Genomic DNA, 72089 nt, shown 5'->3' on the forward strand with positions numbered 1-72089 from the left:
AAAGTGGAAATGATTGAAAGTTTAGTGGCACTGTAATACAATCTGTATAGTGGAATATTAACATCATTTCAATTTCTAATTTTGGAAACTGGCAGTTCACCGATAGAAGCTTATTAATTTTGCTGTGTCATAAAAGAAATCCAAAACCATTTTTTAAACTATTTTGTTTTTATTGTAAAGCTACACTAAGGTAAATGTTGGTTATTTTTTTTCCTGATGAGTTTTAGGGAACTACACAAGAACCAGACAGGCAACATTTAACATTTTGTTACTACCTGCAGCATCTGGGGTACTATTCTCCAGAGATAAGATTCTCTAGCCTCAGCTTATATGTGAGTGAGGGTAAAAAGGTAGAAAGATAATTTCAAATAGAAGTGTGTGTGTGTGTGCGTGTGCGTGTGTGTGTGTGTGTATGAAATATGATAGTAATTTATTGATGAAGTTGTATGAATTAAAGGGGGGATGACAATAGTTTAATCTTTTTCCTTAATAGGACAAAATGTTTGAGTCAGGCTAATGATGAAGAAAAGATTTATTTATCTCACAGTTTGGGAGGCTGAAAATCAAACAGCATGGTGCAGGCTCTGGCAGGCCCTACCTTGGCTGTATCACCTCATGGCAGATAGCAATGGTGGGATCATACATGAGAGGAAGAGGTCATGTTGCCAAATAAGAGGTCAGAGAGAGACTAGGTTCCCACATGCCTTTTAGAAGCACACCTCCAACTGACCTAAGAACCTTCCACTAAGCCCCACCTCTTACAGGTTCCACATCCCAACATTGCCACATTAAGGCCAAGCTTCCAATGTGTGAACCTTGGAGAACGTAGTTAAATCGTATCCAAACCATAGCAACGACCTTTGAACTGAGACCTGAATGATAAGAATTATCTCAGAATATTATGGAGAAGATTATTTGGGGCAGAGCTAAGAGCAAGTGCTAAACCTTAAGACAGGATCAAGGTAGGCAGATTCAGCAGAGAGTGGGAGGTAAGTGGTAGCCTGGCAGGAGATGAGGTTGGAGAGGTAGGCAGAGACCACGGGAAAGGCAGGATTCTACAGGTCATAGTAAGTAGTCTGATGAATTCTAAGTGAAATGAGAGGAACCAGTGGACAGTTATTTAGATATGAGAATGGCAATTTCACTTTTTAGCAGCTTTATTGAAAGAGAATTTACATGCCATAAATTCACCCATCACTGAGTATGCTACTCTGAATTTTTAGTATATTGTGCAACCATTACCATGATCAAATTTTAGAACCTGATTTTTTTTTTTTTAAATCATTCTGGCTCTTGGGTGGAGAATATACTGAAGAAGGCAAAAGTAGAAAGGATAAAACCAATAGGAGGTGATTGATACCACCCAGATGAAAGGTTTTTTACTGACCACATGTGCATTCCTTCACCCCATTATTGCATCATTTCCCAACCTGTAGAGCCCCCCAGCATGATGTCCTTGGCCATGTCCCAGGCTGTCTTCAGTATCCCATGGGTGCATGCAGCTATGAAACTGGGTGACAAATGTAGCCCTCCCAGCTTCTCTATGCAGTGAAAGACTGACTTTGAAGAAAAGAAAACTCAGCATATCAAAGTCAACATAAAAACTGCCATTCTCATCCACCTATGCCTGCAATGAAGAAGGCTTAGCCAGCCTTTCTGCCCAGATGGTCTGGGATGGAGCATTCGTGCATAGGCTGTGACAGTGTGGGGCAGAGTGGAGTCCTGTACACTCAGGAAGATAGGTCAAAGGCCCCTTCCATTTCTCTCCTTGAGGTACCCCAGACATGGGCAGCTGAGAAAGAAGCAGGCTTTCACAGTGCAAAACTTTTACATTTGTGCTTTTTCACTCATTATATTACAACTTTTTCTCAGTACCTAATGGGGGTACAGTGTGTTCCCTAAGTCTGTGGCTGAGCAGTTGTATACTGCCAGACGTTTCCCACAACTCCCAATCCCCTGTACTACTCCCTTCAGCATCCCTGGGGCTTATCTCATGCAAACCCATTCAGAGGTGCTCCGTTACAACCAGATTTTTCAGGACATGCACTGCTATAAAATTTAAAAGTTTTAGTCAAAGCAAAACCAAAATAAGCCTAAATGTCCACTAAAGGGAAAATAACCAAGGAGTGCTATTGCAGATATTGCTCAAGCTTAAGATCATCTATCTCTATCTATCTAGCTAGCTATATAGAAGGTGGACTATAAATATTCTGCTTGACCTAATGGTTTAGGAGCTCTTGAAGGGGCCAAGGCCCAGAGCCAACATTTCTGTAACAAAAGACAAGTTAGCAAGGAAAAAAAAATAACATTTATTTTTACCAAGTTTTATGTGACATAGGAAGCTTTCAGAAATAAAGACCCAAAGACTCAAGGAAAACTGTATTTTTATGTTCACATTTGATGAAGAGTAGACAGCTGTGTAGACAAGTGATCAGACAAGAGTCCCATCTAATGACAACACGCTGGGTGACTCAGAAAGGCTAGTTTGTTTAGATTCATCTTGTCCTCTCCAGGTATCATCCTTTCTCAATGGGGCATGGGACAGCACCTTTCTATAGAATGAGGGTCTTGTGGCAGGCTTTCAGGGAAGGTAGTGCCTCTTTAGGCTTCATAGCTTGTTTGGGGAAGCAGAGTTCTAGTTTCCATGACACCCCCTTGGGGAAAAGGGATTCTCTTGCTATGACCTGCTTTGGGGGAGAAATGAGGGATGTTGTGAGAAAGGAGGGCAGGGGAAGGTTGGTGAGAACTTAATTTCTGCGGCCTTTTCAGCCTCCTTCAACAAAGTTCCCATTAGGACAAAGCACCATACTTGGGGTATCATCTGAGTCCCCCAATTTTTTTTTTAAAGAGAGAGGAGAGGGGGAGGGAGGGAGAGAGAGAGAGAGAGAGAGAGAGAGAGAGAGAGAGAGAGAGAGAGAGAGAGAATTTATTTATTTATTTATTTATTTAAGTTATTGGCAGACACTACATCTTTGTCTGTATGTGGTGCTGAGGATCGAACCCGGGCCGGACGCATGCCAGGCGAGCACGCTACCGCTTGAGCCACATCCCCAGCCCCCCCAAATCTTAATACTAGTTCATGATTATTTTTATTTGGAGACCATTTAAATATAAGAAATACAAATAATTTTTTGAATTACACATAATCTTACACCCAGAAGTAACCACATGATTACACTGTAATTATGGCTCACATTGTGATGTCCACCCTCCCATGGTGTTTTTCTATGCACGTATGTACTGATAAAACATATGTGTAGTGTGGATAGTTGTTTCACTGGCTCTCTGGATTTGAATTAGCCCCAAGAGATCAGAGGCCATATCTCTATTTCTTTCTTTCTTTTTTTCGCCAGGTGCAGGGGAAGGGATGGTACAGAGTATTGAACTCAGGGGCACTCAACCACTGAGCCACATTCCAGCTCTATTTTGTATTTTATTTAGAGACAGGGTCTCACTGAGCTGCTTAGCACCTTGCTTTTGCTGAGGCTGGCTTTGAATTGAGATCCTCCTGCCTCAGCCTCCTGAGCTGCTGAGATAACAGATGTGTGCCACCAAGCCCAGCCTCTCTATTTCTTTTATATTCCTCCCAAGTTCATAGTAAGCTTCTAAACTTGGTAGATATATAAAATATGGGAGTGGAATTAACCAGTGAATATGTAAACAAGCCATAAAATAGGTGCTTGTTTAATATCATTATTTTTAACATTTGCTTCCTTAACTGCTTTGAACTGTGATGAGAGTTGATAAAATATAGCATATATGTTTATTTTCCTTTTCTTTTTGCATTCCTACTTACTGATTTTTCAGTCTACCTTTATAGGAGAATATATTGAAATAAAAATATTTTCATGACTACTTATTGCAAAAGAAGAGGTTTTAAGATTCTGGTTATCCAATGTTCTGTTGGGTGGGTGAGCTTTACTACAGTTTTACATCTCTGTGATATAGCAGAGAGCTTTTCATCCATCTCTTAGCTACATTCTACCTTTAGTGTTATAAGTTGATCCGTGTCATTTACAAGTGCCTTCGCAAGAGAACAATAGAAGTGCATAGCACCATATCTAAATCCCATAAATTATTTCTCTTAAATTGATATTCTCAACAGTTCTAGGAGCTCCAGACCAGATGATTGTCCATTCTGATTAAAGGGATAATGGGAGAACAGGGCCTAAGAAGAATCCACATTTTCATTGCCCATCAGGCTGCTTAGAATACATGAAAAACTATGTGATCTGCTTGGTGACCGAGGTCAGGGAAGATCCTTTGGGAGGAATGGTTTGGGGAAACTCAGCTGTAGGCTGGGACCTTAAGCAATCCCTTAAAAGTCCCATCTGGGAGCAGGAGGGCAGGTCATGGCCTTGATGAACATGGGCTTTGTGGTTAAGAGACTTGGGCTGGATATCCAGTTCCACAAATTCTGTGGGATCTTGGGTTAGATACTTAATATCCTTGCATTTTTTTCCATTGCTGCATAGCAAATTAGCACAAACTTAGTGGCTTAACCATGCATGTTGGTTATCTCACAATTTACATGGTCACGAGTCCAAGCCTGGTTTAATTGGATCCTCTGTTCAGGGTCCCAGAAGGCTGCAATCAAGGTTTTGGACAAGGCTGTTTTTCATCTGAAAGCATTACTGGGGAAGAGACTAATTCTAAATGCCTTGGGATTGTTGGTAGATTTCATGTGCTTGAGACCCTGTGACCCAATACGTGTCTGAAGTCCCCCCAACTTTTTGTTGATTGTTGGCTGCCTCAGAATGGTGCCTTCCCATGGTTCCTTGCTACCTGGAGCTTTTGCAAAATGACTGCTTACCTCAGCAGCCCTTCCAGGAGAGTTTCTGGCTCTAGTCTGCTGAAATGCACGCATCTTATGTTAGGAGAAGTAGTCACGGGGGTGACATCCCACTTCCATATTCCATTAGAGGCAGCTGACAAATCCCATTTGAGCTTAGGGGAAAGGATTACACAAAGGTGTGAATGCTGGAAGATAGAATCATTCAAGGTTATCTTAGGGTCTATCTCCCACACTCCCTGAACTGATGCCATAAAGTTGGTATAAAAATACCTACTTCTCAGGTGTTGACACAGATTCAAAATGAGATAACATATCAAGTGTTTGCATGATAATAGGTGCATGGCTGATAATAAGCATTGGATAAATGTCAGAATGATGATGGTCATCATTGTTGGTAACCTGTGGATAGATAACCTGATGAATGCCTACAGGCTTCCTAAATCATGGGTACCCTTGTGAGAACTCATTGGAGTATTGAGAACTTAAGACTTGGAACTTGAGTCTCTCAAAAGATAGTGGTCAACTCAGTTATGTATGTGATACAGAGAGAGAGAGTAAAGAAATAAAGATAATTCAGGAAAATATCTAACTGGACTCTGCAGGATTTTTTTTTTCTTTGTCCATTTGATTTGCTTAAGCATACTGTTCCATACTACAGCGGTCCTCTGTTTTATTTAACTCTTTCCCCAGTGATGGACTTTAGTTTGAATATAGTTTTTACTCTTGCCAACAATGCTTCAATGGACATCCTTCTACATGTATTCTTTTTCTTTTCTTTTTTTTTTTTTTATTAATTCTCTTTAGCTATCCATAACATTACAATTCATTTTGACATAATTACAAAAGCATGGAATATAATTTTCTTTAATTCAGTCGCCAGTACTTGCCCTTTTCCTGTCCTCCTCCCTTCCCCCTTCCCTTCCCTCTACTCCACTGATCTTTCTGCTTTTTACTTTTAGTTTTCTTTGTATTTCAATTAGTGCCTTGTGGATGAATATGCTAGTGAGATTTGCTGTGGTGTATTCATATATGCACATAGGAAGGTGATGAACAGATTCATTCCACTGTTCTTATCATGTCCCTCCTCCCTCCCCTTTCCTCTGTTCCACTGATCTTTCTCCTATTTTAATGGAATCCCACCACCGCTTCTTTTCTTTTTTCTTTCCCCTTATTTTTGACTAGCTTCCACATCAGAGAAAACCCTTAGGTACACAAATATTCATAATAACATTATGTGGGCCTTATAATAAACCCAAAGTAGAAACAAATGTCCACCAACTGATACATGGATAAATAAAACGTGTCCTATCAATGTAATTGAATGCTCTTCCGCAATAAAAGGAAGTAATGACACATGTTGCAACAGGTATGAACCTTGACATTATGTTGCATGAAAGAAAGCACAAAGAACCACATGCTGTATAATTCCATTTATGTGAAATGTCTGGAATAGATGAGCCCACAGAGGAAGTAGCTTAGTAGTTGCCTAGGGCTTAGAGGGGAGGAGGGATGCTGCGATTGGAGTTGAGGGCCAAGGGGTTCTGGGTTTTTGTTTTAGTTTTTGGTTTTTTTTTTTTTGAGAGTATTAAAAGTATTCTTAAGTTGATTATGGGGATGGATGCACAGTTCTGTGAACTTTAAAAGGATCAATTGGGTAGTGTGTGAATTACCCTTCATTATAGCAGTTTAAAAAATTAAAGTTTGGTGTTCAGATTGTAGTAGATAACAGTGGCTTCAATTTGTAGAGTTAGAAGAGTGAAGTCAAGTATGAGAGGTTTTTTTTTTGTTGTTGTTGTTTTGTTTTTGTGTCAGGGACTGAAACCTGGGGCGCTTACCCACTGAACCACATCCCCAGTCCTTTTTAAAATATTTTATTTAGATACAGGGTCTTGTTGAGTTACTTAGGGCCTCACTAACTGCTGAAGCTGGCATATGAATTCACAATCCTCCTGCTTCAGTCTCCTGAGCCACTGGGATTATAGGTGTGCACCACTGTGTCTGGTAAATATGAGGGTTTGTTTGTATGTTTTAAGTAACTTTTTCATTTCTTAGAAGTGAAAGTTTTCCCTTTTTTGTAGATCTTGAGCAAAATGCAAATTCACTGATTTACTAATTTGTACACACTTGCTTTCTGAGGGTTAATAGTATTTTTCTTACCTGGTAAAGTTTCAAAATTTACAGAATTGGAGTTACTCCAATTTATATGTCAAAACATTGTGTAAAGAAAAGAAATCACTAAAATCCTTGAAAAAGTGAATTTTTCTGAAAAGTGATAAGACCTCTGCATTATTTATATGATGATCCCATTCAATTCATTTGATCATTTCCTCCCGCTCTGTCCATTCTCTGGTAGGAGCTGAATGCATAAATATAAGAGGAGGTTGTTTTCTGCCCATCAGAGTCAGTGGTAATAATATGCAGTTGCTGAATCAGCCAAGCACGTTCTGCATTCTGACCTCTTCAATACAGTAACATTTTTGCCTGATTAAGTCTGTACAATTTGTTCCAAAACATTACTCTACAAAGCAGGCTGATCTGTGCCTGCGCAGCCATCTTGAGCTTGGTCCTCCCAGCTTGTGGACTAGGATCTGGAACACTGAGGGCTTGAATAGAGAAGATCATGGATTGGGTCAAACACAAATGAGCACCCCAGAGATGCACTCAGGAAAGTGAGAGTCAGCCACACCTTGGCTTTCATGTGACAGCAGCACATCTATTCTATGGAGCCAGAGCTTGTGGACCAGGTCACATCAATGCATTTACAAACTCCAGAATCACCGTTAGAGCCATTTCCTCCAAAGCCTGTAGAGAGCCTGCTTTTCCTGAACCTCTCTTGGTGAAACTAATGAGCCTGAGTAGACATAAAGGAATAAAGAAGATTTATCACCCACAGGAGCACTGGAGTTACTGACAAAGCAACGCTCTCGCCAAACAAAGAAAAAATGGGGATTTTATTCTGGGAACCTGTACATATTCGTATAGGAGAGCACATGTAGGGGCAGGCCCATTTCAGAGCATGCTCACTTTAAGATCATAGTTCAAAAGGAAAGATGCTTGCCTGCGGGATGCACTTCTGTTGCATGCTCAGCTCAAGGTCATGGAGCACACGTTCCAAAAGGGAAGATGGTGGACACAAACGCTTCTGAGCATGCTCAGTTCAATATTACAGTGATCCAGGTTTACTTGAGGTTGACTAAAGGAATGAGTCAGAGTGACCTTGCTGGTTTCTCCTGAGTGTCTCCATATTTAGGAACAAAATAAAAACATAACTTTGAAAATGTATTAATATAGGAGTTTGCCTTTAAAGGTGCCTGCCTTGCTTAGTGGCTAAACCCAGTGCATTCAGACTTGAGAGAAATCAAATTTAACGGAGGTGAATTGAGCAAAGAACAGTTTGCCAGTCAGCCCTCTGAACCAGCAGAGTTTCAGAGAACTCAGTCTTCAACTTGGGCAGAAAGCACTTATGGACAGAAAATAGACATGAGGTATAGGAAGAGCTTGATTGGTTACAGCTTATGTTTGCCTGATTTAGATGTGATCTGATCAGCTGTAGCCTGTGATATTAACTGAAGCTTGAGTGCTGCGATTGGCTGAGACTCAGCTATTTATTACAAAAGTGTATTCTGCCCAGTGAGTTGGCACAGGACTGTAATCCCAGATACTTGGAAGGCTAAATAGGAGGATCTCAAGTTCCAGGCCAGCCTGCACAACTTAAGGAGACTCTGAATCAAAATAAAAAGGGGTTGTGGTGTGGTTCATTTGTAGAATGCTTGCCTAGCTTGTGCAAGGCCCTAAGTTTGCTCCCTGAGACTGGAAAGAAAAAACCTACTAAGTTAAGTTGTAGTTTGTTCAGTAGTGATTCAAGGTACATTGGCAGGGTCAGGTCAAATTTAGTTTAAGCAACTTGTAGGAGGCAGAAGTCAGTTTTAGATTTATGGCTGATTGGAAAATATTTTCATTTTCTGGGTTTTTTGAGGGGGTAACCTAGACTCCTCTCTGTGCCCCCAAATGGCCCCCTGATTTCTAATGACAACAATTCCAAGAGGGTCTATAAGCTAGAAAATAATACAGAAGTCAAAAGAATTTTTAAAAAAAATTTCGTACTGGGGATTGAACTTAATAGAAATAGAAGATGAATGAAAAATATGAGCCATATAAGTAAAATTAAAAAAAAAATTTTTTTCGTACTGGGGATTGAACCCAGAGATACTTTACCATGGAGCCACATCCCCAGCTTTATTTTTATTTTTTATTTTGAGACAGGCTCTTGCTAAGTTGCATAGGGCCTCATGAAGTTGCCAGGCTGGCCTTGAACTTGTGATCCTCCCGTCTCAGCCTCTTGAACTTCTGAGATTACAGGAGTGTGTTATGGCATCTGGCAAAATATTTACCCACATTAAGAAGTGTTAAAAATAGGTGAAATAAATTTTAATAATACTTTATATGAAACATAATTCTGACATACAACCAATTCAAAAATGATGAATGGGGTATTTTGTATTCTTTCATACTATCTTCAAAGCACTGAGTTCACATGCACCGTGCATCTCACTGCATTTCAAGTGCTCAGTAGCCTCCTGCCGGCAATGGAGCAGCGCAGGTGGGCGTGTGTGGCAGACTTCTGCCTGCAGTTTGGTTTGATGTTACATGAACGGAAGGAAGTTTCTCAGAAGCTCTTCCAGATCTGGGTGTGGAGCAGCAGAGTGGGAGGGTGGTAAAGCTGTTAGCAAACATCAAAAAGAAAACAACCAGAGGCAGACTTTTTATGTGTATAATAAAAAAGAATATTTCTATAACATAAATATATTGTATTTACGATATACACTTTTACAGATATTATATACTGGTGCAACCAACCACTATGAAAAGCAGTATGGAGATTCCTTAGGAAACTTGGAATGGAACCACTGTTTGAACCAGTTATCCCACTCCTCAATTTATACCCAAAGGGCTAAAAATGAGCATATTATAGTGATGAAGGCACGTCAATGTTTATAGCAGCTCAATTCACAATCACAAGCTATGGAACCAACCTAGGTGCCCTTCACCAGATGAATGGATAAGTGTTTTATACATGCACAAGGAAATATTACTCAATTTTAAAGAAGAAGGAAATTATTTCATTTGCCGGTAAATGTATAGAATATTAAAAATACACTCTACTGTCATGTATACCTAAAAAGAACAACAAAAACCATAAATAATATATATTTGTTATATAAATATGTAATATTTTGATATATATATGTATACACACACACACACACACACGCAAAGTCTGACTTTGTCCACCTTTCTCTAGCTATTTAAAATGTGTATAGTACCCTTCCAAATGAGGAAATACATTTAAAACTGTTAAAAACTCAAATACATTGTAATTATCATATCTATATTTATAAACAAATAATATGGTTTTTGTGTTCAATACAGTGATCTATTTAAACTTGTCAAATATATTGTTTGTCATATCTATGATTTATACACAAATAATATATATTGATTATATAAATGTGGAATATTTTACTATGGATAGGTATATATGGTCTGATTTTCTCCACTTTTCTTTAACTATATAAAATATTTACAGTACTCTCCAAATGAGGAAATATATTCAAAACTGTTAAAAAATTAAGTGGAGGAGAAGAGGTAGATTGGAAGACACTAAAAATTTAAGACTTAGCAAAGAAGGATATGTGTATACAGGATAAGCCGAGCCGGGAGGGGACAGACGGACAGTTCTTTCTCTAGCACAGGCAGCCCACTCCTTGACCTGACCCAACCTTGAGCTACGGCCCCTTTTCCTGCAATGTACCCCCCTCCCGAGGTCACAGAGCTTCCCTTTCTTCCTTTCAGTTCCCTGTTCAAACCTCACCTCTTCTTCCCCATTGGAAGGGTTCTCCTGGTTCATGCTATCTCCACGAGAGTCCTGCCCACCCTGTGACTCTCTCTGCCTCTCCCCTGCAGAGCAGCTACCCCTGCTGGAGTTCTTCCTGTGGTAGGGTCTGCCAGTTCTGGTGAAGCAGGAAGCTCAAGAGCTCAGGAGTTTGTGTCTGTTGTTTTCTGCTTTGGCCCCCAGCTTTTAGAGAAGAGTCTGGCACACAGTAGGTTCTCAACAAATGGTTGCTGAAGAATGATTAGAAAAAAAACAAATGAGGAGGTTAGCTGAACACAGGGAGCAAAAGCGCCTATCACGAATGCAAATATGTATTTAAAAACAAAACCCAAGTCAAGTTTTCCTTTATTAAGAAAAGCAGTTTTGCTTTCAAGGGCCTAGAATAACATTAGACTAACAGTGGCGGATTTCTGAATGCTTTGGGGTTTCTTTTAATGAATAGATAGAAATTGTATCTAATTAGCATTAACTTTGTGTGTGTAAACGGGTTTATCCAAATTGTATAAAAGCAGTTCTCCTGAATAATTTAAACATCCTCTCCACCCTGCAATGCATTTGGCACACTTGTCTTTCCAATATTTCATTAATGGGAACTAAAGTCATGAAGTCATGAGGTTTAAATGAAAAAAAAAAAAAAGCTCTTTCCTTATGCAGGCATATAGAAAATACAATACTTCAGAAATGGGTAGGCCTGAGAATCTGAAATGGACAGGGAGCCAACACTATGGTCTCTAACAACATCAAAAATTAGGGAGGATTTGCTGGATGCAGAGATGCACACCTGTCATCCCAGTGACTTGGGAGGCTAAGGCAGGAGGATCGCAAGCTCAAAGTCAGCCTCAGCAATTTAGAGAAGCCCTAAGAAACTCAGGGAGACCCTATCTCTCTATAAAATATCAAAAGGTCTGGGGATATGGCTCAGTGGTTAAGTTCCCCTGGGTTCAATCCCTGGTACCAAAATAAATAAATAAGAATAAATATTTCTTCTTATATTGAATCAATAGAATTCAAATTAATAGATGTAGAAAAAATGATGGAAATAGAAAACCACCATTAGGCAAAATGAGTGTCGTGAATAGGATCATCTATACGTGCTGAAGTAAGTTGGTGGAAGTATGAGGAAGAGGATATTGACATCGTCTCAGGGCACCTCTCCACAGGTGTATTCATTCCACAGGGAGAAGCAGCAGCTTCATGGTGGAGAACCCTGGAAGACCACATGAAGCATGCATGCCATCAAGGTCAACATCACCAGAACCCCTGGCGCCGAGACTCGGTGCCCCTCCTGATGTGATTGGCGGAGAAAGGCACGGGATTGGTGGTGGGATTCTTCACAAGAAAGCAGAAGAGAACTTAATCATGGGGAAACATCAGATGAACCCCCAATGAGGGAGAGTTTCCACAGTAATGGGTCACTGCTCTTCAAAAACGACAAGGCAATGTGTGATTAAGGAAAACCCAGGAACTGACCTGGATTGGAGGTGATGAGAGGGACAGAAAACTAGACATGATGTGGGATCCTGGGTTAGATCCCAGACCACAAAAAGGACATGGGTGGGACAACTGGAAGAATTTGAAGGTCTGTGAATTAGGTGAGAGGATTGTGTAAATGTTAGTTTAAATAATGACACTATGATCATGCTGACATTAGGGAAGGTGAGGGATGGTCATCTGGGACTGTAAAGTACTATTTTTTGCAAATTTTTCTAAGTTGGAAATGAATTCAAAGTGGAAGATTGAAAAGATATGCAGATCTACTTGGGTAATCTGATGTGAGCATGATAATAATGTTAATGGGATTTGCCTTCAAATATGGGTTAGAGCATGTCCCCCTGAATTTCATATGTTGGAGGTTATAACACCTGGTCCATTTTTTGGGAAGGGAACCAGGAATTGAACCCAGGGGCATTTAACGACTGAGCCACATCCTCAGTCCTTTATATGTTTTATTTTGAGACAGGGTCTCTCTAAATTGCTGAGGCTGGCTTTGAACTCACGATCCTCCTGCCTCAGCCTCCCAAATCACTGGGATTCCAGGCATGTGCCACCAGGCCCAGCACACCTGGTACTTTTAAATGTGCTGGAAATAGGGCTGTCGCAGATGTGATTAGTTAAGATGAGGTTGTAGTGGGGTAGGGTGGGTCACTAATCCAAAGTCACGGGTGTCCTCATTAGAAGGGGAAATTGAGATACAGATGGGGACATGGGAAGAACACCACGTGAAGATGGAGACAGAGCACAGTGATGTGTCAGGAGCTGAGGGATATCAAGATGCCAGCAAATCCTCAGAGGCTGAAGGGAGAGTCCTGGGGCAGATTCTCGCTCACAGCCTGTGGAAGAAACCAGCCCTGCTGACACCTTGAGCTCAGATTCCCATTCCCAGAACTGAGAGATGAGCCATTTCTACTGTTTAAACTACCCTACTTGTGGCTCTTTATTACAGGAGCCCCAGGAATGAATGCACTAGTTAACTTTTACTGAGAACTATATTCAAGGCTCTATATTGAGTTTCCCAAATCTGTTATCTCACTTCATTTTCACCACCCCAGCCCTTTGCAATTGGTGCTATTATTGCTTTCAATTTGCACTTTAAAATTGATGCATTGAATGGGTAAGTAACTTGCCCCAGGTCACACAGCAAATAAACAGCAGAGCAGTTCTGACATCAGTGCATTGCACAAACGGCTTATCTTTCCTGGCTTCCATTCCCATGTGATTTGAAATGATTTCCTATGATCATTTTCTCTCTACACCTCAAGTGTAAATTCCAGAGATGGAACATAATCAAGTGAATGCCGTATCCCCAGTGACCACCTGCAGCCTCATTGAATCCAGCATCTACTTATTTGGGAACTCTGAACTTCCGACTTGTGAGTCCCCCCAGGAAGGGGCATGAGTCATCCAGGAAGAGGATCCACTTCTAAAGTGAGCAACTAATTTAAGTGAAAATTAGGGCTCAAACTCAGGCATCGAACTCATTGGGGACTGTATTTCCGGTGAGCACAACTCCAAGGGACAAGCAGAGAGAAAACTTTTTTCTTTGATGATGAAGAGTCAGAATTGTCCACTGGGCTTTCCTGAGTCACTCCACTCGTGAGTAATGCCTTTAGTGAGCATTCCTGGAACCCTTGGAATCAGACCCAGCCACTTGATGAGAAGATGACAGTCCCAATTTTTGGCAAGTCTCTCATCCTGAGGCAAAAATGTGGAAGTGACAGCTTTTGAAGGCAAATCCCATGGACCAGTTCTCTTTCTTCCTTTTTATTTCCTCCCTCCTCCCTCCCTTTCTCTCTCTCTCTCTCTCTCTCTCTCTCTCTCTCTCTCTCTCTCTCTTTGGTGCTGAGGATGGAACCCAAGGCCTGCATGCTAAGCATGTGTGTGTCACTCAGCTACATCCCAGCCCCCATATCCCAAGTCCCCTCTCCCCATAGGCAATATCTTCTGGGTGATTCATGCCATTTTTCTTGTTCATGCTAGTGCTTCCCTGTCCTTGTCTTCAAATCTCATTCATGGGCTCTGGACCCATATGTGAAGCCTTAGTGGATATCATTTGTTATGGTTTAGATTTGTGGTATCTCCCCAAAAGCTCATGTATGAGACGATGCAAGAAAGTTTAGAGATGAAATGATTCTGTTATGAGAGGTTAAACCTAACCTGAGCATTAATCCTCTGATTGGGGTTAATTTGGTGGTAATTGCAGGCAGATAGGGTGTGGCTGGAGGAGGTGGGTCCCTGGGCACATGCGATTGGGGTTATATTTTGTCCATGAGGGGGGTGCTCGCTCTCTCTCTCTCTCTCTCTCTCTCTCTTTCTCTCTCTCTCTCTGTCTCTGCTTCCTGGTGCCATTTTCCTAGATGCTTTCCTCTGTCACATACTTCCACCAAGATGTTCTGCCTCACCTTGGGCCCAAGGAATGGAATAGGCCATCTATGGACTAACCTCTGAAACTGTGAGCCCCCTGCCCCAGCTTTTCCTCTCTAGTTGTTCTTGTCAGGTCTTGGGCCACAGCAGTGAAAAAGCTGACAATTATTTGTCCCATAAATATGTCCTCAGATATAAAGTGGACCTCATTGTCTTTGTCCCTTCCCCAATAAGCCTGCTCCTCCTCTCTCAGTGAATGGTTCCACCAGTGACCAAGCTGACAAAGTCAGAAGTCTCTAAGTTCTTTGTCAGTTGGGTCTGGGTCTGGATTTTTGCTGAGGCAATGTCTGTGTCTAGCTTGGTCCTTGGAACATGAGCTATGTTGGCAGGTGGTAATGACCAACGGTTGACCGGGCTTCCTTCTTTTCCTTCACTAACATGTCCAATAATCCCTGTCAATTCTCTGCTCTATTTTATTCAAAGTGGCTCACTTGTTTCTAGCCCCACCAGCATTTCCCCTGTCCAGATGGTCATCATCTGTCTCCTGGACCTCCATTGTGTCCTTTACCTGGTCATCTTGCCTTCTCTCTTACCACCTTCCAGTCAATTCTTTGGGTAGCAACTAGCATTATCTGGTAAACACAGATTCCAGATCCCGTGACTTCCCTGCTTAAAACCCTTCCATGACTGCTTGTTGCAATCCCGATGAAGCCTAGCCTTGACACTTGAGGGCCCACCTGATTAATTCCTACTTATCTCCCTGTCCTTATTTTTCAACTTTCTCTTTTTTCATTGCTTCTCCCTCACAGAAGGAACTTCCTCCTGGTCTCCAAATATTACATCTCTCTCTCTCTCTCTCTCTCTCTTCTAAACTTGTGCTCATGATGTTCTCTGTACCTGGAAATTTCTCTTAATTCTTCAAGGTGCAGCGTGAGTAAGTTCTCATTTGGAGTCCTGTTTGAATTCCTATTGCTGCTGCAACAAATCACCACAGATTTAGTTGCTTACAACAATGCCTATGCGTGACAGTTCTCACATTTCTGATAGACATCCAGGTAGGCTTGCCTGGATTCTCTGTTTAGGGTCTCATAAGGCAGGGATATATTTCTCTCTAGAGGTTCTGGGGAAGAATCTAAATTCAAACTCATTCAGGTTGTTGGAAGAATTCAGTTCCTTGGGGTTGTAGGACTGAGGTTCCCATTTCCATGACACCAAATAACCAGCTCCGTATTCAAACCATCAACAGCATGCCAAATGCTCCTCAAACTTCAAATGTTTCTGTTACCTGCCTCCTGCATCTCTCTGACTTTTGAGAGATCATGTGATTATAGTGGTTCCACCTTAATAATCTGGGCCTTTACATGCTCTGGAGAACAGGGCATGGACTTCATAATGGGCCATTATTTCACCATCACTGATGTCCACCTGCACATCTGGGTTTCATGTCCCTCCTTTGTACACCAGTGACAGTGGGTACTATTTGTTGTCTAACCAATAGCCATTTTCTACTCTCAGCATCTTTTCTGTTTCCCACTGTGGTGAGTGAAAACCCGAGATTCTCACTTTCCAAGCTTCCCTTGTAGTTAGGACCTAGGCATGTCTACCAGGGGACACTGGGGAAAATGGTTATCCCTGATTAACAAATAATTTAGGAGAGAACTGCTTTTCCAAATTTTTTGCATGATGATATGAGGACCTCATGTTTGGAGGTACAGTAGTTATCCTGTGGGGCATATATAAGAATAAAAGCAAACACATGGAGGTGGGTGGAGGATGAAGTTGAAAAGAATCTAGGTTATGGATGACATCATGAATTGCTCTATTTTGCCACAACTTTCTGCCAGACTTCTTATGTTATCCAGAATGTTCCTTACTACTGAAGCCAATTTTAGTATTCTTTTACTTGCAGCCCAAAGTATTCCAAATGATAACTCCATAGACTGCTCTTCTCCACCCATATAAAAATTTAACCACACTGCATTTTTTTTGTCTCTGACTTTATTTTCTGCCCTCTCTAGGCTGCAAAATCTTGCATTCTCTTTCATACCTATCACAGGTACAGTAAACACTAGTAGTTTTTTGCTAAATAAATGAATGAATAAACAGACAATTGAAATGCCCATTTCTGCTTCCAAGCACTTATTCCTATCTTTTCCAAACATCTATCCTTTCCTCTTACCCAAGCATCTGTTTTTTTCTTACCATGAGTAGGGCTGCCACTACTGGGTAGACTGGTTCCTGCAAAAGGCTCCTGATTGAAGGAGTAAATGGAGACTGAAATCTAGACTGCCCTCCACTCACCAAGCCCTGCATCCTGGCATGGGGCTGTGTCTGCCTTTTGCTTTAATTAGCACAAAGTTGCTGTAGGACTTGTAGCACCACAGTGACAGCCACATCCCAACTTTCCTAGGTGGATAAGGGTCACTGCTTGCTTGTACTTTTCTACCCTCCCATGGAGGAGAGAATGCCTTTTGGTTCCAAACACCATGTTCCAAGGAGATGGGCAACTATTTTGAGAAACTAATTAGTACTAAAGTGCTTGTGGGAGATATTAAGTTTTAATGTGCTGTCCCATTCTAGTGATAGACTGGTCATTTAAATGCCAATTTTCTGAGAATTTTGACTTAATATAACAGGAGTGACCCAAATGAGAGTCAGGAGGCTCAGTTCAAGTTTGAGTCATGACATTGATCTGGCTTTGAGTGTTAGGGCAAGGTACCAAACTCTGCCTTCAGTTTCCTCATCCATAAAACTAGAGGTTCACCCATTGTGTTCTGCAGAGCTTAAGGGTGTTGAGAGGCCTGGGGATTCTCAGAGGTGAATCGAGAGGGTACTCAGTGGATAGGAGGCTGCAGCCAGAGCAGATTTGCTTTTGTCTTCTTTTCATAGGGGACTCGAGAAAAATTAACTTTTAATTATGCAAAAAATGTATTTACATATTCTGCTTATAAGGAATTAGAACATTACAGGTACAACAGAAACCCTTCTGAACACCATCCTCAAAATCTCTGTGTATGTTGGGATTTCGTTTAGGATTTCCATTTGAACAAAGGGACCCTGGTGAAATTCGTTGGGGGACCATTATCTATTTAGCCTCAAAGGTTGCCAAACATACAAAAAAGAGGTATTTCAGAGAAAGGCACAAGCTGCGAATCAGATGAACTAGGGTGTTGCCCTGGATGCTGGGACTTGGGAGTGCTGTCACTGCTGTGAGCTTGCACTGCACCCAGGAGAGGTCTTATGAGTGGGAGGATGTGGCTTTCTGACTTAGGACTGGAAGGCTTATGTGCCTTTCCAAACCAGCTCATCCCCATGGGGAGAGAAGAGGCAGAATTTAGGATCACTTTTTTTGTTTGGTCTGACTTTTACTGTGTTTTTGCTGGGTGCTGTGAGCCTTGTCTTATTTAACTCTCATAACAGCCTGGGGATGGTGGTGCTAATAGCATTCTTACCTAAATAAAAAATAAGGAAATTGAGACACAAAGAGATTAAGGAATTACTTTAGGGCCCAAGGTAGTAAGTGGGGAGCAGGGATTTGAAGACAGATCTTCTTGCTTCAAAACAAGGCACCCACCCTTGAGCTCTGGGCCCCTCCCAGGCAGTACTTGGCTGTTATTTCAGCATGGTTAGGTACTTTCCTTCTCTTCCAAACTCCAGGACCACTGGCAGAATAAGCACTACCCATGTTCCAATTAGGTCCGTTTGTATGCAATCAGGGGAAGGCGCCAGGTGGTCTCAAGCAAAAGGGTGGAGAGGTGTTTTGTGTGTCTTATGAAGACCAGAGAGCTTAGCAGGCAGCTGCAGAGCCCTGTGGCCTCTCCCACACTGCCATCCACTGGATGGAGAGGCCGCATGCTGCAGCAGGCAGGTGGCCAGATTACCCTGCGCTGACTGGTACCCGGGCTTGCGTGAAGGTAAATGCAGATTGGCGCCTCCCAGTGCGCCACTGCAGAGGGAGGTTTTATTAGTATGCACGCCTGGTCTCCTCAGCCTTCAGCTCGAATGCTGATTTTATTTTTGCATTTTATGAGCCTGAGAGAGGGAATTCATTTCCTTGGCATAATGTGACCCTCTGGAGAAAGTCTTGTCCAAATACATTTTGCTCACAAACCCTGTCCTGGAAGAAAGGCTGTATTGAAATGAAAGAGATGATTAAAGTCTGATTTATAGATAAGGTGAATCGGTTAATTCATGCCAAATTATTATATCAGGGAAGGTGACAGAAAACGAAGGGGCTCCTCCCAGGAGCTGGAAACCTTTGTAAAAAGAAATATTAATGGTGCACATACATTCATTCCAGCCAGGAGAATTTTTAATATATTTACCATGTTTTAAATATATTCATCTTGTTTCTTTCTCTCACCAGATGTGCAATCCCTGAAGGCAGGGGTTGGTTCCTGCACCTTGATATCCCCCACAAAGGCGTGTTTTTGCGATTTTATTTATAAAATCTCAATCAACTAAGCCATATTTCTTCCCCATTGGCTAATCAGTGATCCCTCTATCCCAGCTCAGTTCTCGGAGACACCCAGGACTCATAACAACTACTCTTCCTCCCCCAGCCCCTGAAAAAAACACAGGTTCCAGCATTGAACTTTTTTCTTTTTCGAGCTGTAAGTAGTGTAAGTCTACTAATAAGTTTTATTGAGTACTTACTATGGAGCAAGTACTTTGCTAAGCACCCTTGGGGCTCAGAAAATGATATTGCCAAACATGGCACTGCACTTTGGCCTACTGAGCACTTCGAGCTAAAGGACACTGGAAGGGCTTCGGGAGCAAAGTCTTCCTCTGACCTTCCCCTGACATCCTGTCTCCTGTTCCTCTTTACCCCAATGTGAGTCACTGTGACCAGAATTCCTCTTCCCCTGGGCAGTGTACAGGAGCGAGAACCCTTCTCCCCACAAGAAAGCCATAAAACCTTGACAGGTCACTCTCAATCTCTTCTTTTGAATACTATCATTCCAGAGGAGTCCTGCCCCATGCCTTGGAGGAAGGAATACTCTTCACAGAGAGACCAAAAGGAATCCATCAGACAGGTCTTGCTGGGTCCCCTTCAATGACCATTAGATCACACCCTTTGGTTCACATCACACCTACAGAGCTGTCCGTTCTTCACTGAACTTATGCATAAAACAGATGGTCTTCTCTGGGTCTTGACAGCTGAAGGCTTTCCTGCCTTCCCATAACTTTAATTCAACAGACTTGCCACGCTTCTCTGCCACTCACCTGTCTTTGTTGGAGGAGAGTCGGCCACTGTTGAGAGCCACAGCTGAAAGGGCCCCAGCAAACTTCCAGCTGATTGGCTCACCCTGGCCCCAGCAAACTTCCAGCTGCCAGCTGATTGGCTCCTCTTCGGTGATGCTCATTGGGCTGTTTCCCCACCCTTTCAGACCATGGAGCTGCTCATTGGGGGACTCTTTTGGCTCCGCCCATGTCGCCCAGCCAATCGGCCTCAAGAGCAGGAGGAGTGGGGGGTTGAGAAGCTTGTGGGAAGCTGGTGGTGGCAGTTGGGCTCTGAGGGAATTCCTGAAGAACTCCTATGGTGGGGCATGTGTTCTAAAAATAAAGTTTGTTTCTGCTTGATAAGTGGCTCATGAATTGTGCCCAGCCAGACTGCAGCAGGCCACAGCCGGCAGACCTCTCCACAGGCCACGCTGTCCATGACGGCGGAGGAGTGGTGTCCCCTCTTTCTGCTCCTACAGTGCTCACTGAGCATCATTTCATTTCACACTCACAACCACCCTGTGCCTATTCTCTTTGAAGGATGAGAAAACTGAGCCTTGACGACAGTAGGTAACTTATTCAAGGTCAAAGAGCTAGTCAGTGGAAACAGCTACTATTTACAGGGTGCCAGTCCCATTAAGTTGATCTTACTTCACAGTGCACTTAACAGGAAGTGGCCTCCAGGACTTAGAGCCTCAAGCATTTAGTCCTCTGCAAACTAGAAACCACATGAGGGCAGAGCTTTTTCATCTCTGTATCTAGGAGGTTGAGGATGGTGCCAGGGACAGAGCAGCCATCCTAGGCATGTGAAGTGAAGGAACAGCAGAGCTGCCTTTGCCAGAAGATCCTCCATCTCCACCTCTTTGCTGGGACTCAGGCTGCCTTTGGAAGAAGGACCCTGGCCATGGCATCCCCATCTGTATTACTAGAGATTCCCCCTTTCCAGGGCGGTTAGGGGCCTCGAGAGATGTTCCAGTGTCAGCATTGGGCCCCGACCTTCTGCACCATCTTATTGAGGGTGGGAGGTGAGGCACAGACCCTTTATGGTTGGACTCTTACAGACCTCAGAAGGGATCCGTTTGTGATGTTCTTTCTTGTTCCTGCACAGCACAGAGTCAAGGAAGCAGGACATGGAGGACCCCACCCAGCATCACCAGAGATGGAGGAAGAGATCCTCCATTGGGTTTGTGCCAGCTGTGAGGTGCAGAACCAGGTTTTCTGCACCAAACCCTAGGCTCCTTCCTGAGCTGCTCGTGAAGTCCTTTTCCTGACTTGGACAGCAGCCTTTCGTACATAGGGGTCATAGATGTTTATAAGGATGTCTTTATTTAATTTTACTTTATTCATTTTTCTATTTTGAAAACCAATATGGAGGAGTTATTGCTTAATGGATAGAGTTTCCCTTTAGGATGATGAAATATTTTGTGGGGATAGACATCGGTGATGGTGGCACCACAATGTGAATGTATGAATGGCATCAAACTGTACACTTAAAGAGGTGAAATGGTGAATTTTATGTCTTGTATTTCAGCACCAAAGAAACCAGCATGGCTGTCTTCTCACTTGCAGTGCTTTGAATATGTCCCTCAGTGTGTTGAAAAGTTAATCCCCAGATTGTTCTGTTAAGGGTACTTGGAGGTGGGACCCCTCACCTCAGAGAGATAATGAGGATTAGAGCTTCCTTGAAGGCTTTGTAAGAAGAAGAAGAAGGACTTGCACTGGCTGCGTGCTCATCTCACCCAGTCGGGCCTTCCACCATGTTGAGACGCAGCAGAAAGCCCACCAGTTGGGGGCACTATGTTCTTGGACTTCCCAGCTTCCAGAGCCATGAGCTAAAGCATTCCCTGTTCTTTGTAAATTATCTGATCTGTGGTGTTTTGTGGCCACAACAGAAAACATAGCAGGACATCTGGGGCAGGCCATGATAGGGCTTCTCTATGATGCCACTAGTCCAGAATCCTTCTCTCTATTCAGTTTTTGCATGTTGACTTTCATCCTGGGTACAAGGCATTTTCTGAAGCTTCCCAAATTTTACCTGCTCAAGAGATGGAGAAGGAGGGAAACAATGCTAGTTGTGACTCTGACATTTATCAGGAAAACCAAAGACTGCTCAGCAAGTTGGGTGGAATTTTCCTACACCTCGTTGGCCAGAACTGGATCTCCTGGCTTTGCTGATCAGCAAGGGTGGCTGCAAAAGTGTTTGCTTAGCTCCAGTCTTTGTAGCTAAAGAGTACGAGGAGAGAAGAAAGCTGAGTATTGACTGGACAAGCAGCCAGTTGTGTTCAGTGCCCTGCTCAAGGTCACAGGGTCACACAACAGATCTGGCCAGGCTCAGAACCAGCTTGTCTGATTCCCAGTCCTGAGATCTCTTGCTTGGATGTTTGAAGTCTTTTGTAGTGGCTCGATTTTCAACAAAAAGGAATGTTCTGAAGAACGTTTTTAAAAAGATAAAGATTTTCCATTGTATGCTCTGAAATTCTAAGAGGTCAGTTCAGAAGAGTACTGGGCATGGTGGGAGCTCTGCCCTTGAACTATTGGAAGTTTTGGGAACTGTCCCCAAGTCTCTATGTTTATAAAGTGTGATTTTTTTTTTTTGGTCCTGCTTAGCATTGTTCATTAAATGTCTAATAAGTGCTTTGATACCTCTAGATGAAAGACCCTGTAGGAGGAAATAGTTGTTATCAACTGTTGCACGTGCGGTCAAGTGTGGCTGATGACACAGATTGATAGGTTCCTAAGGTTGGAGTAGGACAGAAACTTCCCACTGTTTCTCTAGGCTGGAGCAGGGTAGAATAAGAGCTGCAGGGAATACTTACCATTAGAAATGTAAACAAGCAATTCTATTCCAATTACCCAGCTGATGCAAGGAGACCCAGATGGGATTTCCAGGATAGCAGCGAATTGATCTCCATCCTCTTTGATTCGACCACTTGCTCTTTCACAGGAGTCACCAAAGGGAAATTGACAGGTCTTTTCCATTCTTTGAGACCAAAGCTGGCATCTCCCTTGTCTCTAGTTTTTCAGGATGACTGCAGGTTACATGGGTCCTTCTCTTTCATTCTTGCCCTGAACATTTCAGCATTTAATGGTATTGAAGTTGACCTTTCAGACTTGGCTTAGAAGGAGTGGCAGGAATGGGCATTGTTTGGGGGAGGTAACACATAGCTCGTTGAAATCCCCTGATTCCCAGGAGTTGGCACATGTCCAGATGCATGGCAGAGACTCAATAAATACTAGAGGTAAAGCTTTGAGAATTTTTTTTTTTTAAATTTGGGGATTGAACTCAGGGATGTTCTACCATTGAGCTGTATTCCCACCTATTTATTTATTTATTGTGGCAGGTACCAGGGATTGAACTCGGGGACACTTGAACACTGAGCCACATCCCCAGCCCTATTTTTTATTTTATTTAGAGGCAGGGTCTCACTGGGTTGCTTAGCTCCTCGCTTTTGCTGAGGCTGGCTTTGAACTCAAGATCTTCTTACCTTAGCTTCCCTGAGCTGCTGGGATTACAGGTATGCGCCATCATGCTTGGCCCGTTTGTTTTTGAGTCAAGAGTCTCACAAAGTTGCCCATGCTGGCCTCAAATTTACTGTCCCCCTGAGTCACTGGGATTACAGGTGCATGCCCACTGTGCTTGACTGCAGATGGGCCCTCTGAGATAGAATACCCATGTTCTACCAAGTTAAGAGCTTTAATTCACAGTATTAGGACGACCATAGGAGTTGGTTCTGGATTAGAAGGTGGAAGAAGCCCGAGCATTCAACCCCTAACCAGTGCACAATGCAATTCAGTGCCCTTGCAAAGAGTCCCCACTGGTCAGCCTGCAGGGACATTCCCTGAGCTCAGCAAGACACTGACTTTGGAAATACTATAAAGGGAAAGAGCAGTTCTGCAAAATTGGAAATGAAATCACTGCAAGGAGGGACAATTTTTAAATGATAGGAGAGGGGGGAAAAAAACAATACCCAACAACAACAACACATCACAGTAGACCTGGAAATAGAATCCCCGAGTCAGCTGAGAAAGTCCAAATGTGATTGCAAAAAAGAGCTTTTATTAGTTTGGCCTCAGAATGCAAAAATAAATAAATAAATAAACAAACAGAAAACCAACCTAAACGCTTTACAGAATGCACGTCCATTATTTAAAAGCTACACTTCCACGGAGTGATACTGTCTGGTCCTATCTGGGTGTCAGGTTCCCTAGTGTAGATGGGGAAGTGATTCTAGATGGTTTTTCTCTGCATCTGCCTGCTTTTGTGTGTGGCTGTAAAGCTGCCATCTGCAGTTCTGACAATTTAATGTCCTTATCCATGACTATAATTGTCCACCCTCTTGATTTCTAAGAGCTTTTTATCTTCAGGACACCTATGATGTCCCTGTACCACCCTTCTGTGTCTTAGAGAGAACCACCAGGGAGGCTGAAATTCAATTTTAATGTTTTGTTTGTTTGTTTTTAGCTCTTTTTAAATTCAGGCATCTAAAGGCTAAATCTGCTTGAAGTACAGATGTCTCTGAATTGCTTATCAATGCCACTGCTAGCACGTCTCCAGTGTATCTAGCATCAACTCCTTAGGGATCTCTTCCACAGCTTCATGTCTTCATATCTCCATTTAAACATCTGTGTTCCCATCCAGCCCGAATATATGATAGTGCCCATGTCACAGCATTGTGCCACTACTTGTTGTCATAAAACTAGTGCACCTGCAGCCTCACTTGGAAAGAAGTCAGTATAAAGAACACTGGAAATTCACATTTTGCATAATAGGGCTTGACTTCTATGGATCAGGTCGTGAGAGTCTGAACCATTCAATACATCCTGGCACATAAGTCTTAAATAACAGTAATAAATTAATAAATACATAAATTACTTAAATATTTAAATAGCAATAAGGTCAGTGGCAACTAGAGTGCTGAAAACATCTATAAATAAATTAGCTCATTGTGTCAGTGAGCACATAGCTTCTACATGTAAAAACATAGCAAAGGTACCATTATGGTCCTAAAAAAATTAAAAAACAAATTGAGTAGAAAATATCATTTGGGGTTTCTTCCAATATGTCATGAACAAATTTTGTATAATATCTTCCATTTTTTCCTCTAAAGTTTCATCCTGGGATTGGAACCTGGAAAAGAATGTGGAAAGCCTGTGTGGATGAGAAATGTGGTGGTGAGGCCCTCTGATTTCTCCACACACATGATCCCAGGCAGTTGGGTTTGGGGGCTTCCATGTTAGAAGGCTCAACCTTTCTATATGTGGCCTAGAATTTGGCAGATACCATGTTCCATGTTTCCCAAAGATTGGTTTGTTCATTCTTATTTTGTTAGTAGGGATCTAACCCAGGAGTGCCTAACCACTGAGTCACATCCTTAGCCCTTTTATTTTTTTCATTTTGAGACAGGGTCTCACTAAATTGCTGAGGGTCTTGCTAAGTTGCTGAGGCTCGCTTTGAACTCGAGATCCTCCTGTCTCAGCCTACTGAGTCACTGTGATTACAGGCGGGTGCCACCATGCCCACCTCCCCAGAGGTTCTCTTGAGGATGTTTCTTTAAAAAAAATATGTGATTGGGTTGTTTCCTCATTTAGAACACTCAGTGGATCCCCTGGACCTCAGAATGAGGTTCTAACTCCCAGAAGCTCCACGCCCTTCTTGCTCTGACTCCTGGCTTCCTCTCTCTCTTTTGTGCCTTCTCTTTGAAGACAGGACCCATGCCTGTTTCTGTACTGCAATATCCCTTGGCCCAGCACAAATCAGTATCTGTTACTGGATAAATGCTTTGAGCTCTGGTGTCATCAAATCAGTATCTGTTACTGGATAAATGCTTTGAGCTCTGGTGTCCCTATGCTGGGCATCCCACTCCCCCTTTCCTTTCCTGGGCAGCCCCCCCATCATTGTTCTCTACCTGGGGACAGGTCTGGGCTGGGCTTCGTAGTTCTGCTCACCTAAGGGCAGGACATAGTTGCCCATTCACTCCACGATGAGTTGTAGTATCGGTCCCGGGCTTGCACGCTGACCTTGGCACCCTTCTGGCAGGTCACTGTGACTGAGGTCTTATCCACGTGGAGAGTATTGCTCTGAAAAGGAGTGGAAACCGTAAGGTCCACTGACATTGCAGTCACTTGGTAGGCCACACCTGTTTCTGCAGGGCACCATCTCTTCAAACCAACCAACCAGATCTGGGGACCCTGGCAGCTTCTGGCACTGAGCAGAATTGCACCACCTACTGGGCACTTAGTGGAATTGCAGCACTTACTGGGCACTTAGTGGAATTGCAGCACTTACTGGCAGAATCTCCGAACACACATGTGGCTTTTCTATCTTGTAAGCCCTGAAGGGAACCAGTTTGGTCCAACTCTCATCTTTCTACACAGTGGCCTTGCTCCAAAGCTCTGTGGACAGTCAGTCCAGTTTTCAGCTGCTGATGGGACTCACACAGCTTTTCTCTAGCTGTCTCTTGCATATTCAGAATCCATACCCCAATCCTCAAAGCCCTCAGACTTGCCTTCAGAGCTTTAGCAGTGCTACTTAATAGCTCTGGAACTTCAGGGAAATGTCTTAGGCTGCATTTATCCTCATATATGAGCAGGGACAACAATAAGCCTGTCTCATAGAACTGCAAAAGTTAAAGTTGATCATGTAAAAGCTCTTTGTAAGTCATCAGTATGTAGAGAGCCCTAAGTACCACCTAATAGTGACATGTATCTTAAATAGGGGAAGATATTTGCCAAGATTTTAGGTGACAACTAGGTAAAATCTATTCCAGAATAGCCTCACCTCCCACCTTCCCCTTTTCCAGGGAGTGATTGAATTGTTTTTTCTACCACCTGCTAAACGCTATGCTGAATAAGACCTTTGTTCAGTGATTTTTTACAAGTGGTGTATAAGAGGGCAGTACTTTGTAAAAGTGTCTCTAAAACCTTGTATGAGCCAAAAGGGTTCGGAGGCTAAAGCCAAAGGTTGGAAAGCCAGCATTTTGGCCTTGTAAGCATAGCCATCCTGTTTGGTGACATGATTTTACCATGTTTGGAACAGTCAGGAGCTACCCATACTGGGTGAGACAGTGTGAATGCTTATCGTTCATTATATTCCCTCCATGGAAACAGTCATTTGGGGATCCTGGAGTCCAGGACCGGTTTTTGTGCAAGGATGAATGGTCAGCCATACTGGAGGCCATGGGGTGGCTCACTGAGTCTGGGTCCTGGTTCTACCACTTTCTAGCTAGTGATCTTGGGCAAGTCACAGCCTCTCGGAGCTTCGTCGTCTTCACTTGTGAAGTGGTGAAAGTAATACTGGCTGCCTTCACAGGGTTAATTGTATGCATCAAGTGACATGCCCTTGACACAGGCCCATGGAAAGGACTAAGTCAAATTAGCAGTGATTACAGTGAATCCCACCATCATGTATAATTATAATGCATCAATTACAATATAGAAAATCAGTTGTTATCAGCATGCATCTCCCTGGTGTGTGTCCACGTAACTTCCCACAGAATCTGCTGTACCTAGATGGCCTCTTACCCTTTTCTTCTTCTTGCCCTGGACCTGCACAGAGAATGTCAGGGAGAAGTAGGAGTGCGGGGTGCTCCAGCTGTCCGGGTACTCCCAGGTGACCTCCACCTGCTGAGGAATCTTGGATGGCTTCATCTTTAGGTTCTTGGGTGGGTCAGGTTTGACTGTGGAAAAGGACAAACACCTTCATTTTCCTAATGGAGCTTTGGAGTTAGGGTTTGGGTTTCTGGATCCCGCTTGCCTTTGAGCAGCCATGAGTGACAGGGCATTTCTTAACTTCTCTGAGCAGCTGACTGCACTGGGAAGCCTCTCTGCCTGTAGGTGCACCCCCTGGCGCCTCGGGCAGGGAGTCATCATCGGTGGCCACAGCTTTCACTTTTCCAAGAGAATCTTGGACTCCTCATCACTGCACGATCCCATGAGCCTCGGTGGTGGGACCACCCCTGCTTAGTGCTCAGAGGTGAGTTCTTAGTTATGAGCTCACTCTGAAAGCTGGGCTCTGCAGTGAGGGGCCACCCTCTCTGTGCTGAATCCCTCACTTGGCACTAAATGAAGAGCTGAGCTGAGCTGCCCATGGAGGTGTGATGAGAGACTTCCCACTCACTGCTGCACTTCCTTTTGTGTTTTCATGGCTTTTGGCACTGATGGGTTGGACAAGTTAGCACTGATTGTCTCTGTGCTTGTTCATTTTTTTTTCTATAAATAATGACTGGGCACCTATCCCACACCACCACTGTACTGCATCTGGAGGACAGTGAGCATCTCAAAGTCTCTGTTCCTCAAGTAGGTAGGTGCCTTCTCTACACGAGGGGAGAGCACTCCTTCTGCAGGATGTGCACAGGCCCTGGGGACCCAGCACAGTTCCACACAGAGACCATGGCTCCTAGGACATGCTTTGGAAATACTCTTCCCTCTGCTCTTAATACAACTGGTATCTTTCCTGGAGGTCTCAGCTGAATGTCAGCTTCTTGAAGAGGGCTTCCTTGGCCATCCTCTGGGGACTAGACCCCCTGTCCCCACCCCCACCCCCCAGATACAAATTTCACAAATTCTACAGCAAGTTCTATGAGCCTGTTATAGTTTATCATGATAACTGTTCAATGAACAAATGGTAATGGAAATAATCAACAGTGACATCTCTACCTGCCACTTAAAAAAAAAAAACAGATGTACCTTTTGGAGAAACTTATATAAATCTGTGTGTGTGTGTGTGTGTGTGTGTGTGTGTGTGTGTGTCTGTATGTGTATGCAAGAGGAAGACTGGTTGGGAATAATTTTGGTTTGGAAAAATTGTAATTAGTAGGGAAGCTCTGGTTCTGAATATAAATATTATAATTGAGGGGCCCTTGGATCCATGATGGCGTCCACCTGGGTAGCAGAGCTGAAGCGTAGCAAGAGCCCGCTTTCTCCAGTGGGGCAGATCTGGGCCTGAATTGCCAGCTATGAGATCTGAGAGTTGGGGCAAGCTGCTTAATCTTTCTAAGATGTAATTTCCCCTTCTTATAATGCAGACAATAGGAAGTAGCTACATCACCTTTGGGGTGTTGCAGAATAAAGAGCATGCATGTAAACCCCTGACCCCAGTGTCCCGCTCATGGTGAACATGTGACAAATGGCATCTTTCCTTATGAAGCACAGAAAACCATGCAAACTCACTGATGTCTCTGATGAAGAAGCTGCTGGCGTAGTTTTCATACTTGAGCTTGTGCACTGCGTCCACCACCACCGTGATGGGCAGGGTCTCCTCAGCGGTGGGGCAGGCACTGTCCTCCTGGCACTGCACCGAGTACTTCTTGTATTCCCTCTGCTCTATTTTGACCCTCTCTGCAGAGAGAGTTGCTTCTCCACACGTCACCCCTTGAGGGTCAGAGGAGCTGAGGTCAAAGACAGAAATCATCCTGTGTTACAATTTGGTGAGTGAGTTCCCAGTGATGGCAGTCACTGAGGTCAGTAGGCCTTGAGAGTCTGTGTGGGACAAGATTTGTCCAGCTGGATTGATTCCCTGCAGTGGGTAAGAAACAGCCCTTTCCAGAAGAACAGGCTTCGCTGCAAGAGATTGGAAGCTACAGGGGTATAGATACCCCTGGCCTCAATGAACCTGGAAATTTGTCAGATCCAGAATCCCTTCTTAAATCCCCTTATTAAAAATTTAAATAAATTTTCCAATTTTTAATCACAAAATTAATACATACCAATTATAAAAATTCAAAATGATAAAGATGTGTACTAATAGTGAGGTGCAGTGGCAGAGGCCTGTAATCCCAGAGGTTTTGGAGGCTGAGGCAGGAGGATCACGAGTTCAAAGACAGTCTCAGCAATTTAGTGAGGCCCTAAGTAACTTAGTGAGACCCTGTCTCTAAATTAAAAAAAAAAAAAAAAAAAAAGGAAAAGATATTTTTAAAACATGGCTGGGTCTGGGGATGTGGCTTGGTGGTTAAGCACCCCTGGGTTCAATTCTCAGTACACACACAAAAAAATGTGTATGAAGGAAGTACATATCTTCCCTATGCCTGTTCCCCACATATAAATACTTGTTGTAGCCTGTTGAATATTCAATATAATCATATAAGCCACACATATATATGTTTATGTATTTTATCTATATAGATATCAATTTATTAAAATAAAATAGAATCAAATTATATGCCTATAATCTTGTTACCATCTTGTCCCTGACAAAAGAGTTAGATTGGGTTATTGATGCTAATGCATGCACACTAAGCCAGGGTATATTGTTCTAGGCTTTATTTAACCATTCTTTGCTGATGATCAAAAATGTCGCAGTGTCACCTAAGACATGCATGGGTGTCTTTGGACACTGGGGTAAGTGTTTCTCCAGCAAGCATTTTCATTTTAAAGATGGAAAGGGAGACCTCCCAACACTTAATTGACCCATTTAAATGGCGGCAAAGCCAGGGTGCTCACTAGGGTTTGCTCTCAGCTGTTCTAGATTGCTTAAAACTTGATTCAAGTTGGACAAACAGTGAACCTCAGATTAGCAGCATCAGCAAAGGAAACAAGAGTTGAAGTGGCCGTGGGAAATTTTCAGGAAGCATCACAGAGTTCTGGAATCTGCTTTAGGGCCTCCGAAGTCTATGCCCCTGGGCACTTGTTTCTATTTTTGAGTCAAGGTACAATTTTGGCAAGTCATCTGTAGCTTCGATTTCTCCTTTTTTATTTCTCCCTGTGGTGCCATGAGCCTTAATGAACCATTGCCAGGAAATTTGGCTGAGTGGGTTCAAACACAGCAGAGACTGTTGTCAGGCCTTGACCATATCCTGCCCTCACACGCATTTGTTCAGAGGATTGGCTTCCCACTCCATGTTTTCCTTGCCTTAAGCAAGAGAGGGGAGTTGAAAAAACATGGGATTGATTTTTTTTAAATTCTTATCACTAATTGATGAGTCACTGATAGTTTCCCCTTATATTCTTAATGAAATGGTGGCATCAAAATGCTGAGAAACTAACTCGGTTTCACTTACCCTCTGTGGCTCTTGACACTGAATTTCACATCAGTACTGATTGCCGTCAGCCACCAGCAGGTAAAACGTCCAGAGTAATTCTTTGCCTCGCATGTTACAAAGTTCTTATTTTCAGGTTCTGGGTTTGAAAAGAATAAAAATCCAATATTTAGGGGTTGTCTCCCAGGAAGATTTTGATTTTTGTGGTTAGTCACAGGCCAACAAACAGTACAAGGATGACATCCTTCCATTCATTTCCTTTGAAAATCCTGCTACTGCTCGGGCAGGTTGTTCTGCAAAGATTGGGAACGACCCAATAGGAGGCTGATTCTGCCGAGTGTGCCACTATACACACTGAACACTTTGGACAAAAGTATTAATTTTTTTTTTTTTGGCGTTCATCCAGATTGGTTATCTTCCATTCGCCATCCAATAATGTTTGCTATTTAAAGACAACCTCAGCACAGCATTCAAGGTGACAATGAAACTCTATCTCAATATGAAATTTCAATGATTGATCAAATCCCCAAATTCCAGAAAGCAAAGGAAAATGGAGGTTTTGGGTGGTTTTTTATACAGACTTGCTGTTCTTTCATTAACTCTACTAATTATGTCTTGCCTTTTCAATTTTTAAAACATTTCTGCACCTTTTATTGAGGGGAAGAGAAATGATACTCCCCCAGGGAATGCAATTACCTTTTTTCTTCAGAATATCAGTGGACCAAATCCCATCTTCATTTTTGTGAAGCAGCAGGAGCATCTGGCTCAGAACTTCACCTCCTCTGTGGCAGGTGTAGTGGCCAGCATCTTCAAACTCTTTGACTAGAATGGTCAGGGTTTTGCCAGAGCCTAAGACCTCACTGCTCTGACCTGAGGTCCAGGTGATGCCGTCTTCTTCAGGAGTGTCACAGGTGAGGACCACCGTTTCTCCAGGTGTGTCAGGGTGCCAATCCAACTCCACCACGTAGACTGGAGAGCACCAGAAGTAAAGAACCATGAACTTCAGGGCTATTTTATTAACCATCTTGGCATCTCCACCGCCTAAGCACTACCTTGCTCATAAGTGTTTGGCAAATGCTTCCTGAGATGATCTTATACTATTGGGCTCTGCTTGGGCTCAAGGTCATGGAGCAGAGAAACAAAGGGTTTTAGGACTGCCGGGGACTCATAAGCTGGCAGAATGCCTTTAATGATCAACCTCTGATTAGTGGGCACATGGAAAAAGACTTTGACCCACAAAAAAAAAAAAAAAAAAAAAAAAAACAGAGAGCACAAGATTCTTTGTCAAAGGTCTAGTGGAGGTAAACACCCAGCACAATTTCAGTTTCATAGGGCATAATGCAGGGTACAGTATGTAACAGAGTAACAACAGTAAAAGACCTAGGGTTTCCTGGTCAGTCTCCATAACTGGTTAGGGGATCTAGAGAAATGCACCTAACCTCTAGGAACCTCACTCTCCTCATCTGCCAACTGGGAACATGGACAGTATCTATGTTGTAGGTTTGGCTGTGAGGACTAAATGAAGGAAGTACCTAAATCCAAGGCACTTAGCACGTGGCAAACTGTGTTTGTTATTATTGTTAGTCACAGCCCAAAGTGTCAGCCAACTGCACCGAAAACTCTCTTAAAATTTTTCACAGGGATTTAGTGGTTTAGTTCCTTCTGCACGGAACTCAACAATGGAGATTTTCATGATCTCTGTTTTCTAAGCTGTTTTCTACTCTTAGAAAGCAACCCAGTGGATTGCAGTCTTTTCATTTTGTAAGGGAGGGCTCTGAGGCTAAGGGGCTAAGCAAGGTCATGTCCAGCAGGAAGCTGAACAGCAAAACCTTGGACCTTTGTCTCTTTAGGTTTGGATCTCTAAAGCCAGTATCTAAACTGAGGATGAGGAATGGCTCAGGGGAGCATCCAAAATGGCAGATCAGGTCAAAGCTTTGTTCATTTGTTTATCCATGCATCAATTATTAATGAATGGCACCGAATAGTTTAACACAGTGGTTCTCAGAGCCTTATAATCCAACTGCCACCAACCAGCAGCAGCTAGGGAGCCTGTTAGAAATGTGAATTTTCAGTTGCTAAATCAGAAATGCACATAACCACTAGGAACCTCACTCTCCTCATCTGCCAACTGGGAACATGAACATCATTGGGTCTGAGTCCAATGATGCTTTTTTTTTTTTTTTTTTGAGCCCTCTAGATGATTTTAATGCCTGTTCAAATTTGACAGCCACAGGGTGAAGAGCCTGGATTTTGGAGTGACATGGGTCTGGATTAGAATCAGCTCTAGGCCTTACACTAGCTTGGGGCCTTTGACAGTGGTGGGGGAGGGGCACTCAACTACTTTAAACTTGGATGTCACCATCTTTCAAAGGAGAAAAATATTAGTAGTTGCTTAATGTCGCCGAGGTGTGGGATTATATAAGCTAATTCATATGAGAGCTTAACACGGCGCCCTTAAATGCCCGGCAAATGGAGACACGTGATCGGCATTCAAGGGTAAGCACTGTGGAATATAAAGTGCTCCCTTTACATCTATGGGATTTGTAAGTACTTGAATGGGTAACAAAGATAAGAGGTAAAAAGAGCTTGGGGTCCGACACTTTGGAAATGATTAGCTCTGCTGACATAAAACCACTGGGAACCTGAGGCTGTCTCTAGTTTTTCTTTGTCCCTGCTTGCAAAGGAACAGCATGGTTATTTTCCTGTCACAACCAAGACTCGGAAGCCCTAGAAGACCTTGGCCCAAGGGTAGGGAAAACAAATGCAAGAAGAAAAGGAGGCTTGACTTCATTAAGAGGCCTCCCAAGGCCTCTCAGTATTTCTCACACTGACATTCTGGAATTTCTGTGGTTTACCAGATCAGAACGAAGGGGTTACCTAGGCAAAGGCCAGAGTTCCTAAGCACACAAGAACTCCTAGCTTTGGCCTGTACTTAAGGGCGGATTTAACACTCTCTGACCTTCAGGGGGTCAGGGAGGAGTGGCAGCACTGTCCTCTTCCTGAAATTTTTTAGAATGAAGGAATGTTCCTAAAATTCTTTCTGTCACCCATTTCAGGGTTGTACTCACTTGGCGATTAAAACATTATTTCTGATCATCGGCGGAAATCTTCATCCTCAATTCATGGCTACTTGCTTTGACTCAGCTCTCCAAGGACCCAGGAAACAATTATTTGATGTCCTTGTGACATTTTCAAATAACTTAAGTGCATATGCTTTGGAGTGAGACAGAAGTGGGACCAAGTCCACCCTGTTCTACCCTTTTTAGGTATGTGGTATTGGGTGAGTGACTTCATCTCTTGAGCCTCAGTTTTCAATATCTGTAAAATGGGATGCAGATAATCCCTATCTTGCATGGTTGTTGGGAAGTAAAGTGAGATCTTATGTTAATGCATAGTAACAATCTTTATCATTATGTAAAGATAGCCATCTCCAACATCTGGTGGCCTTTCAGGTATAAGCGGCAATCAGCTAATGTGTATTTACTAAGTGAATAATATGTACTAGTAATTTGTTGTTGTTGTTATTACCAGCGAAGACCATAGTTCTTTTCATACCACAGTCCACAACAAGCCCCACCTGGCATCCAACATGAAAACCAAACAATGTAGATACCCTACAGGGGGCAGAAGGAACATGGCCTTACAGGTTGCCTGTGAGGGCTCTCAGGAGGAGGGCTCAATTGCCCATTGCTGTCTGATTTCCATCAGGGGCTGCCTGACAGCCCTGGCTTAGACTCTGGGGCCTCCACAGAGAATCATGAGAGGTTGGTTACCATTTTTCTCCAGTTCCCATATGGCCAAGAGGGGAGATGCCAGCAAAACCAGGGAGACCCAGGAGATGACCAACTGCCGAAGACACATCTGTCAAGGGAGGAAGGAGGCAAGAGAAGAAAGAGGAAGGAGGAAGAGAGAGAGGTCCATCATTTTTCAGTTAGCTGTGTGAGCCATATCCACCTTCTATCTAAGTTTTAAATCTGGACTTTCTCCACACTCTCATGTGACTGTGATGAGAATTACAGGAGTCCTATGCCAGTCTCTGGGTAAGAACATGTTCAAACAGATTCATAGGCTATCTGGAGCTGAAAGACACCTAAGGTGTGGCCGTCTGGCACAATGAAGACGAGAAACATAAGCTCAGAGAAGGGACACAAACTTTTCTGGATCTATATTCGCAGGTATTTATTTAGTGCTTGCTGTAATTTTAATACAATACTTAAAGATTATTGAGCTAACAGTGGTTGGGAATGAAAAGTCTTCACCTACATCCTGCTTTCTAGGTACAGATACTTCCATTCAGTATCTTCTAAGTCAGTATATTAGATGCTTCCTCTCAGGTTGGAGTGATAAGCCCCATGCCTGTATCCCTGTAGCACAAGGTAGCATGAATTGGGATAACTAGGGCCAAAGGACTTAGCTTAGGAATGGGAAAGATCATACAGAAGTGAATTTTCAAGTTTTGACAAAAACCTGTATTGATTTAGTTTCTCATGTTTCAACAGCAGTGACTCTATATTTCAAGATAATTCCCACATAATATGAACCCAATGGTTCTCAAACTTAAACATACATCAGAATAACTGGTAAGCCTACCAAACAGTCTGCTGGGTTTCACCACCTCAGTGTCTGACCTAGCATGTCTTGGCGCAAGGCCTGAGAATCTGCATTTCTAATAAGGTCACAGGTGAAGAGGATGCTGCTGGCCAGGGGACCACACTTTGAGAATCACTGTTTTAACCACAACTCCTGAAAATCAAGGTGTTCTTTGGCAGAAGACAATAAAATAATGATAGATGTACCATGAAGTAATGAAATGCATACTTTCATGCTAAGCCAACCACCATTTTCTATTAGAACACAGTCTAGATTCGTATCCAGGGTTTGTAGAAATCTTTAGACTGTGAAAATTAGATTCCGTCTATAAATTATGGTGAGGTGATGATTATTTGATTTCATTCTGAAATGCCTCCATCCATCTTGGCGAACACAAATGTGCTGCAGGAACATGATTACAGGGACCATTGGTGTAAATCATATGAAGAACAAGGCTTAAATGCGTCACTCAAATACTTTATAAATGTATTTGGTTGGTATCACAGCTGTGGCAGAACTGTTGCTAAGCTGTAAGTTTGGTTCCCTTTTATTATAAAGCTCCTGAGGTTCTAGTTGGCAAAGGGCATTGGTTGGTACATCCATAGGCTTGGAGTCAAACAGACATGGGCTTGCATTCTGGTCCCACCACTCATGAGCTGTGGGGTGTTGGCCAAATTACTCTCTGAACCTTACTTAGTCTCCTCATCTATCAAATGGACATAATAAAAGCACCATGTCATTTCAAAGGGTTGTTGAGGAATTCAATGAGATGATATAATAGAAGGCAACCTATCATGTATTAGCTCATTTCTAGCAGAAGAGATAAGGGGGAAAAATGGGCGCTCTCTCTATATATTGTGCATGATGGATAGCCAAAAAAGTCATGCCAGGCTATAAGGAAATGTCTACAGAGATACTGAAATGACACGGGCCTGTAAAAACTTCACGTGTCAGCACTCTGGCAATGGAACCGTCGGAGATTCCTGGCATCTCCTGGTGATTCCTTTGGACTCTCTCAATGCCGGGATTTTCCCTTGGCTCTGTGCCAAGCACTTCCTCTCTGGGCCCCAGATGCATTTGAGCATTGCAGGAGAACTGCCTCTCAGGATCCAGGGATCTCTGGCCATGGTTCTAAGAAATAACTGCTATTCTGTCATCATCTGCATTTCAAACCACAGAACACTGGGAAGGGATGGAGACAGTGCTGGGTCCCTACCTGACTCAAACCTAGATAAACAAAACAGGGTGCAACATGGGCTTATCCGTGGGCTCTTGGATTGATCAGCTGAGATTGGGAAGCTGTAGCCCTCAGCCCACATTTCCTTGGCACAGTACATTTGAAAGTCTTGAGGATATTTCCCCCCATTCAATTTCATATGTTTCCCAAACTCTTTAAACTCATGCAAGAGGAACAAAGGGACCCCAGTTAGGCATTCCTGCTTCCTGGGGTGTGCTACTGTAGCCTAGCACTGGGGTCGACCCGGGTATTCCAATAATGAATAGATCTTTTGCAGGTTTTATTTTTTTTTCTGGTTACTTTTCAATTTGAAAGAAAACTGTAATTTACAAATTTACAAAGACATAGTCAAGCCAGTGTGGTAGTGCACCCTATAATTCCAGAGGCTCGGAAGACTGAGGTAGGAGGATCCTGAGTTCAAAGCCAGCCTCAGCCACTTAGCGAGGTGCTAAGCAACTCAGCAAGACCCTGTCTCTAAATAAAATACAAAAATGGGGTTGGGAATGTGGCTCATTGGTTAAGTGCCCCTGGGTTCAATTCTCGATACAAAAAAAAAAAAAAAAAAAAAAAAGACATAGTAACAGATGGCATGGAAGGCTTCAGTCCTAGAGCTGGTATCCTAGCTCTGCTGCTTGCTAGTTGTGTGACCTCAAGTGAGTCCCATAGACCTCTGTTGGCCTCACAGTCTTAATCTGTAAAATGGGCATCCTGTTTGAGTACGGAGCTAATGAAATAACTCATGGGAAATGTCCAACTTGGCGCCCATGGGCTTATCCTTGGGCTCTTGGTCCCTTAGCTCCTTGATCTCCTCCTTCCATGGTACTTACAATAACACAATTCCTTCTTTAAGGTTTGGCAGCCCCCCCACACTAAGTTCTCTGATAGCAGGGATGCCATCTGTGTTGTTTCATGCTTTATTCCCAGAGTCTAACCAAAGTCTAGCCAAGAGGGGTTCCATGAATTAGCAGTAGTATAAAAGCCAGATAATTTTGGATCCCAGTAAAATGAACTCTGAGAGGGTCCCCTTGTTCGGTTCACTATCTTCAAATTTCTTGTTTAAAAAAAAAAAGGGAGCTATCAGCTGGGATTTCAAGTGAGATCTTAACCTGATCATGTCACTGCACACAATTGTACTTGGGCAAGTACGAGACACCAGTAAAGATCACCTCCCTCCCACCCTTCTCCTGGATTTTAGAACTCTTCAGAAAATAGTTGTAAACCTTACCACGGCTTTTCATTTTGTAAGTGGATTCAAATTTAGTTAATCCCAAAGAACCAGAAGACCTACTGTCCAAATTGGTTGATTCAACAACAGAGCATCCCAAGGATGAGAGTGGATATGACCTGTCACATTCAGTTACCAGGCCTAATTTTGAATTCAATAACTTCAAGGCAGGTATGAAAGACTTTTAAACAAGTTTTCAGTACAAAGGCAAGCACCACTGACTTTATCTGTATACAAGCCTCTCATTGATAGCCATTAATACTTCGGGACACACACAAACACACACCCAGAGAAACATAAAACAAACCTTTCTGTCAATGTGGGCTTGTTCAGAGGTCTTGGTATACAATTATTATTAATTGGCTTTTTAAACTGGTGCTTTATTCAAAGTACCTAGTTTTCACCAGTGTCCCAGAAGGTAAGTTAGCTGCCAGTAAACCAGCCCTCCACGCTGCCCAGTGCAGGGGCATCATCTAGCCTGCAGGACAGAGGGAAGGGTGGCAGAGCCCAGGGAGCAGCTTACCTTGGCTTGGTGCAGGCTGCAGGGTCAGATGGGCTTGAAATTGTTGTTTCCTCTGCTGCTGGTCCTGCTCTTGGAGCTTATATACCCAACTCCTGCTGAGCTTTCTGATGGAAAACCAAACTTGAAACTGACTTGTTCCAAGTTGCAACATTGACAACTATTCTCAAAACCTTCTGGGGAATTTGGAGAAGTTCCTCCCCTTCCCCCCTCAGTGTGTATCAATAACACTGAAAGGAACCAGGACATCAAAATCCCAGGTAGGAGGAAATGACTTTGGGGTGGGGAAAAAGGAAGGAGAGGGGAATGCTAATTTCTTTGGGTTTGCATCATAGTCAAGGTGCTTAGAGACGGCCCTAGGCAGCCTCCCTGGGTTCCACAGACTGGGGAAAAATAAGGCCAATGGGAGTCATGCAGGAAGCTGAGTTTGTGACAGAACAGGGCAACGGGCATGTTAGTTAGAGGTCCCCAAAGAAAAGTCCATGGCTCTCCCAAAGTCAAGGGAGATGACTAGCAAAGGGCTTAGTGTATCTGGGGTCTCTTCCCCCACTTCATCCCATTAACATCTGGATTTCAGACTGTGCCCACCACACACCCAGGCACACCCACTCCTCCCCACACCGCTGCATATCACCCATAGCTCTGGGAAGATGTCAAAAACTCGTGTACAGTAATAAGACAGACACTTGCAGAGACACATCCTGGGCTCATAGGTGTTCACTCATAGATGGCAGCAGCAGGTGAGGCGGCCACACACAAGTCTGCCACAACCTATGTCACACTCAAGACATACCCTCTTGGGCAGCCAGGCATTGGCACACACATCTTTGGCCTTAGGAGCCCTGGGTAGATGCTCCCGAGGTTCAGCGAATAAAGACACCTCTCTAGAGGAATGTAAAGTGGCCCAGAGGTGCGCAAAGGTGGACGCCGGTGGTAGTCCTCCCTTTTGGCCCCGCCACCTGCACATCTGCACAGACAGGCGCCCAAGTTCCCACACGGAGGCGGCCGTCCCGGAGCCGCCGACAGAGGGCGCTGCGGCGAGGCGCGCCAAGTCCCGGAGCCCAGCTCGGCGGCCGCCTTCTCCGCCCCGCGCCCGCCCCGCCGCGGGGGAAGTTCCTGGGGCTGGAGCCCGACCGGCCAGGTTTCGGGCGGGCGCAGATTTCCGGGCCACTTTCCTCGTAGTGTTCGTCGAGGGGGAAAAAGGGAAACCCGAGCGAGAGCGGCGGAGCTTCCCAGCCGCACACTTCCTCCCTCCAGCCATCGATCCTGGACGGGGAAGGCGGGGCCGCTAAGCGGGCAGTCCCACCGGTTATCTACCTTGTGCTCTGACTGATGTGACTGAGGGAGGAGACATTGCTTCCAGCGCAGAGCGCCTCCTATTCTTTTGTTCTCTAGGCTTCCCCAAAATGAGATCTCGGATCCAGGAGATTGAGAACCAAGAAGGTTGCATTATATGTTGGTTGTACAATACCATTGCGTGTGCGTGTGTGTGTGTGTGTGTGTGTGTGTGTGAGAGAGAGAGAGAGAGAGAGAGAGAGAGAGAGAGAGAGAGAGAGAGAGAGAGAGAGAGAGAGATACTAGGGAATTGTACACATTTACTGAAATATGCAACAACTTGTGGTAATCCTTTCTGTAATAATGTATTAATCTCACCCAGTCAACTCCAGAGAGAACTGAACAGAAAACTTCTCATGAAATAGTCTCACTTGTTTAGGCACAGTGGCTGCATCACTACTGACGAGCCCTGTGTCATACATAAAATAAGATAAATCAGGTCCTGAGTGACAAATATTTCATTCATGAGTTCATAAAAAAGCATCTTCAAAATTCTAGAAAAACCTATGATTGGTAACAGAAGACCTCAGGAGCCTTAGTGTGCTAGTTATGCAAAAGAGGCTCCAAGGTAAGTCCCAGCTTCTCTTTCCCACTGAGATTGCAGCCCCAGGGCCAATCCTACATGGAAATATGGGACCTCCACGTTCACTTACTCCAAGGGAGCAGTGGGTGTTTCAGAGCATGGTTTTAGAGCCACATGGAGAACTGGATTCCAACTCCTGCTCTGCAAGTTTCCACTTCTCTGAACTTCTTATCAACAAGTGAAGAATAGAGATGGTACCTGATTGTCGATTGGCTGTGCAGATTGAATGGGATTTGGTGGGATGTACCTAACGTGCATCCTGGCTAAATGCTTAAGAAGGCTGTTTGTACTTATGTATTTCAATCCTGTCCTGTGCCCCAAAGGCTTTTGGTAGCTCACAAGGGGACATCCAAGATGATAGGAGTGGAAGGAGACAGAGGCAAGTAATGAGACGGGGCAGAACAGGGCTCCTAACAGTCCTTAGACCATGAAGGCCACGTGGCTGTGACTAAGCCATTCATTTGGCTGCACATCCAGATCGAGATGAGAAAGATGAACTGGGCCCACCTCATCTCTGCCCCATGGGACTGTTTTGATGAGTCCAGTTCAACCATGGTGGAAGTAGTTCTCAAACTTGATCTGTGTATAACAATAACAGGCTCCAGGTTGTTAGCCCTCACATTCAGAGAGGAAGATCAGTAGATCCCAGTGGAGCCCAGGAGCCTGCATTCTAAAGTGGAGACTCATGTGGCCATCGCAGGTAGTTGTGTGTGGGTCCCTTGGCTGACACTTCTAGACACTTCACAGTCGTGTTCCATTGACTGGAGAGACATCCCGGGCCTCGTTCATCTCTAGACTCTGCACAAGGCCAGCCAGTACTCTGGCTATGACAGTGGAATGCCCATTGTTTATGAACTTGTCCCACTTCATGATCCAGACCCTGACCCCAGGCAAGCTGAGTCAGAGCCCCTGAGCTCCCTACGCTCCCCCTGTGGGAGAGGAAGGATGAGGCTGTGAGAGGCTGGCCATCCCCCCAGAAACTGAAAATAACTGCAGAACTGTTTGACCACAACCCCACCCCACCCCCTCATAAAAGATCGCTTTGAGCTTCTAGCCCACATTTCAAATCAAGGAGGAGTCATGTGTTCTTTAAAATATTTAAATGTTTAGCCAGGCACAGTGATGCACGCCTGTAATCCCAGTGGCTCAGGAGGCTGAGGCAGGAGGATTGCAAGTTCAAAGCCAGCCTCAGCAATGGTGAGGCACTAAGCAACTCAGTGAGACCCTGTCTCTAAATAAAATACAAAAAAACAGGCTGGGGATATGGCTCAGTGGTTGAGTGCCCCCTGAATTCAATCCCTGGCACCCTCTCCCCGCCAAAGTTAAATGTTTAGAAAATGACACAAGCAATACATGCATGCATGCTATTGTGAAAAGTTCAAAAATACAAATACACGTGGAATATTAAGTCAGAGCCCTGACTGGAGAGTCTGCTGGAGGAGTCCCTCAAGCCTTCTTTATGTAATTATATCTATCTGGTCATATAAATGGGACCCACTATACCCACATTGTTCTGCCAATTGCTCCTGTGTAGTGGTTAGCAGTTCGTCTTCTAGAATCAGACAGACCTTGGCTGGGTGATGGGCCGTATTTCAGATACAGTGGCGACAGTCTATTCTGTATGCGTGGCTTACAGTGTCTCGCTAGTGGTCACCTGGGTAGATTCCACCTGTGTATCAGTTAGGGTCCCTCGGACTTAGTTTTCCCTCTAATGTCTCTCAGACTATCATCCCTTCACAGTTCCAACCCACATGGGACAACGTTCAGGATAAAAAACAAACAAAAATCCAACAAGACCAAACAGACTCTCATCTTTCTTGTCTGCAGCTCTCTTAAGAACAAAAATCTTTTCTCAGCTGCTGCTCCAGCCCTTTCTCCTGCACCTCTAAACCACTCCTGCCCAAGGAGTCTGGGCTGACAGTGGAAATTTTAGAAAAGTCAGCTTTGGCCATGATCCCAGGGGAATGGGTTTGCCAACCAGGCAGAGACAGGTAGAACCCGGGCCACAGGGGTCAGCCAGGTGAGCCCAAGTGATTATGGCTGATGATAAAGTGACCAAAGAGGGCGACCCTGTGGATAAGGCTGCCTCCTCAGAACAGTCCAACACTCTTGAAGGGACACTTCCGGCCTAGGACTGTGGGCCACCTTGTAGATACCTGCTTTTCCAGAAAACCAGTAACAGGGTCTATCTGAATAGTATTGTCAGGGGAGCGGAGTCCTGAGGAGGTCCTCCCCCCAAAGGCTGTGAAGGTCTTCAATGTCATTGCTGGAAAGAATTTAAGTGAGGCCCAGATTGATTTTGTTGAAAGAGAGAAGCACACTCTGAGAGTTGGGGTGGCGTGTGGCCGTTGGAGAGGAAGGCGTGAGCCTGTCTTTGCCTGGGCATGTTCATAGCCTAAGATCAGTAGGGCAGGGACGTGATCTAGAGGGTGTTCAGTTCTTCTTGGTGTTGGTGACCATGCTGACCGTAACCGGGATGGGGGGTTAGTTTCTTCTCCCATGTCGATGTGTTTGCTTGGTGAATTTAAGTAGTATTGCATTGATGTATTGAGAAACTAATGTGACACTCTGTTTTTTGAGAAACCGGCCTCTACCTCAGAGCAAAGCCTGTCCAAGGAAGGGGGCGTGACCCTTGTCTTTGGAAAAACCCCAGAGCACTCCTAAGCACATACCCACCCTGCTGAGTTGTTTGTCTGTAAATAACAGGAGAGGTCCCTGACTCAGTTAGGCTAGGTGAGACCCTATAGCAGACCCCCCGCCCCAACAACCTCCAATCAGCATGAGACAGGGAAAATACCAGGGATGCCAGATGACCCCCCAGTAGTTTATGGTGGTTGATAACATGTTGGGAAACCACATAGTTTAGCATGTACACCCCTCGTGGCTTAAACCAATCAGTTCAAACGAATCCCCCTCTTGCACTAAGCAATCACTCCTACCCAACTTGTTCCCGCCATTGAATGTGCTAATCAATGTTAAGAGTTTTTGTTTGACTTTCCTGAAGTATGGAATGATTTGCTGTGTGATGTTGTGATGCATAGAGTATCCCCCCCCCAAAACCTATAAAATCTCACAGAACAAAAGACCCGGGACTCACTCCCTAGGACCGCACGCAGCATTGGGAACGGTGGTGAGTCCAGGCTCAAGCTTGCAATAAAGACTCTTGTGTGATTGCATTGGATTCGGCTCCTGGAGGTCTATTGGGGTCTCATGAATCTGGCATAACAGTATCTGTGGAGAAGTTCTAATAATTGGTTTAGTAATGCTGTTTGTGGTCAAGGTAGGTGAAAGTGACTTAGATCTGGACCTTGGATCACGGCCGCCCTATGTTCTCCTCCATGTCCCCTTCTGCTCGTCCTTATATCTCCTCTCCCACCTCAGCATGAGGGTGCAGGAGTTTTGTTCTCTTCTGTATGTTTTTCTAGTCTTTCCAAAATGTCCACCATGAACTCTGAACTCGTATTACTCTTCTAATTAGAAAAAAAATGTTCCCCAAAGAGGAGATGAATGAGACACACAAAGAAGGTGGTCCATGGAGTGGCGATGGGTTTGCTCTCCAGGATCACACGTACCTAAGCTAGATCATGAGTCACATTTCCAACATAATTCTCTGTGTGCACACATAGAGCATTTCCTGGGGCGTAAGTCCCCAGGTTACTGATGAAACATTTGTGGTGATGGAGAAAGAACAGTCCTACCTGGAGGCAGAAGACTGCGGGGAGTGAGCACATTCAACCTTCCAAATGCACTTCAAATACCTATTTGCTGTTTGGATGCTTTGTGTAAGATTCCTGGAGTCAGCTGCATCCTTAAAGGGACTCTCAAATTTCTGGCCCTGGTCCCCCTCAAAAATGAACCAGACCACATCTCTACAGAGTCACCCTTCCTTTCTTTTTATTTTATTGATTTTTAAAAAATTTATATATGACAGCAGAATGCATTACAGTTCACATTATACACATAGAATACAATTTTTCATATCTCTGGTAGCATGCAAAGTATGTTCATACCAATTCGTGTCCTCATACATGTACTTTGGATAATCATGACCATCACATTCCACCATCATTTCTAATCCCATGCCCCCTCCTTCCCCTCCCACCCCTCTGCCCTATCTAGAGTTCATCTATTCCTCCCATGCTCCCCCTCCCTATCCCAATCCCCAAAAAACAAATGCCAAATGAATGTTTTCACCCCTCCTTTCTTGGCCCACGATGGAAGGCAGAGGTGTTGGAGGTGGTCACTGCTGACTTTCATCATTCAAGTGGACATCTTTGGCTTGCTCAACTGAACTGGTTACAGGTAAGGTCAGGGCTCCCCTTTGACATTGATTGTGCTGTTCCTATATTGCAACTTTTTTTCTTTTCCTCTCTGCAATTTTTTGTTAATCCCAGTGAAAGGTAGAGGTATGCAGGCAAGGAAGGAAGTGGGTGTGTCCTGGGCTGTAGGAAATGGGTGTGCCCTGGGCTGTAGGAAGTGAGTGTGTCCTTGGCTGTAGGAAGTGGGTGTGCCCCGGGGTGTAGAGAGCAGGGAGTAGAAATGCCTACGCTCAGGAACACTTGGACTTGGCTGTGGGTTGGAACAGGTGGAGCAAGGCAAGAGGTGGGGCAGTGTGGAGAGGGCAGGCCCCGGGTGAAGGCCTGCCCTGGCTGGTGGTCTGCCCTTCCCCTTACCACGTCTGCTCCACCCACCAATGACTGAACATCACCTGGCCACCCTGCACTGAGAGGACGAATTGTTGAACCACTGTACAGTTAAGCAGAACCTGTGGAGCAGGTAGGAGTCTCCAGGTGAAAAAGGGCTTGACCCAAAATCAGGGCCTCTGATTTGAGCCTCTTCCACTGTGACTGCTAATGTGACTCATCCAGTTGAGGCTGCATTAGTTTCTCTGTTGGTAGGAAATCTGTATTTATCTGGGCCTTTATTGTATCTTGCTCTAGAAATCTGCTTTAGAAGATAACTATGACCCCAGTCTCTTGCCCTATCATTTTCTCTCTACTTTTTGGTTTTGAAAAATCCTTTTCTATTTAATCTACATTTAGTTGCTTTTGGTGGTACTTTAAAAAAGAAAAAAAAAAAACAGTGTGCCGGTCATACCTGTCATCTCAGTAACTCTGGAGGCTGAGGCAGAAGGATGGTCAGCCTCAACAACTCAGTGAGACCCTGTCTCAAAATTTAAATTTAAAAAATTGAATAGTACAAAGCACAGTGACTTTTTTGTAACAATAAAATTGACAAATTCTATTTTATTTATGTTCATAAATAGGCAAGAGATGTTCCTTTAAGATTTTGGGATCCAGAAGATCCCTGACCTGAGCACTCTGCCTGGCGGTTACTCTGCCTAGGGAGGTGAGGCAAGATGAAAATGTGGCAGGGAAGGGGCGATTAGACACCAAGGAGTTAATGCCAACAGCATCACCTCGGTCACCATGTGAGCATCAGCGGATGAGGAGCGCCCCTTCTGTAGTATTTGGGAGGCCAGAGAAACATAGCATAAAGGAAATGCAGCTCCTCAGTTTCCTCAAGAGGCAACACAGCAGACAGACCCTTGGGTTGAACAGTCTTGGGTGGGCATCCCAGCTTTGCTCTACCTACTGGATGATCTTGGACAATTACTTCAATTCTCCAATCCTTAGCCTCCTCGCCTGTGAAATGGGACTAGGAGTAGTTCATACCTCAGAGGGTGGAGAGAAGGATGAGGTTACAATTTGCACAGAAGGTGGTCCAATACGTGGTGGCTCTTATTAAGATTAACTAATATATACCATGCACGTTGGCACACGCCTTTCATCCCAGCAGCGCAGGAGGATTGGAAGTTCAAAGCCAGCAATTAAGTGAGGTCCTAAGTAACTCAGTGAGACCCTATCTCTAAATAAAATAAAAAAGGGCTGAGGATGTGGCCCAGTGGTTAAGCACCCCTGGATTCATTCCCCAGTACTTAAAAAAAAAAAAAAAACAACAGTAATATGAAAAAATAAGCAATTGGTTACTAAGTGAGTCTCTCTCGTGTTACAATGTGGCAATCATAGATATTAACACAGCCAAGTTTTAATAACCACTTTAACTTTATGTCATTGTTTGCTTGATCAGTTTCTCATATGACAGAATATTAACTCAGCATTTACTTTGTGCCCATTGCTATGCTAGAGGGGAAGTTCGGTTCCCACTGGGAGGGTGCTCAGGATACTAGGAGGCAACACAGAGGCCAAGAGGCAATGCTGATGCAGTATGACACATCTTGCCGCGACAGCCAGGGCTGGGCGCTTTAGAACACACAGGTCTTTGGGGTCACGGTCAGGGAAGTGCAGGAGAGGAAGTTTCTAGGCTAAGACCTGAAGAGTGAAGCCGCTGACTTCTTTGCCTGTGCTTCCATGGCCCATGTGTTTCCTGGGTGACTTTTTTTCCCATCCAGTCCTTACAATAAAACAATGAAATTGATAAGATCCCGTCCACTTTGCAGATGAGCAAGCGGAGGCTCAGAGGTGTGAAGGTAACTTGCCACAGCAACGCAGCTAGTGAGAGGAGAAGGCGGGATGGAAACCTGTGAGTCCCTCTGCGCTGTCTGTCCAGCAAGGCCAGCCCAGATTCCCTCTATAGAGTGAGAGCTGCTCAGGTTGCAGAAGAGGCTTTATCCTTAGCTAAGCCATAGTGGGTAGGGGGCAGAAGAGAGAAGGAGGGGTGGGGTGGGGGTGGGGATGGCTCTTGGGGAGGAGAGGGATGTGGTTCCAGGCATTGTTGAGAACAGAAGCTCAGCCTTCTGGGGGAACAGATGAAGACCCAAAGCCCCTCCCGTGGCATTTCCTCTGTATCTGGGAGTGCCCTGGGCCCCAGGGCTCCCCAGGGACCACTGCAAAGACACTTGGGTGCACTCGGCTTCCTCTTTCACCAAGAAATGAATAGGGCTGGTGAACAGGGCAAAAGCATTTCTCTAATTACTAAAACTGTTGAACCCTTTTTTTAATATTTGTTGGTTGCTGGTATACCTTCTTCCGAGAAGTGCATGTTCAGTTCCTTAGCCCATTTATTGATTGGGTTGTTTCTTGGTATTACGTCTTTTGAGTTCTTTATATATCCTGGAGTTTAGTGCCCTATCTGATGTGTTTGTGTGGTCCAAATTTGCTCCCATATTGTAGGATCTCTATTCACCTCAATCAAAACTACTCTAAGATTTCATCTCACCCCAGTCAGAATGGCAGTAATCAAGAATACAAGCAATAATAAATGTTGCTGAGGATGTGGGGGGAAGGCACAGTCATACACTGCTGGTGATATTGCAAATTGTTGCAACCACTTTGGAAAGCAGTGTGGAGATTCCTCAGAAAACTTGGAATGGAACCACCATTTGGCCCAGCTATCCCACTCCTCGGTCTATACCCAAAGGACTTAAAATCAGCATACTACAGGGACACAGCCACATCAATGTTTATAGCATATCAATTCACAATAGCTAAACTGTGAGTCCAAACTAGATGCCTTTCAGTAGATGAATAGATAAAGAAACTGTGGTACATATATATAATGGAATACTATTCAGCATTAAAAGAGAATAAAATCATGGCATTTGCAGGTAAATGGATGGAGTTGGAGGATATTATGTAACTGAAATAAGCCAGTCCCCCAAAACTAAAGGCCAAATGTTTTCTCCGATTAGTGGATGCTGATCTATGATGGGGCAGGGGCATGGGAAAAATGAAGGAATTTTGGATTGGGCATGGGATGGTTGGGAAGGGATCATGGGGCTAGTAAATGTAATAGAATGAGATGGACATCATTATTCTGGGTACATGTACAACTGCATGAATAGTGCGTCTCTACACTGTGTGCAACCAGAGAATTGAAACGTTGTGCTCCATTTGTGTATGATGAATTGAAATGCATTCTGCTGTCATGTACCACTAAGTAGAATAAATTAGAAAAAAAAAGGCAGGGGGGAGAAAGCAAAAGGTGGGAGGATCCAGCAAATGCCCTCAGCTATTTGCTTGGGGCCGTAGTGAAGCCAGGTTGGAAGAAAATGGCCACAAGCCAGCTAATGTCCTCCATGTCCTCATCCAACTGGATAATCAAAGCTCCAAAAGAGAGCCTTTTCAGTTCCAGCCGTAACCTGAGCCAGCCACACTGATGGGTCTGGGAATTAATTGCCCACAAATCTCTTTTTTGCAATAAACTTTGTTTTCTAAAGTGGGCAAGAATCATCTGGATCCACCAGTATTAAGGCTGAAATTTCCCCCCAAGTGTAGTGTGTAGACCTTTGTGGCCCAGACCTTGGACACTGGGCTAATGATCTAACTTGTATTTAGAATGCTTGTTCCTTGCAGGACAACACTTAAGGATTCACAGTTCTATGACAACCCTTTTGTAGGCAAAGACAAGGGCGGGCAGGGAGACCCAGAATGAATAACTTGCTTAGTGTCTGCCAGTGGGGAGGTGGCACAGTGGGATTCTCCATCCCAAAAGCTGTCCTTGAACACTTCTGTCTGAGGCTCCAGAAACGATTGTGCCTACTTCCCTTGGTCAGGTTGTTTGCCAAAAGAGCCTTCTAATATGCTTGGGCTTCATAGCACCTCAGTTCAAATACCCTTGCATAATTTAAATTAGCATTTATTAACTTCACAGTTACTGGTTGAGTGACAGTTTTGTAGCAGGCACTGTGCTAGAGTTCTGTGAGCATCATCAGGAGCGGAGCAACCCCAGATTCTTGTCTTTATGGAGGTAGGTAGGAACAGTCTGCCACCTCTGTCAACCAGCCTTGGGTTGCATACATTTGAAAAAGAAAAATTTGCATTTGTATTGAAAATATATAGACTTTTTTCCTATTACTATTTCTTAAACAATGCTGTATAGTAACTATTTTCACAGCATTTATATTCTACTAGGTATTATAAGTGATCTAGAGGTGATTTAGAATATAGTATAAATGCTCGTGTATAGGTAATATCAAACATTACACCATTTTGTACAAGGGGTCTGAGCATCTGTGGGTTTTGGTATTCTTTTTTTTGGGGGGGGGGTACCAGAAATTGAATTCAGGGGCACACAACCACTGAGCCACACCCCCAGCCCTATTTTGTATTTTATTTAGAAACAGGGTCTCAATGAGTTGCTTAGCGCCCTGCCATTGCCGAGGCTGCCTTTGAACTCATGATCCTCCTGCCTCAGCCTCCTGAGCTGCTGGGGATTACAGGCATGTGCCACTGCTCCCGGCAAGGGTTTTGGTATTCTTGGAGGTCCTGAAACTAATTCCCCTTGGTCACAAGGGACAACTGCATGTGGAGAGGACAAGATACTATGAAGGAAATGAGTGGGGTCATCATCATTCAGAGAATAACCAAGAAAGCGAGGGAAATCTCACTCTGATGGGTGAGGGAAGGCCACTCTGGTGACGTAGCACTTAAGATGAGACCTAAAGGTGACTCAGGATGGGAACAAGCAGGAAGTCCTCACGGTGGGAAAGGAGGACATGGTGTGTCTGAGGAACTGAAAGGAAGCCAGGGCGACTGAAGCTTAGAGAGAAAGGGAAAGATGTCCAGAGAGGCTGGGGCAGGTGCTGGGCCAGGTGAGTGGCGAGGAAGGCCCTGGGTAGTGGGCACCTTTAGGAAAACAGAGAAGCCACTGGGTGGACCCGGCCTCAGCCACCAAAATTAAGACCCAGTGCTTTGTAATGAGATCAGGTCCACGGGAACCACAAAGCAGGACAGACCTGACCCGGGGTTTTCAGACCTTCTCAGTTCATGGAGCCCCAAGGGCCTCAGCAAATGTTTCCTGGTGCCCAATGGTCAAAAGAAATTACTGATCGGTTCCATTTTTAAGTAGAGAAAGGCAGATCACTTGAAAAGCGTTTACTAAGAACTTTGTAGCCATTTGAAAAAAATGATACACATGCAGTGAAAGAAAAATCTAGCATTTTTTATTGCATCCTGATCACGGTCATTACTTACTAATCTGATGTGTGTGTTGGGCACGGGACAACTCCTCGGACTTTGGAATCTAACTGGACCCTGCCTCCCTGGTTTCCTGTCCCGCGTGCTGGTGCACTTGGCATTTGCTTTTGTTATGGTAACTGTCTCAAACTTGGCTTCCCTTAAATATGGCATCACTGAAAGGAATGTAGGTTGATCTAGTGTTGAAACAGAACAACCCTGAGTTGGTGCAGTAATTGACCAAGAGTGTGCGCCCTGTTTTTCCTTTGGAGAACTGCACTCTGGGTGAGTTGGTGAGTTTACCGGGGGTGACCTGCTATACAGTTTGCAAATTATAGAGTAAGACATACTTTCACACTAGGGAGCTATTTCTTTGCCATCAAATCCTTTTTCAAAACCATGCATGTGCACATTTTGTGGGAAGATTCCAGGAAGGAAAGTTGTCATCCTTTTGGAAATTTTATTCTATTGATCTAGAAAATCAGTAGGGATAGACCAGTCTGCCTAATTTGAATGGAGAAGAGGAAAAGGGTGAGAAATACACACCGATCTTCAGAGACAGGCCGAGAGCTTGTGAGACGGAGCTAAACAGGTATGTGACACGCAACAGTGACTTGGGGGTGAAGAAGTGCTGAGCTTCTGGAGGGTTGGATACTGTCAGACCTGGGCATTGCCCCTGTAATCAAGACCATCCTGCCAGTGGGTAATGAAGGAGCCGAAGAGCTAAGATGCAGAGAGGGAATTCAACACCCAGCTCCGTGGACGCACCATTCCTTGGGTTGTCATAATCTATTTCCCTAGGCAGCTCCCATTCTTGCTGAGCAAGAGAAAGTGAGCATTTATTACCAGACCTGTCTCTACAGTGCCCCAGAATCTTGATGCAATGTACATACCACACTGTGGACAGTAGAAGCAGTTGACTTTGAGTCAATTTAACTTTCTCTTTCTATGTGACATAATGTATGCAAATCTTCCAGGCTAGCTGAGACACTGATGAAACCAGTTCCCCTGGCAACTGAGAGACTGTCCTTACATCATCCTTGTGATGGCTTGACCCGGGAAATCGGATGGAGAATTCACAGTAGCACTCAGAAGCAGGCTGGATCTTCATGGGCTGACCCTTTTGACATGAACAAGTATACTCCTAGAGGGTGGGGGATCCTAGGCTGGCCCAGGTTACTCTTTCCACGTCCTGTAGATGACCAGAGTGATTTTTTTTTGGAGGGGGGTAGGGGGAATCCCAGGCTTGGAAATTTTGCACTTATAGTCATCATGCTGAACGGTCCAAGTTCTCTTTGCAAGGTGTGCCCATCTAGAATACACAGAGGGTACTTGTACTGATTAATTCATGTGGAAACAGTATCTATTGCAGGTAGAACAGGGGATGGGAAGTAGCAATACAGTCTTTTCAAACTTGGATGATCTGAACTGGAGCTACCTTTCTTCATGATGTATTGCATTTAAAGCAAACCATCACTATGTCAGGGTAGAATATAAAGCATGGTTAAACTTAAGAGGCCCTGAGAGCCCTGCTGCCTAGATATTAATCCTACCACTTGGTGTTTTTATGATGTTGGGCAGTGTACTTTATCTTCCTCTGCTGCCATTTCTTATGCTCAAATGGAGGTGATTTTTCTAGTACCCACCACAAAGGGCTGTTGTGAGCATTAAATGAGATACTATATGTAGAGAACCTCACTTTCCACAAACACTTGGTACATGTTAAACTGTTTTCATTATGTTCAAATCTCTGTCCTCCCAGACTGCCTAAATAGATTGCAAGATTCTTTGATTCAAGAAGTCTGTTTTTTTTTTTTCCTTTTCTATGTCTTTCGGTGTTTAGAACAATGTTGGGCACACAATTACTGCTCAGCCATACTCTGTTGATTATTTCCTTGTGAAAATACCACCTGGTGGGTACTCAGCCTTCTGACAGCTGTGAGAAACCTCAGGCACTCGGTGCCTAATGAACTCACTGACGTAGTCCTTGACTACAGTTCTGGGGGCTTAGACGTCATTTTCTCTTACAGCCACTCTAAATTATTGTATTTGGACCAAACATACCTTTCTTCCAATCCTTCCTTTGTTCCAGTGGAACTTTCTAGGGCTAAGGCTGGGAGTAAAGATGCCTTATTATGTCAAACTTACAGGGATGACAAAATCTGGAGAGGAGACAAGGAGGAAATGTTGGGAGGTGGAGGGCATCATAGATACGACTCTGGATAGCACAGGGGACATCAAAACATGAGAAAGTCATGGCCCCTCTAGCTGCACTTACACTGACTTCTAAAAACAACATCATAATCACCAAGCAAACTTTCTGAGGAGGGTTGAACTTGACTGTATTGACCCCTCGCAACCTTGCCAAGGTGTCGTGGAGCTCAGAATTCTACAGGAAGAACCACAGGGAATAGGACTTGTTTGGACATCTTGGTTCTCACACACACACACACAAAATACAAAGAATAAATGTTGATGTCCTGTTTGAAGTGTTCAGGCCAAAGTACTTTCAATGATATGCAGATGCCAAATACATCCTGGGGGCCAGGGATCTTCTCCAAGGGAATATTGAAACTGATGCAGCAGCTCTGGACAAAGGCATTTGAATTGACTCCCTTACTGTTATTATTTTCTTTCCTATCCACTCAAAATATGGAGAAATCACTTTAGGCTTCACGGAGGAGGAGATATTTGCAATTGACTCTGGGGGTGGGTGGCTTTGGACAGCAGGGGATGAGGCAGAAGGACATTCTCCACTACGGGCCCATGAGAGCTACGATTTGAACTGTGTGGCTCTGGGATGTAGCACAGGGGAGTGATGAGGAAGCTGGATCTTAACGCTCTAAGGGACGCAGGCAAGAAGGGGTCTACTGACTAGACAGTCCGGCGGGCTGGCTGGCGGTGGTAGACAGTGGGTCAGCATTCTAGGTATTAAATGTAGGAAGTGAGGGGATGGGAGCCTTGCTCAACTCCCTCTTTACCAAGCCAGTCTGCCTGCTCTTGAGGTCTCGCTCTTCTGAGGACATTTTTAAACCCAAATTCACACAGGCAGGTACCAGTTCTGGTGGTGATGCCCAGGCCAGAAGAGGAAACCTTGGAGACTTGGAGTCACCACCGAGGTCTAGATGTCCGTCCAGATTCACCCATCCATCCCAGCAGCCCTGTGGGTGGTCCTGGATGTGTTTAGGGGGAGGGAAGAAGAGAAACCAAATAGCAGAAGGCCCTCTGCTGTCATGTGGCTTCCTGCACCGGGTCCCCTGGTTGTCTCTTCCCTGATGATACTTCCTTTAAGATCCTGAAGGGCATGACTGACAGCTGACTTAAATCTTCTGCAGGGCCAGACGCTCCTGAGTCAAAAAAATGAGGGGCTTCTCGAGAGGAAATGAAAGGAGACAGATGTGGTTTTTGCTGAAGGTTTTCTGATATGAGGTTTCATTTTGAAATAGAAAGATGAGCCTGGAAGTGTGATGTCAGCGCAGGCATTTGGAGCCCCTGCTGGAGAGCACACCGAGGTGGGGAGGGGTTCTCCCCGTCACCTGGGTGGAATCTGGCTGGGAAGCTGCCTGAGGAAGTGGAAAGGGCACAGAAATAGGAACCAGGCCACCTGGGTTCTTCTGGCCCAGTGTTTTCCAAAGGGCGAGTGCCGTCTGCGGTGTTGCTGGACCCAAAGGCGCCTCTCATTAACCAGTAGCACATCACAGGAGAACTCTTCTCCACTTCAAAGTTGTTGTTGTTGTTATTATTATTATTGGTTTCTTCTGGTGCTAGCAAGGAGAAAGTCTCAGTTTGGGGCTGGTGTGTCTTCACTACACCATGAGCACTGGTTGACTTCGCTTCCTAACAGAGAGCAGGCTCTTGCATCTCAGAGGCCTTGGAGGCATTAGCATCTATTCTCCAAGGTTTCATCCTTGGCTTGTACAAAGCTATTTCCTGGGGAGAGCTTTCAAAACTACTTATGCCTTGTTCTGCCCTCCCCAGAGGGATTCTGACTTAATAGGTGTGGGGCCTGGCTTGGGCATTAGGATTTTTAAAAAGCTATTCAGGCAACCGTTCCTAAGTAGAACTGTTTCATATTGTATTTATGAATTTCCCATTTACGGCGAGTGATGCTGATTTCCAGTTAAAGACTTTGAACTAGAATTTCATTTCAACAGCAATTGACTTACCCAAAACACTAAGTACCCATTTAAAAAATCATAACTAAATAGCGCAGGTGGTATTTAAATACGGCACAGACAATGTGCATCTAGTGAACTTGGGGAAACTCTTTAGGTCCTGGCTGAGTTCTATAGATATATTTTTTTTCTTCTTATAGATCCAGTTTTTTTTTTTAACAATAAAATGGGAATAATTATCCCAGGTCACCTTTCTGTACGGGTTACATTGGTAATTAAATGATTGTGCTTCGTTAAGTCTGATTTGCTGATAACTAGGACTAAAGAAATAAACAGGAGCAGCTAAAGGGATGGCTAATGGGCAGATTTTCATAGAACCAGATTTGAGACATCTTAGACCATGTTATCTGGAGCTCCTAACATCTAGGTACAAACTTCCCTTGCTCTCAACTGAGGATGTCATAAGCCCCAGTAAGGACTTATTTTCTCCAACAGCAGTCAATTAAAAGAACACTCAAAGTCCCCCCACCCAAGGCCTGTTAGAATCCAAGTTGGACAGCCTGTATTCCAACCTGGCCAGGGTCACCTAGATGGGGCATGGGGCACTGGCCTGGCACTCTGCAGACTGCATTGTGCACTTATCGGTGAAGTGTCCCCTCCCATGGGTCCCAGGGTCTTCATCGGGACAGCGAGGGGCGTGGACCAGTCTAGGACAACATCCAAGCTCCAAATGCCTTCAGAACCAAGGAGGTGACCCAAATGTAAGACCCTTCGGTAGGACAGGGTTCTGTTCCACAGTGAAGATGCTCAGGTTCCATTTTTTAAAACCAGAAGGTTGTCAAGCCATTTGGCCAGGTGACAGTTGATTCCTGGTTATGGTAGTTTCCAGGACCCCTTTAATTTGTAAAAATAATGTGATGGTAGTAAAGTAAATTAAAGGGCTCTACTAGGGGATTGTTGATGTGACTGTCATAGACAACACCCAACGGCTTCCCTGATAATAAGAACTAACAGCTGTAAGAGCTCATGTTCATAGGCTAAGATCTTGAAGATCACCATCTCATTTAACTCCTGCCGCAGCCCTGGGAGGTCAGTACTACGCTAACTGCTTTGTAACACATGAAAAAAAATCTCAAGAGTTTAAGTCATTCCTGTAAAATCTCTGCAGCGTCACTGTCCAAGAGAAATATAAGCCGAGTCATGTATGTAATTCTAAATTTTCTAGTAGCTATATGAAAAATAAAAATAGGCAGATGAAATTAATTTTAATAGTGTATATTTTATAAAACCCAAGAGATCCAAAAAATTATCATATCAAAATTAGTGTAAAATTTAACTAATGAGATATATTACATTCTCCTTTTTGTTTGCTAAGTCTTTGAAATCTGGTGTCCCCCCCCCTTTAAAAAATGCTTTATTGAGATATAATACACACACTGTACAATTTAAAGTGTACAACTAGCATAGATAGTCCCCAGCACTGCAGAAAAATTGAAATAAAATAAACTAGACAGTTCAGTTGTTTAGTATATTCATATATGTGCATCTATCATCATAATTTTGAGAATTTTCATCCCCCAAGATGAAACCCCAGGCCCTTTAGCTGTCACTCACTGGATAATTCATACTGTCCAGGGCCCTAAGCAAGCCACTAATCTGCTCTCTGTCTCCATGAATCTCCCTGTTCTGGACATTTCCTACAAATGGAACCCGACTCACATGTGGTTTTGTTACCAGCTTCTTTCACTTAGTATAATGTTTTCAAGGCTTATCTATATCAAGGCATATATCATCATTCTTACGCCTTTTATGACCAAATAATAGTCCACTGTATGCACATACCACATTTTCTTTATTTATTCATTCACTGGTGGGCATTTGGGTTGTTTCCACCTTTTGGCTATTATGAATAATGCCATCAATGACGTTTGTGCCTAAGTTCCCGTGTGGATGTCAAATTTCATTTCTCTTGGGTTGGAATTGTGGAGTCATATGGCAACTCTATGCTTCATTGTTTGAGGAACTGCCAAACTGTGTACCCAAGTGCCTGTTATCATTTCATATTTCCACCAGCAGTGATCTGATTTCTCCACGTCCTCACCGACATTGGGTATCTGACTTTAAGACCCTGGCTATCCTGGTGGGTGTACAGTGGCCATTCTGATTTGCATTGCCCTAATGACCCACAATATGGAGAAATCTTTCATTGGCCAATCAGCATCTCCTTTGGAAAAATGTCTCCTCCAGTTGCTTGCCTATTTTGAAAGTTATATTAATTGTCTTTCTGTTATTGAGCCATAGGAGTTCTTTATGTGTTCCAGATATAAGTCCACTAATAGGTATAAATTTGCCATTATTTTTTCCTATTTTGTGGGTTGTCTTTTTACTTTCTTTTTCTTTTATTTCTTTTTGTACCAGGAGATCAAACTCAGGGGCACTTAACTACTGAGCCACATCCCCAGCTCTTTTTATAATTTATTTTAAGTCAGGATCTTGCTGAGTTGCTTAGGACCTCACTAAGTTGCTGAGGCTGACTTTGAACTTGTGATCCTCCTGCCTCAGCCTCCCGAGCAACTGGGATGACAGGAGTGTGCCACCATGCTCAGCTGTCTTTTTACTTTCTTGATGGTGTTCTTAAAAGCACAAAAGTTTGAAATTTTGATGAAGTCCATTATCTATTTTTTCTTTTGTTGTTCGTGTTTTGGTTTCACGTTTGTCCTTTATCAAATTCAAGGTCATGCCATGTTTGGTGGCACACACCTGTAATCCCAGCTGCTCAAGAGGCTGAGACAGGAGGATCATGAGTTCAAAGCCAGCCTCAGCAACTATGAGGTGCTAAGCAACCCAGTGAGACCCTGCCTCTAAATAAAATACAAAATAGGGCTGGGGATGTGGCTCAGTGGTTGAGTGCCCCTGAGTTCAATCCCTGGTACCCACCCCAAATTCAAGGTCATGGAGACTCACCCCTGTATCTTCCCACCCCCGGGTGCTGGACATTAAACCCAGGGCGTTGAACATGCCAGGCAAGTGCTCTACCCCTGAAGTCACATCCTCAGCCCACCAACACTTAGGTTTTCTTTTAAGAGTTTTGTAGTTTTTGTTATTGCATAATTACATTTAGTTTCTTGATCTTTTTTTAAAATATATTTTTAGTTGTAGATGGACACAATATCTTTATTTTATTTATTTATTTTTATGTGGTGCTGAGGATCGAACCCAGGGCCTCACACATGCTAGGCAAGAGCTCTCCCACTGAGCCACAACCCAGCCCATCCTTGATCTTTTTTGATTAAATTTTCGAACATGTCTTGAAGTAAGAGTCTGCTATGGTTTAGATCTTGAATATCTCACAAAGACCTATATGTCAAGGGAATAGTCCCCATTAGGATGCAGGGCCCAGTGTGGGGAAGTTATGTCATTGGGTGCAGGCTCTTGAAGAAAACATTGGGACTCTGGGCCTCTTCCTCCCTACTCCCCCTTGTGCTTCCCAGGTGCCATTAGATTAATTAAGCCTTCTCTGTCACGTGTTCATACCATGATGAATCATGCTGCCATAGACCCAAAACAGCAGGGCCAATGAATATGGACTGAAATCTCTGAAACTATGAGGCAAGACAAATATTTCCTCCTTTAAAGTTAGTTCAGGTAATTCCCCACAGTAACAGAAAGCTGACCAACAGAGTCCACATCAAATTTTTTGCAAGTGATTATGCAATATTACGGCATATTTGTTGAAATTCCTGTTTTTTCCCCACTGAACATAGTTTTGGACTCCAGTAAAAATCCATAGGTCATAAACACATGAGTTTATTACAATACTTTTGATTCTATCCTATTGATTTGTATCCTTATACCAGCCAGTACCACACTATCTTAATTATTGTTAATTTATAGTAAGTTTTCAAATAGGGAAGTTTGAGTTCTCATATGTTATTCTTCTTTATCTGGATAATTTTGGCTGTTCTAGGTGCTTTCTAATAAATAAATTTCAGAATCAGCTTATAAATTTGTACAAAGAAGGCAGCAGGGATTCAAACAAGGATTGAATCTTTAAATCAGTTTGGGGATTATTGACATGGTAACAATGTTAAGTCTTCTGATACAAAGATATATGCAGTTTTTACATTTATTTTAATCTTTTTTTTCCCCCAGAAATGTTTTGCAGTTTTCACCATATAATTTTTACACTTCTTTTGGGGGTGGGGTAGTACTCAGGATTGAACACAGGGGCACTCAACCACTGAGCCACATCCCTGGGCCTACTTTGTATTTTGTTTAGAGACAGGGTCTCACTAAGTTGCTTAGTGCCTCACTTTTGCTGAGGCTGGCTTTGAACTCATGATCCTCCTGCCTCAGCCTCTGTAGCCCCTGGGATTACAGATGTATGCCACTGTGCCTGGCAAGTTTTACACTTTTTATTAGACTTATTCTTAAGTAATCAATATGTTTTGGTGTTATTTTAAATGGAAATGTTTCCAATTTTTTTTTTCAGATTGTTCATTGCAGCCTATAGATGAATTTGGGGATAATTGATATGTTTATAATATTTGGTATTCACATATACACCATATTATGTTTCTCCATTTAATACGATCTTTTGAAGTTTCTCACATAAAAATTTTGTGTTTCTAAGAGGGGGTTTTGACATTTTTTTTTTTGCTAGGTTTATTTCTAGATAGAGTGTATTTTAATTTTTCTTTTAAAAACAATTTTACTCCCTGATAGTTTGTTGTTAGTTTTTATTTATTTGTTTATTTATTTATTCATTCATTCATTTTGGTATCAGGGATTGAATCCAGGATTACTTAATCACTGAGCCACATCCCTAGCCCTTTTATTTTTTATTTTTGAGATGGGGTCTCACTAAGTTGCTGTTTTAGTTTTTAGAAATGCAAATAATTAAAATGTTTTTTTCTATGTCTAGCAACCTTGCCAAACTTAATTATTTAATTATGAAAACTTACCTATAAATTATTTTGGATTTTTCTAAGTATAAAATCGTGTTATTTCCAATAACGTTAGTTTCTTTCTTTCAACCTTTGTACTTTTTATTTTTTTAAATTTATTACACTGGCTAGGATCTCTGTACAGTATTGAATGAAGAATGTAATAGACCTGCTTGTCTCCTTTCCAATCTAGAAGAAAAATTGAAATACTTGAGAGTAATGTATGACATCAGCTATAGGGTTTATATAGGCAATTTCTAGATTAATTAGTAGATGAAGGAGATTCTTTGTATCTCAAGTTTGCTGAGTTTTTGTTTTTCTATGAACGGATGTGGAATTATTTTCAAACGCTTTTTAATTTTCAGGGAAAATCATATGACTTTTCTCTTTATTTCCATGTATAGGTTTGGAATTGCCAAAGCAACCTCACATTCCTGGGCTAAGTTCCACTTGGTTGCAACATACTGACCTTTTTATATATTGCTGTCTTCAATGTTTCAATGTTCATGAGTGATGTTTCTTTCTTGGTGATGATCTTGTCAGGTTGTGCTATCAACTCTATGCAGGTCTCAAAACCAGTTGGGGATGTATTCTATTTTATTTATTGTAAAGTCAGACACGCCTTCTTCTTTAAATGCTTAGTGAACATATCAATGACTACATCTGGGTCTCTGGTTTTCTTTTGGGGGAAAGCCCTAATTATGTATTCAATTTACTTTATAAAGTACTATTTTAATTTTTCTTTTCTTCTTATGTCAGTTCTATTAAAATCTTCTAGGAGTCTGTCCATTTCCCCCAAATTTTGAAATATAGGAATGAAATCTTTCATATTTTCTACTTATTTTCTTCCATTTTTCTTTGGATTTGTTGTTCTAAGTGTAACTTTTAGGGATAGAAATAGTTCATTGTGTTTTTTTCCTTATTTCAGCCTTCTTTTTAACATTCACATTTCAAGATTTGAAGCATGACCTTACTTGGAAAGCCAAAATGATTTAATTAACTCACTGTTTAGTCATTTATTCATTGTTTATGTTACCAGCTCCTCTGTCCCTGTCTCTACTCAATGCTCCCAAGGCTTTCAGGGTAAAGCCTGGCTCTTACACGGATACCTGTCCCCTCTTTGGCCTGCTATTCTTCTCTCTTTGGCTGCTCTCCTTCTTCTCACTCCCATGGTCTTCTCACTCCAGCCAAATTGGCCTCCCTGGAGTGCCTAAGAATGCCACACATGGTGAATGGATTCTATACTTGGGTCAGAAGATCTGGATTCAGTAATTCTAAATCCATTACATGTAAGCCATGTGACCTGAACAACCAAATAAGAATTTCTAAGGCTTAATTACTTATTTATATAATGGGATAATAATTGTTATCCCTGATGTATTGAAGCAAAGTCCTTTATGACAGAAAAAGTTACAAGGCTTTTTTTATATTATAGTAAGAAAATGTACATCTCCTAAATTTATATTTGAACTTCTATGGTGTTAAAAATTCAGTCATTTGGGGTAACTTATTTTGTTGTGTTTGTCTTTAGTTAAACATAAATATCTTTCCTAGGGAGGATAGCATTTTTACCGTTGGTTGTCGTTAACATGCTAGCAAGAATTAGTATATAAATTACTATGATTTTATGTGCTTTTATCGTTGTCACTGGAGATGTGGGGTACAGGGAAGGTGTGTTTTGATGGAGAAAGCAGGAGATAAAGACCTAGAACAGGGCAGAGTGGAGTTCTGGAAGGCAGTTCTATGTAAGTCCTGGGGGAAAGTTAATGAGGCCTCTGTTAGTTAGTCAGGGTTGTCTAGGTTGTGCTGCAATAAAAAGCAGCCTCAAATTCTGATTCTAATCCAGGAAAAGGATTTTATAATTGAAAATAGATATCAGAAAAGGCTTCTGAGATAGATGACACATACATGAAGCTTTTTTTTTTTTTAATTTAGTTTTTCCTCTGCAGGTTTGTGCATTGTGAAATCTGAGATATGGGAGTTATGGGTGGCCATGTTCCTGACATACTGGTCTCTTTTAAGAAAGAATGAGGTGCCTTCTGAGTGATATGGGAATGAGAGGCACAGGGGAAGTCTGGTGCATTTCAACTTTGGTTACAGAAGTCTCTCAGATCCACTTTCATGTGCTATTTGGGGTTTTCATTCTACTTATGAATAATCTTTAATAAGTCTCCTGCCTCTGCCATCTTTCTTATGCCCTTGGATGGTTTGAGCTGAAACTTTTTTTAAACAGGTTTTTAAAATAGCTTTTATTTTTTAGAAGTTAACTGTGCACAAGCAAAGAAGGGCTGGGAATATAGCTCAGTTGGTAGAGTGCTTGCCTTGCATGTACAAGGCCCTGGGTTCAATCCCTGGTACCACACAGACACATACACACACATACACAAAACACAAGCAAAAAACAAAGCAATCTAGTTGGACATGTCCTTCTAGGTTGTTAAGCTGAATTTTTTGATGCTTGAAACTCAAAGAGTTCTGACTAATATTTCATTGTGGCTTCATATTGCAATAGGGATTATTTTCATTTTGTAGAGAGTATATGAGGCTCAAAAAAAATGTAAACAAGATGCTAAAGAATATAAAGAGTTGATCCCAAGCAAATATCCACTCTGCTCTCACAGGGACAGCGCTGATCATCTAAGGAGATGGGTCAGGAAAAGCCCGAGGGCTCAGGAGATGATAGAATAGGCACCCAACAGCTTCCCGTGTCTCAGGGTGTTCAGAGTGTTCTGATGACAAATGTTGGTATCGATTCAGGCTTGGTTTTTATTGTTGTTGTCACACAACCTTGGCTTTTGAGGAAAAAGAGGAAGTTGAATTCCACCGCAGCACCCACTTCTCTTTTTATTTTAGGCCCATGGGGTGGCCCAGGTCTGAAGGGGGCCATGATGAATGTCTTCCACCTTAGAGATGCAGCATGGAAGACCATGGGTTGGACAAGAACCAATTTCAGAACCACACGGAATGGTCGATTGTCCACTCTAACGAGAACACCCTAAAATTTATACTAACCAGGGATCCAGAAAGATTCAGAAACAACAATCGCTTCAGTTTAAGGACAAAATTTGTTTAAATAAAGATACTGACTAAAACTGAAAAAATAAACAAAGAAACAGAAAATTCCAAAACATTATATCTTGCCTTTTTACAAATAAGATTTAAGGTATCTTAAAAGGATTATAAACATAAAGGATAATAACTAAGAAGAAGATAGGGACATTAAATAGAGTTAGGAATAAGGCTAAGAAACACTGAATATGACCCAGTTTTATCCCTATTTGACAACTGGTCCCAAGTTTGGCTTCAACTTTCTCATTGTCAATGTAAATAGAGAAATCTGTTCAATTACATGGTTTGCAATGTTCATGAGATAAAACAAACCAAGCCCTCAGGAGAAGAATAAGTCCATTATACTATGAGCAGGAGTAATGCATCCCTGGTTCTTACAAAGAGAGCTCTGCATTATATACCATAAAAAACCCGAAGAGCCTCCTGGGGGACCCAAGGGTGAGGTTCACAGGTCTGGTTCTTGCAGCCGGGAGCATTAGCTTCCAAATTTGGGCATCTTATATTGTCATTATTTCTGACATATATTTTTCCTGTATATTTATACATTTCTAAGATACCTTATTACTTCTGCCATATCTACACATTACATTTTAACAATTATTCACCTAAGATATATATATATATATATATATATATATATATATATATATATATATACACACATACACACAATTTTTTAGTGTGGCACTTTTTTATTTTTTAATGAAAAGAAATAATGTTTTCTGCTTTACCCATCTTTAAAAATTTTTTTTTTTACTTATAAATGGACATAATACCTTTATTTATTTATTTATTTTTACGTGGTGCTAAGGATTGAACCCAGTGCCTCACATGTGCTAGGCAAGTGCTCTACCACTGAGCTACAACCCAGACCTTTACCCAACTCTTAAAGATATTTTTTTCAGTCATGTGTGTGTGTGTGTGTGTGTATATATACACACACACACACACACACACACATTATTTTATATGTATATATATTCACATATGTACATATACACACATATGTATATATGTATGTATATATACATATACACATATATGTATATATGTATGTATATATAAAATATGTATATATGCACACTCATATACACATATACATGTGTGTGTGTGTGTGTGTGTATATATATATATATATATATTTTTTTTTTTTTTTTTTTTTTTTTACTACTGTTTTAACGTAACTCCTGATTTGCAAGATAGATGGGCTGGCTATCTTTTTCTCATACCCTTTGAGTTAAACTCATAAGTATTAAATGAAGAAGTCCTCTATGATTTAAAATGCCCTGATGTACCACTAATGGTCTGTGTGCCACACCTTGGGAAACACTGACACGGGGGAAAAAGAGCAGGATGACATTTGCATCTTCATGACCTCACTGCCTCTTACTATCTCTTGAGAGGCCTATTTTCCCCAGCAGAGATGAGGAAACTGAGGTCAGAGGGTTTTCACAAGGTTCCACACCAACCAAGCTGGATGATCTCGTCTTCTGGTGAAATCGGGTTCTGGCTTCTGGGTGAGTGTGCGGAGGGTCTTTTCTAGCCACCTGAAATCCAGGTCACTGCGGCTGCTTGCTCTTCACCTCCTGCCAGCGTGCCCAGCCCTGCTCGATGTACAGTGCCTCCTTGGCAGGATAGCAGCCCAGGCCGCTGGGCACAGGGAGGAAGTCTGCAGGCGTGTGTGGAACCCAGAAGAGGAACTTCACGACGCTGTGGACAGCTCTGCCACTCTGTGCCCCGCGGGTTTTTTGGGAAGTGTTTTTGTGGCCCACCGGTCTCCATCAGGCAGGAGCACTTGTCCACCAGTGCTGGCCTTCTCCACCAGTGGAAAGTATGGTGGGAGATTGGGAATGGTTGCACTTTGACTTGGGCTCATGGCAGGGACTGTCAACCATGAGCTTTTGGGGAAAGACCTCAAGAGCTGAGTGTGGTTGCTGAGGATTGTGGATTCCCCCTGACCTTGGGGGACGTTTTGACTCATCCTGGCAGTGGCTCTCTGGTAGCAACTTGAGCAATGTTAGAATGGGGAAGCCACCTCCCTCTCACATGAATATGACTTGGGTACATGAACCCTGGTGCCGTCTGTGCTCTTACAGGGCACCTATGTTGGTTCCATAGCTTGACTATTGTTAATTACAGTCCCCTCTAATTTAAAAAATTATTTCAAAGGATTTTTATATTGAGATCATTATAGATTCATATGCATCTGTGCAAAATGCTATAGAAAAAATCCTGCACACTTTGTAATTGAGTCTTCTAAAGGTAGAGTCCTCAAAAAAAATTTAAGAATTACCAATGCATAATTTAAACATAATGAAAAGTACTGTTTTACGTATTTAAGCTTCCCTCTGTATCTATACATAGCTTGCAAACTCATTTTTTTAGCATTAAATAACACTCCATCATCTGGATATATCACAGTATATTAATCCATTCACCTATTGAGAAGAATCTCCTTTTTAAAAACAAAAGTTTTCCCAGTTATAGATAAAGCTGCTGTATACATCTGTGTATTGGTTTTTATGTGGATATAAGTTTTAAACTCCTTGGGTAAATACCAAGGAGAGCAATTGCTGGATCATATGCTAAGAAACCACCAACCTGTCTTCCATTTTACTTTCCTACCAGTAGTGAATGTGAGTTCCTGTTGCTCCACATCCTTGTCATCATTTGATGGTGTCAGCTTTCTGGATTTTGCCATTCTAATAGGTGTGTTGATGCTGAACAGCTTCTCACATGCTTATTTGACATCTATCCGTCATCTTTGGTGAGGCCTAAGTATTTAAACCTTATTAAACTCTTTGGCCCATTTTTTAAATTTGATTGTTTGCTTCCTTGTTACTGAGTCATTTATAGATTTTGGATAATAGTCCTTTATCAGATATACCTTTTGAAGATTTTTTCTCCCAGATTGTGCTGTGCCTTTCATTTTCTTGACATTGTCTTTTGTAGAACTGAAGATTTAATTTTAATGAAGTCCAGCTCATCAATTCTTTCTTTCATGACTTATGTCTTTATGTGGCATCTAAAAAATTACCACCAAATTTTAGGTCATTTCAATTTTAGCCTATGTTATTTTCTAGGCATTCTATAGTTTTGCATTTTATATTTAGGCCTGTGATCCAGTCTGAGCTAACTCTTGATGAAGGGTGTAAGGTCTTGTTCCTTCTTTATTGTCGAAGACTATCTTTTTTCCATTGTACTGCATTTGCTCCATGTAGTTCTATTTCTGTATTTCTGTGATTTCTTTTCTTTTTCCTTCTGTGTCTCCTTCTTCTTTTGGTACTATGGATTTAACCCAGGGATGTGTTGCCACTGAACAACATCCCCATCCCCAACTCCTTTTATTTGGAGACAGGGTCTCACTAAGTTGCTTAGGGCCTCACTAAATTGCTGAGGCTAGGCTGGTTTTGAACTTGCAATCCTCCGGCCTCAGGCTCCTGAGTCATTGGGATTATATGTAGGTGCCACTGCTCCTGGCTATTTTCTGTGATTTCTAGTCCATTCCATTGATTTGCCTGTTCCTTCAGCAGTACCATATAGTTGTTATTGCTGAAGCTTTACTGCAAGTCTTGAAGTCAGATAGTATTAGTTCTCCCACTTCTTTCTCCTTCAGTATTGTGTTGGATATTCTGATTCTTTTGCCTCTCTGTATAAACTTTAGTATAAAATTGTCAATATCCACCCCTCCCCCCAAAAAAAACTTGCTGGGGATTTTTATTGGAATTATATTGAATTTATAGATCAAGTTGGGAAGAACTGACATCTTGACAATATTGAGTCTTCCTATCTAGCAACATGGACTATCTCATTTATTTGGCTTTTTAAACATTTCTTTAATTGCACTTTTGCAATATTCCTCATATAGATCTTGTACACCTTTTGTTAAATTTATATCTAAATCTAACACTTGGGGGGATGATAAGGTAAATGGTATTGTGTTTTTAATTTCCAATTTGGTTTCTTCCCTGCTGATATGTAGGAAAACAATTTACTTTCGGACACTCTGGATCCTAAAATCCTGCTGTAATTGTTGGTTTCTGGGTTTATTTTACCTCTTGGCAAGAAGATATTTTGTGTTGTTGTTTCTTTGTGTGTCTTGTTATTTTTGATTGAACGCCAGACATTCTGGTAAAAGACCTGTGAAGAGTAAGATAAAGAGTAACTTATAATGGGTATTTCTGTTCTCCAGTCAAGCATTAGCAGAGATGTCGACTGGTTTCTTTATTGCTGAGTTGATTGTCCCCATGAGAAGAGGACAGGACACAGACACACGCAGAGGGACCACCATGTGCAGAGGCAGCAGGCGGTACCATCTGGATGCCAGGCAGCAAGGCCTTGGAGGATAGAAACTGTACTAGAATCTTGATCTTGGACTTCCAGCTTTCAGACCTGTAAGAAAATAAAGGTTAAGCCACTGTGGTTAAGTCACCCAGGCTGTGGGACTTTGTTATGGCATTTCTAGAAAAGTGAACCCCTCCTCCTCTGGCGGCTGATCTCCACTTCATATGATCTGAGTGGGTTTCCCCTCCCTCCCCTGATGGCCTTTGCTTTGGGTCAAAGCAGAGTACGGTGAGGGCAAAAGTAGGGTTCTTGGCCCTCCCCTGGCTGCGGGCAGCTTTTCTCCATATCAGAGAAGCTTCTGGGCTGTGGGCGAATATCATGCTTGTTGTGTTAGTTAGCTTTTTGTGGCTGTGAAATAAACACCAGGGAAAAACAATGTATAGGAAGAAAGAGTGAGTTTGGCTCATGGTTCCAGAGGTTCAGTTCGCGCTAGCTGACTCCATGGCTTTTTGGCCTCATGGTGAAAGGGTGTGGTGGAGGAGATCTCCTCACTTCATGGGGTCCAGGAAGCAGAGAGTGAGTCGAGGGAGGGAGGCAGAGTCAGGGAAAATATGTAATCCCAAGGACACACCCACAGGGCCCACTCCCTTCAACCAGGCCCTGCCTCCTGTAATTTCTGCTACCTCCCAGAGTCCATCCAGATTATGAATTCCTTTCTGGATTAATCCACTGGTGAGGTCTGAGCCTTCATGATCCGATCACTTCCCCAAAGACCCACTTCTGAACACTGCTGCATTAGGGATGAAGCCTTCACACAGGAGACTCTAAGGGACAGTCTAGCTCCACACCCTAACACTTGTCCTCTAGGCTAACCACCACTTTGCACTTGTAGACTTCCCAGAGGTGCACAGACCTCTCCAGATGCTCCCGCTCTTCCCTCAGACCTTGGCAGGCTCAGAACTCCTGCACCATGGAGGAGCGACTCCCAGGGCTTCTCATGTCCTGTGTTTGCCATGAGCACCTGCAGAGGTCCATGAGACAGAGCGACTGTCATGAGCCATCCGTGGGCTGTGTATGAGGATTTGCACTGGAGCCAATGAGGGGACAGGTCTGGTGTTGCATGCTGATTAAGTGTGACCTTTCTCTCTCGCTCTACCTGTGGATCCCACCCAGCACCTGAGATGGGTGTGACTTGCCAAGATGTCAATCAATCTGCAGACTACAAGACATCACAAAGCATGACTCCACCTTTGAAACATTATTCCCTGCCTTATTAGGTGAAGAACATTCCATCGAAGCTCCTTTGTGTGTGTCCCCCCTCCCTATAAAAATAAAGAGATTCCAGGTGCATGCTCTCTTTCCAGTGCTGTCCAGCGTGGAAGCTTACCCTTCAGGTCACAGAGCAGTCCCACCTCGATCTGAGAAACTCATGTCCGTGTGTTGCGTGATTTCTTCGTTTTTTTCTTAGCTTAATGTTGCAGCCAGCTCTTTGGAACCCAGCTCATCTTGTCAGCTCGGGCAGCTGGTGAGAAGCGATGGCCTTCCCTGCATCCATGGCTCCCAGTGATTCTCAAGTGTCATGGTCGCTGACAGTCAGCCTTGAAGAACTTATGAACAATGCCATGCCCTGGTGGTGCAGACCTGCAATCCCAGAAGGAGTGGGCAGATAGCAAGCTAGAGGCCAGCCTCAGCAATTTAGCAAGCCCTGGTCTCAAAAAAAAAAAAAAAAAAAGGCTGGGGTTGTAAATCAGAGAGTGCTCCTGGGTTCAAACCCCAGTAAACCACCCCCACCCCGCCAAAAAAAAAAAAAAAATTTATGATGATTTCAGGTATTTTTTTTTCCTAACCTCCCTTTATAGCTGTCTTTCCTTTCTCTTAAGCTCTGCCTAAATTAAAGTTGCTCTGGACCCTCAATATACCTTATTGTCCACTGACCTCATCATCCTGACAGGATTAAAAATCATTTTTTTTAAGTTAATGTACTCCTTTCAGTTTGGGTGGCCTCAACCTTATCTTTTGTTTTTCTGTGATCTACATGGAGGTTTAAGTTAGAACTCATTTTATGTATATTTACGTTGTCAGAGTTAAATTGTGATGATGTGAAGTTGATCGAGGCCAAAGTTATCATACTCAGAAACAGTACGAGTCATATAAACATTAGATAACGCACATTTCAAATGAATCAGGCATTTAGAACTTGTTTTAGTATTTTCTCATCAAAACATTTAGCTAATGTTTTCCTATTTCATGGGTTGAATATTTAAGGCAATTATTGCTGAGTGAATGTAATAACCAAGGCTGCCTGGATACTTTTATTTTTTTAATTTTTTTTTTTTTTGGTACCAGGGATTGAACTCAGGAGTACTTAACCACTGAGCTACTTCCCACCCCTTTTTTTATGTTTATTTATAAACAGGGTCTCACTCAGTTGCTTAGGGTCTCACTAAGTTGCTGAGGCTGGCTTTGAACTTGCTATCCTCTTGCTTCAGCCTCCTGAGCTGCTGGGATTACCGGCATGCAATACTGTGCCTGCTCTACTTTCATGTTTTTAAATCCAACACTAAGGTGAGCTTTCTCTGGCTTTATTGTAATTGTCCTCTAACATAGGGACCACCTCCCCAGGACTGGAAACTGTGAGATCCACTGGAGCAAGTGGATCAAGGCCACCTGAGTGAAGGTGCAATAGCCCATGTGGGAAGATTCCACAAGGATCTCCAAGGTCCCATCTGTAAACTTGATGATCTGAAGTCTATGTGCCACTTCACAGTGAGAGCTGGACTCTAGGTCTGGGCAGGACCCAGTGCAAATCTTCAACTTTATCAACAAAGTTTTTGTGACTTCAGATTCTTTAAGCTCCACAAACTGCCATTTCCTCATCAGCTGAGAGGGCGCTACAGCACTCTGGAGAGAACGGGAGATGATGCATTTCCTTGGCATCCTCAGGTCGCCAAATGATACTGACATAACCCCAATTGTGAAAATCTTCTTCTCTGAGCCTCCTTTTCCTTATGTATAAAATGGAGATGGTAAACACACATTTCCTTGAGCTGTGGACTTGTTTGAATGTAATAATGTATTTAAAAGCTTTCTAAAATGCAAAGCCGCAGGTGACTTTTCTTCTTATAAATGTAATTGGAGGGATAATAACAGCCCCTGTTGATGGAGCACACCACTAGGCTGTGTCCTGGGCATCTTGTTCACATCACAAGTGAAGCTGGGATTCCTGCCCAGGGTTCTAAGGATGGCTAAAGTTGGCCCCTAACACTGGACCGATAGGACTGATGGCAGTTTGTCCAAGTTACTCGCAGTCCTGGGAGACACCACCACCAGTTATGGGGGCCACATGGGAGCACCTGCATTTGAGAACATCTAAGCTGCAGAGCTCCGGGTGGCAGCTGTGTAGCATCAACAGTGTGTGTGTGTGGGGGGGGGGGCCTCTGGTCCCCACAGGAGGGTGTGATGGTCTTGTTTCAACAGTTCTACGGGGGGCACCAAGCAGAAACCAGCTGCAGAGGGCTGAGCGGGAGCTGTACTTGGCCCCTTTGGAAAGGGGGACTATTTGGCTGGGACAACTTAGCCTCCAGAGCAGAGCGGGCAGGATGACTCATGGTTATGCCCCCTGAGGCTCTCCTGGTCCCCCTGATGTTGAGGGAACACATAATACCAGGCTTTAGTTTTAGGCCTTATGCCACATGCTCAAAGGAATTTGTAAGTCAGTGGACCCTCTAAGATAGATGCTATGATCTGAGCATTTGTGTCTCCCTAAAATCCATATGTTTAAATCCTGACCCAAGGTGATGGTATCAGAAGGTGAGGCATTTGGGAGTTGAAGAGGTCCAGAGGGCACAGCCCTTAGGATTGGGATCAGTGATTTTACAGACACAGTAGGAAGACATGGACTCTGCCCTGATCTTGGATTTCCTGGGCTTCTTGTCTACCCTTTATAACTGCCATTTGTGAACTGTGCAAAATAAATGTCTATTGTTTATAGGCTTCCTGGCCTAAGATGTTTTGATACAGAGGCCTGAATTGTTGGAGAGAATAGATACGATTATTCTTTGCATTTTAGAACTGTTGAAATGCAGTGCTGGGGTGAAGCAGGCCTGAACACTGACGAGGCGGCTGACCTTTCCTTTTGCTGTTACATCGGATCTGGCAGCATCGTGAAGGGTGGTGCTGAGCGGTGTGAGACCCAGGCTGGAGGCTAGCGGGGGCTGCCCCAGCAGTGCAGCGAGTGGGAAGCAGTGCCCTCCCCTGCAAGTAGCAAACGTTCACGCCTGGTCTACACACCGCTTGCAGATAATGTAGACACAGGTGTGAGGCTCAGTACTGAGGACAAATAAACTTCTATTCTTTATAAATGACATGGTTGCAGTATTTTGTTAAAGCAACAGAAAATGGCCTAAAGCATTTCCCCTCACTTTTCAGTTACTTATTTACAAAGTAGGAGTAATAATTTGACCAATCTCTAAGAGGAGCTCTGACAGTACAAAATAGAATAAATTTAATGAAAAAAACTAAGCTTAACTATATGTCAGACATATAGTGGAAAAATGTCTGGCATATAGTAAGTCTAGTTCTACAAATGCTTCCTATAATCATTCACATTTCCTCCTCCCTGGCCCATCTATTTGGAGCATCCATCTGCTTCCTCTGATGCATAAGCCCTGGTGAATGCATTTGACATTGCCTAGAGCCCTAGGATGCCAAGGTTGCATTTATGCATTCATTCAAAACAAATTTATTGCCAGGTGCAGTGGTGCACGCCTGTAATCCCAGTGGCTTAGAAGGCTAAGGCAGGAGGATCTCAAGTTCAAAGCCAGCCTCAGCAACTTAGTTGAGAGCCTACGCAACTTAGTGAGATCCTGTCTCAAAATAAAATCTTCAGCTGCGAACAAGATAGAAAAAGAGCACAAGGCTGACAATAATCATGAGTCCAAATAAATGATCAAAGTATTTCTCCAGTGCTGAGTGCTATGACGAGGATGGAGGGACAGCTACCTAGACTTTGTGTGCAGGAAAGGTCTCTCTGAGCAGGCATCGTTTGATCCGAGGTCTGGATAACAAGAAACTCTTTTCATTCAAGAACCTGGAGGTGGAGTGCTTTGGGCTAATGGGACAGCAAGTGCCAAGGTCCCACGGCAGGGATGATCTGGGCTTGACCAGGGAATGGACAAAAGTTTGGATAATGAGAACAGGAGGGGGCCCTTGAGCTAGTTAGGGAGCATATTGTACAAGCCTTGTGGACCAAGGCAAAGGGTTTGATCATATTTTAAGTTCTAGGTAGAGGGTTGGAAGCAGGGGATGACTTTTGCTGAAAGGTAGAAGATGGATTGGAGGGAAACAGGAGGAGAAGCAAACAGGCATTGGCCACTGGTGGACTGCCATGGAGGAGGAGGGGAGGCAGGCTCTATCCCAAATGAGTTTCTCATTCTTCCATTCATCGTGCATTTCTCCAACAGGCTCTTGTGTTTCTGCTGGGATTACATCTTCAGACGAGATGATTGTGCTCTCTCCCATCTT

The 72089-nt window shown here is 43.2% G+C and overlaps 1 protein-coding gene and 1 long non-coding RNA gene across 2 annotated transcripts; one reads left to right on the forward strand and one right to left on the reverse strand.

Moving 5' to 3' along the window:
- Positions 1-23809: 23809 nt before the first annotated feature.
- On the reverse strand, positions 23810-39572 carry Il12b (interleukin 12B). Its single transcript, XM_005325430.4, has 8 exons — positions 38321-39572; positions 34519-34606; positions 31442-31714; positions 30767-30884; positions 28941-29158; positions 27294-27448; positions 25719-25850; positions 23810-24900 (listed from the first exon to the last, which is right to left on the reverse strand). Exons 2-7 carry the CDS (start codon positions 34604-34606, stop codon positions 25719-25721), a joined length of 984 nt encoding a protein of 327 aa, XP_005325487.2. The 5' UTR covers positions 38321-39572; the 3' UTR covers positions 23810-24900.
- Positions 39573-50154: 10582 nt separating this feature from the next.
- On the forward strand, positions 50155-51952 carry LOC144366597 (uncharacterized). The gene is made up of 3 exons (XR_013425669.1): positions 50155-50437; positions 50630-50744; positions 51130-51952. It is a non-coding gene; the product is annotated as an uncharacterized LOC144366597 (long non-coding RNA).
- Positions 51953-72089: the final 20137 nt, after the last annotated feature.

Source organism: Ictidomys tridecemlineatus, chromosome 1, assembly GCF_052094955.1.
Source record: "Ictidomys tridecemlineatus isolate mIctTri1 chromosome 1, mIctTri1.hap1, whole genome shotgun sequence".
Classification (NCBI taxonomy): domain Eukaryota; kingdom Metazoa; phylum Chordata; class Mammalia; order Rodentia; family Sciuridae; genus Ictidomys; species Ictidomys tridecemlineatus.

Excerpts from the sequence above, each read along its gene's own strand:
- Il12b (XM_005325430.4), bottom strand. The coding sequence starts at position 34,606 with ATGTGTCTTCGGCAGTTGGTCATCTCCTGGGTCTCCCTGGTTTTGCTG. Across the intron at positions 31,715-34,518 it reads ATGGGAACTGGAGAAAAATG|TCTACGTGGTGGAGTTGGAT; the intron begins GTAACCAACCTC and ends GGTGCTCTCCAG. Across the intron at positions 27,449-28,940 it reads CTTCTTCATCAGAGACATCA|TCAAACCTGACCCACCCAAG; the intron begins GTGAGTTTGCAT and ends CCTTTTCCACAG.